This window comes from Corapipo altera, unplaced genomic scaffold, assembly GCF_003945725.1.
Source record: "Corapipo altera isolate COAL_440 unplaced genomic scaffold, ASM394572v1 1, whole genome shotgun sequence".
Classification (NCBI taxonomy): domain Eukaryota; kingdom Metazoa; phylum Chordata; class Aves; order Passeriformes; family Pipridae; genus Corapipo; species Corapipo altera.
In genome coordinates, this window is record NW_020884873.1 from 32,724,057 (window position 1) to 32,796,145 (window position 72,089).

General features: G+C 40.3%; 1 protein-coding gene and 1 long non-coding RNA gene across 6 annotated transcripts; one reads left to right on the forward strand and one right to left on the reverse strand.

Annotated features, from left to right (window-relative positions):
• Positions 1–8,919: 8,919 nt before the first annotated feature.
• Positions 8,920–37,008, reverse strand: LOC113957511. Of its 5 annotated transcripts, none has more exons than XR_003531190.1 (5): positions 36,577–37,008; positions 26,029–26,173; positions 23,613–25,494; positions 21,167–22,733; positions 8,920–9,359 (listed from the first exon to the last, which is right to left on the reverse strand). It is a non-coding gene; the product is annotated as an uncharacterized LOC113957511 (long non-coding RNA). The 5 variants fall into 5 exon arrangements; XR_003531188.1 differs by lacking the exon at positions 8,920–9,359 and having other exon boundaries at positions 21,570–22,733; positions 23,613–23,771; positions 25,210–25,494; XR_003531189.1 differs by lacking the exon at positions 8,920–9,359 and having other exon boundaries at positions 21,570–22,733; positions 25,210–25,494.
• Positions 16,272–21,204, forward strand: IFNG (interferon gamma). Its single transcript, XM_027665091.1, has 4 exons — positions 16,272–17,717; positions 19,504–19,572; positions 19,932–20,111; positions 20,783–21,204. Exons 1-4 carry the CDS (start codon positions 17,595–17,597, stop codon positions 20,906–20,908), a joined length of 498 nt encoding a protein of 165 aa, XP_027520892.1. The 5' UTR covers positions 16,272–17,594; the 3' UTR covers positions 20,909–21,204.
• Positions 37,009–72,089: the final 35,081 nt, after the last annotated feature.

Below are 72,089 nucleotides of genomic sequence, written 5' to 3' on the forward strand. Positions count from 1 at the left end.
CCATGTAGTGTTATTTGTTGTCACTTTTGCTTAATGTGGCTTGTCTTATCACAGTGTTTTGGTCTTTTTGAAGCAATGCTTCTTAGTACATGGGGAAAAAAGGTATTTTATGACTGTTACTGCAAAAGCAAGCATGAAAAACTTGTCTGTGTATTGAAATTGTCACTAGATCGCGATTTCTTGAAAAACACTGATCTAGTGGAAAGTAGCAGCTGCACATGTAATTTTGGTGTTATGTAAATAATACAGGAACAGTCAGCAAAGACAACAATTTCCATCATAGACAAACAGACAGTTTTCTGCTTTCTCTGAAGTGTTTTTTCTTTTTTTTCTCTGAAGTGCAAAATATTCAGACCAGAGATTATCACTTAATAAGTAATTTTTGCTGTAACCTTAACCACGTACAGCAAATACCTGATCTCAGCCAGAGTCCTGAGGTGATGTTATAATGTAGTCATAGATTCATGGAATTACAACATCATAGAATAATTTAGATTGGAAAAGACCTTTCAGATCACTGAGTCCAACCATTAACCCAACACTGCCAAGTCCATCACTAAACCATGTCCCCAAGTGCCACATCTACAAGTCTTTTAAATACCTCCAGGGTTGACAATTCAACCACTTCCCTGGGCAACCTGTTACAGTGCTTGATAACCCTATTTGGAGATGAAATTTTTTCTAATATCCAACCTAAACCTCTCCTGACAAACATTGGAATCTCTTCTCTCAGAAAGCATTAGAAGAATTAGAAGATTAGATTAGAAGACTTTTTCCTAAAACTTGGAAATAAGAATGAGATTTGGACAATGATATAACAATGATATGTTGGATGTGGCCATTTCATCCCTATTTCTTTGTGCAACATGGGCCGGTTTCTAAAGACTGCAGTAGCAGGCTCTTTACTGCAAAGATACATGGTCAAAAGGGAAACATGCAGTCTTTTGATCTAGTTATTATTAAGGTGCTTCTCAAATAGCCCCCTGTAGCCAGATACTGCTTGAGTCATCTTCCCCACCAGCAATTGTGGGGCTCTGAAGAGAAGGGGTGCCTGGGCAGTCAGTGCTGTTACAGGAATGGAAGTGTTACAGCAGGACTTACCATTGCAGTGGTCGCCTTAGAGTGTATCCCATCTCTAGCCAAGCTTCTTCATATTGCAAATAATGACTGCCACTGGGGTATCACCTCCTAAAAACTACTAGGAGCTGCTGAGCTGTAGAATACTCACTCTCCAAGAACAAGTGTAGAGAATGGTTTTATCTTAATTCAGTTTTCATTTAAATATAAATATTTAGATTGACATTAATATTCTGTTGGCTCCAGTGGAAGAGAGATTTGGAAATGTAAAGGCAGTTAGTAGGTCTATGAGGAGCATTGCCAGAAGGAAAAGGAAGGTAATGAAATTATAATACCATTGAGTGAAGGTGGAGACTATTGTGGAGTAAAGATGCTGGTGACATATCAGGAGTAGGTTTGAATTGCAAAACATTATGGATAACATTTTTTCAGCCCTTTGGATGGAGGGAAATGCACCTTTGAAAGGCAGCAATGATTAGAAAGCCACAGGTCCACAGCGTAAATGAGACTGACTAGGGCCTCTGGAGGCTTCTGGTCTGACCTCCTGCTCAAATCAGGGCACACCAGGAGATCAGACCAGGCTGCACAGGGCTTTATATCATTGGATCTTGAAAAATCTCTGATAGGAGCCGCAGAAGGCTGACTTTGAAGGACCATTGTATCATTCCTGGTCAGGGTAAAGTGTTACAGAGCTGAATGGAGCCACAGCTGAAGGGCAAAGGGCTTTGTGTCCATAGTAGAAAGGAGAACTAGGAGCAACTTCCGGCCACAAAATGTTTGTGTGAGGTGAATGACAAGCTGCAGGTAAATGTCAAATCCTGTGAGAGGAAAGGGTTGAATGAATTTTAAAATAGAATTAAGACAGATGAAAAGTCACAGATGCTTCACTTTTGGTAAATTATTTCTGAAGGTTGTAGGTCCCTTGCAAGTGATACTGAGGCTTTTGGTCCAAGGTCCTGGGGGTGGAAACCAGCCCAATCCTGATCTTGCTCCTGCTCATCTCCTTGCAGGATGGGCATTGCCAGAGAGGTTTTTTGTGTATGGCCCATAAAAGGGTCACACAGATCTCCCTTATCCTTGGCCATTGACTCTGAATGGCCCCAAAGTGCCTTCTGTTCTTACCCTAAGTTATGATGCCCTTTTCAGAGATGTGTTGGCTTCTGGTGGGGGAAAACCAGTTTTCTGTGTCAGCAAACTGGCATAGCAGCAGAAGAACATATCATGTTAAGATGTTTAAGTAATATCAGCTATCTGATTGTGGTTTCCTGATTTTTGAATAGTCAGAGGTAGAAACCTGAGAAAATCTAAATTTAATATGGTTTAGTGAAAGAGGATGTATAGAGGTAGAGGGAACCAGAGGAAGAAGAGTGTAGAAGAGGAGTGATGATGGGTCAGTAGGAAAGCCCGGGGTGTTTGGCTCTTATCTGTAACTTCAGCATGTTGCTGTATTTTGCACATTAAAAAAATCTACTTAAAGACGACACAAAGTAAAGTTTCTAGCAGCTGGAATTGCAGAGATTATGAATGAGGTTGTATATAGATACTAGAGATGTATGTAGGTGCTATAGATACTAATATATTGAAGTGTGGACAGGTTTTGCTTTTCAAACTGCCCTTTAATCAATTATCATATTTTTCTTCTATTTAAGACCTCAAAAAGACCTTCACACTTGACATAACAGAGTTTGGGGTCATTAGCGTGCATCACTTTTTCATGTTAACTGATAGATACTTTTCCTTCCACTTTCTCCCACTGCTGCTTATTCAGCCATACTTTCAACTGAGCTGATGAGAAGGAAACAACTTCCTTGAAGTAGCCATGGTGCAGAGAGGGGTTTTGTTTGCTCGTTTCTCCTAAAAGTTTAATGAGCAGTAGTTAACAGCAGAATATACCATGATGGTTTTATTGTCTTAGGTGAAGCTTGTAGCCCACGTCCATCGTTAATAAAGCATCATCAATTATTTCCTGTTTTCTCCCTCACAGCTTGAAAGATGAAGTGGTTTGTGCCAGCCCAGCACATTGTCCCTAACCACATGCGAAGAACCCACTGACATCTCCTAGAAAAATTTTGTCATGTCAGTATAAATGTTTTCTCTGTTCCTGTATAGCGATTAAGGAATAACTAGCAGCACTTTCCAACTGATGAAGAAAGCTCACAGAGATAAACCACAGGTACCTTAAATTAGTCATTTGATAAAACTATTTACAAGCGAGCCTCCTAGATGTGAGGAAAAAAATTCTTTGTGAATGAGAAACCGCAGGCTGTCAGTGGAAAAGACAATTTGTTTTTCTACCCACTGTAGGGGAAAGAGTGCTTCATATACAACGATACCCATGAGGGCTTGCAGATTTGAATCCCAAGCCAGAGGACAACTGAGGTGGGGAAGGAGAAGGGCAGCCCATGTCAACCATCAATTTGGAGTCTCTTGGGCAGGTACCATGTGTTGCCCTTGCTCCACGAGGCTCCCCTGTTCTCTCCTTCCTTTCCTGCATGCAAGAGGGCCACGACATGAACAAAAGCAGGATGACCATGCTTCTTAGTTTCAGGCTGTTCCTGAAGTCTTGGGGCAAGCTTGAGGTCTGTGTGGGAATGGAGGATGTTTTCTCACTCTATGAAACATTGGGGGTTTTTTTACAAAAATTTCCCACTCCACTTAAGCATAACCAAGAGCACTCAAAGTTTGGAGAAATTGCAGGGTTGCAAAAGGACACGAAAAGGGGTGTAGCATCAGGTGCAGAGCTGCAATCTGAGTCAGTGAATTCGCCTCACTGAGACCAGCAACATGGGCTTGCATGCCCTGTACTCCTGAAAAGGTCTGCTGATACCAAAGGGTAATTGAGGCAAACATCTTTCTGACATGAACCATACTCAACTGATAGATAAGTTCAGCACAATCTTATTTCAGACCATGGGAAGCAAGATTCTGGTGCTTATTCTTCTGCATAGAGAAAAAACAAGTAACTCTTTGGGGAAGGTTTTATAGAAGGAAGGGAGGAGGCCACACTAACGTACTGGATAACTGCAATCTATTAAAGAGTTTCCCAGACCTCGACTCCAGAATAAGTGTTTCACTGAGTGTAAAAAAACTGAAGAATTGTTATAAATTGCATGTGTTGTAGTATGGCAAATAAAGCAAACATAGGTGCTCAACTCACCCATGAGTGACGACTACTGAGAGGAAACAGAGTGCAGTAATTTCTGCATGTGGTTTCACTACTGATATTCTGCTCCAGCTTTTCATTTCTTTGAAACGTTGGAATATTGCAAAGGATTTAAGGAAGAGTCATAAGAAAATGTGCCCTCTGGTACAAGACACTAAACAGATCAGTTCAATCCCACTCATGAGAGGGAAGATAAAAAAAAATCAACCAGATTGTAGTTCATCTACAGAACTGACTTCATAAGATACGCTATGTTTCTTTGGTAAGACAGAAGAAAGCACAGCAATGTTATACTCTTCAGTATTAAAATCAGGAAATTCAATTAACCTGAAACTAGCTAACTAGCTGAAATAAGACAGCCATTCACCAGACCAACTGGTACAAATGATCACTTTTACGACTGTAAATGAAATGTCTAAGTTTCTTTATAAGTTACATCCTGCAGATACCGAGCACAGGGTTGGAACGAGATGATTTGAAGTTTTGTACCTATGAATCCTTCTTTGTTTATTTGGAAAGGTTGTTGCAAAGCTTCACACTCATTGCCAGAAGTCTTTAATTTCTGGTCTAAATTTTCTCACAGACAGTTTATAGACATTTTCTCTAATATCAGTTTATTCTGTTATCTTACATCACTTACTGAATTTGCTGTTTACCCACTCTAATGTAGTTCAGATAACAATTAGATTTTTTTCTCAACCTTTATTTATCTGAAGTTGAACAAGGCAAACTCTTCTAGACTTCTTTTATAAAACAGGAGCTTTCTACTTGTTTTCTGGACCATTTCTTGCTTGAACTAATCTGTAGCACTGGGTTAACACACAACTGTACATTGGCATTGCTCCCTTCCTCAATCTTCTGGGAACACCTTGCCCAGTTAACATTCATAGCATCCATTTCTATTGCAGCATTGCCTGGGTGGTGCCTGGGATGAGTGATGGCACCATGGAGTTGTTATCCTTCTCCAAAGGGTGTCCTCCCAACTTCTTCTGACTATAAGCCACACACCCTGACTGACACACAATCATGTATCTCCCTATTTTATTAATTCCATCCTTGAGTAAACCAAATTCTTCTCACTTCAGTTTGCCTTTGATTGAACCCACGCTTTCCCCTCCTTGTCTTTAATAGTTCATAATTTGTTCTAATAATTTCATAATTTGTTCTAAAATTTGTTCTAAAATAATTTCATAATTTCATAATTTGTTCTAAAACTTTGCACATCACTCTTGTCAGACAACATATCTGTTTCTGCCTTGCTTGTAATTTCTCCCTTTCTTAATGACAGCTATTACACTTTGTGTTCTCCAATCTGAAAGTGCTACCAATCTTTAATGGATGGATTAAAATTTCTCTCTAATGCAACTGCAATTTTATGTGCCCATTTTTTCCGTTTGTTTCCTTGATGGGAGAACCTTTAACTCTACCTTCCTGCTCATGCTTTTGCCTTAGAGGAGATTGTTTCCATTCCTGTTGCCCTCGGTCATCTTGACTTTACTTCTGTGTTTTATTTCAGTAAATCTCAAAATAATCTTTCTCACCTATTACATTTACCAATGCTTCTTAATGTCCCTGTTCTTATTAAAAATTGACATGAATTCTCTATTTAATTTGGGGTTTGAATGCATACAAACATCCAGCCCACTCTTAATCTGCATCAGCCTCACTTCTTTCCTTATGCTCCTCTTGTTTTCATTATGATGATTTCTGTTTTTAAATGGGCTGATTTGTTGTGAATTTGGGAAGTTAGTTCATGCCCCTTTTTGACACCTGAGAGGCATTTGTCACTGCTGATCAGGCCTCTTCTCTGTCCTTCAGGACCCTTCTATCCTGTTGTGGTTCTTGAAGAAGTGGTTGGGTTGGCTGCTCTCATCAGAATAGTATCACAGAAAAGCCTAGGAGCCCTGGAGATACCTGGTCCAACCTTCTGCTTTGAGTGGATTAAGTTATCTAAGGACCCTATCAAACCCAGTGTTGAATACTTGAAACCGAGTTTTGCCACTTCTTTGGGAAACCCACTCTGACATCTACTTTTTCGTATGCTGAAGATCCTCCTGAGGCAACTTGAGCCTGTTGCACCCTGTCCATTCATCACGCATCTGTGTGAAAAGAATACCTCCATCTTCTTTGTAACTACCCTTTGGGTAGTGGAAAACTGTAATTAGATACCCCTGAACCTTCTTGTCTTGTGGCCAGACAAACACGATTCCTTCAGTCTTTCTTCATTAGCAGAGATCTTCAACCCTCTAATCACATTAGAGGCCATTGGTAGAATCTTCTTCCACTTTTCAGTGTCTCTCTTGAGCTGGGGAGACTATACTGGGTGAGTCTCTACTGGGGAGACTAAGCTGGGTGCACTAGACCATTCATGTTGGGTTCTTAAATATTTCAGGAGCAGATTATATATAGGAGCAGATTAGTAAGTTAAAAAAATTGGCATTGAGGACCCAACTTCCAGATTGTGTTTGAGATTATTTTGAACTAGCTCTACTCTGGTCCTGTGGCCTGAGCTCATGTTAACAATTGGAGAACACCAAGAGAGTTTCTGAAAACATTTACCAGATTTATTTTATCTGAAAGGAACTAATTTTTGGAGACTCCAAGAGTGCTCCCAAATGCAACTCAAATTTCAGTGAGTGGTGATCAGGAGACTTGTTTTAAGTTGCCATGTATAGAACAATTGGCATACTAACGTAGAGTATCTCACTGATATGTCATTTTAACTTATGTGGGCAGGAAAAAAATTATAAACCAGTCTGAAATGTCTTTGGTAATTTTTTTTTAGCAACTATTGTACCAGAATTGCTGGTTTTCCAAAAGGAAATTCTCTTATGGAAAGGCGAGAGCAGTTCAAGTGCACTGATGGAAACCAGAGCTGGTGTGCCTGAATTCTGAGCCCTTTGAAGTTGAAACTCAACTTGTATATTTACTTATGCAAAGCTGTGAAAGGGCTTTGTCTGTGCACATGGAGACAGAGATAGACCACCACAGCTAAAACCTGGTGTGTCACGGTTCCTCTGCTACAGATATCCACACTAGCTAGATTAGAATAAACCAACAATAGCTGTCGTGAAACATATACAGTTTCTCCTTCAATTTTACTGCACAGAAATACACAGAATAGGCTGATGTGGCAAACCAGAGATATAGAAGAAGGATGAAGTAAGAGTCTAGAGCCCTTTACACATTAATATGAAACAGTAAGACTAGTTTAAGTGGGAGGGGAAAGTTCCTTTCACAACTCTTTTTCATAAGTTTTGGAAGTTTTTCGTAATTGCCATATAGACTTTCCTAGATATTAATAACTCTCAAATAATCAATAAAATTAATACTCTTTCACAACAACCAAAAAATGGTGCTAGGAAAACTATTCCCCCCCTTTATGGTAACTGACTCATATAGAATTTAAAATACGAACACATGGCCCATTGCTGTGAATGAATCCCTGCTGAGACAGACTTTGTCCAGGCAGAACTAATTCGTAACTTTATTACCCCATATATATACAGAATACGAGTCTGAGCTATCAAACAAGGCCAGGTGTTTGTTATCCCCACACATACTACACGTGCCCACGTGACTGCTTTCAGTCACAAAGAACATGCTTCAAGTGGCTTTCCAGTTTGATCTTGTCATTCTTTTCACATGCACTGTTCTTAGCTCTGGCTCGCTCAGGACCACAACATTTTTACTTTAGTATTTTATTTTTCTTCTTTTATCATCCAAGTGGCCAGTGCTGTCTGTCCAGATACTCGTACAGTCCCTCATCAGTAGAGCAATCTTGCTGTTGCTTAGCTGTCAAATTTAATGAAGGTGGTAGGAGTTTAATTAGCTCTGAGACTTTTGAGCCTCTCAAATTCAAAAGAAATACCTGACTTTGCTCAGAAGTTTCTGACAAGGAAGGAATTAACATCTAATGAAACTGCCTATGTGGGGGGAGATGGCAGGCCCATGGAACCCCTGGGCCCCCTGGAAGCAGAAGAGCTGGAGGCATTGAGGGGAGTAAGACCGTTCCCCTGAGAAAGGTGGAGGCGGCTGCCTATTCCCATGGAAGCGGCCCTGAGAGTTGGACAGCACAATGTGGGGGGAAGTTACAGCCCCACAACTGAAGTCTGAGGACTTTGGAGTATTGTGGAGTGTTAGGCCGTTTTTCATGGGAGCAGTGAAGCCAACCAGATAATCCCCATGGACACAGCCTTGAGCTGTATGCAGGTGCACATTCCTTGGTATTTGTGTAGAAAGATGTTTGTGCTATGTGTGAGAAAGTAGAGGTAGAAAAACCTAATAAAAGGCTGCCTGCTGCTCTGAGCAGGCAGACATCCCTTTGTCTCACCATCCTCGTGTGTGTTGTGTGTCTTCTTCCCCCCTTGGACCGGGACCCGATCGACAGATACCCAGCGACATGCCTAAGTTTCATTTCCTTAGGAAAAAAGATTAGCAACCCAACCTGCCACAGTACCTACATTTTGATTACTTTAAAGTATGCTACTTGAGATTGTATTTTGTTATTTTTGAAAATAATGCTTTTGTAGTTTTGGAAACAAAATATTTGTTTGCTTCACTATCTTTTTAAAAACTTACTTTATCTTAGTTTGGGGTCAGATACTCATTAGACTCTTCAAAAAAGCAACGGAAATGTAGTTCTCTCCTTTCTTGTTTTTGTGTTTTTGGTTTGGTTCGGTTCGGTTTTTTGTTTGTTTTTTTCATTTAAAAATAGTTATTACTAGCTAGTTCAGCCTTTACATTGCCTTAAGAGGATTAGAGGGTGTTCATTCAGAGCCCTTCACAGTTGTTAGTCCAGGCCTTTGAAAAAGGAAGATACACAACTTTAAAATAAAGTGCATCTACACTTGACTCACAGTAGCTTTTCTATAGGCAGACTTATTTCCTGTGGAGATGAAGAGGAAATGTTCTTAGGGTGTGAAGTACCTTCTTCATTTTTTAACTATTAAAAAGCAAAGGTCTTGCGTATTTCTTCTTTCACTTTAAATTTGGAATCTAACTGGAAAGTCTTCGCAAGCAGACTCCTCTCATGAAGTTCTGTTCTAAGTAAAATGTTATCCATCGATGAATTTCTTGTATGCCTGACTTTCTGGTGTTCTCGTACGTGTTCTGCAGGCTGGACGAAAACAGGTAGGACCAAACCTGTGATCTGATTTGCTTTTTTTCTGTGAGTAAAAATGACTAGCTTGCTTAGTCACACAATTATGAATGGCACTAAAGAGAATGGTGGGTAAGGGGAATCCCCACCCAACTGTCTCTTGGACTGTTTTAGAAGAGAAGATTGCACCACGCAGTAGATTTCTTCTAGGAAATGTCCTATGCATGTTTCCAAGTGGTTGTGACAGAAAATGCCCACTCTGTAGGCTGGTTTCAAACACTTAATGGATATTTTCTTACTGATGTTTAAAACACATCATTGACTTACCCACCAACATGTACCCACACCCACACACTTGTGTTTGCACATACATATGTTATAATTATTATAAATTTTGTAGGGAATAACATGAAAATTATCAGATTCCCCCCCATGATCACATTTCAACTTGAAATATTCAATAAGAAATTAAAGCATCACTGCATTGCTTTCACATCTGTTTTCTTCCAAATTTAAATACAAATATTAATTTCTAACAATAAATGTCTGTATGATAAAGTACTTAAACTGTGAAAACAAATGCAACTGTAAAATGGACACTCAAATGGCACTTCAATTCCTTGCTAAAAACTAGACCAAAAAGCTCCAATGCAAATAAAAGCCAGCAGCACAGAAAATCAGTGTAAGGAGAAGGAATGAATCACAAAACCCAAGTGGAGAAAATTCTACAAACATAATGAGAGTAATATGAGCAGGGCTGGCTCACTGACAGGTTGATGGTCTGAAAAGTACCATTTTGATTTAGTATAGACAATGTATACAAAGCATTAGGTTGATTGAGGGCTATGATTTCCAATGTTATCAATCTGCAATGAATTTTCAGCAGAGTTTGTGCTATTTCATGAGGTTGCATGCTGGCCTCTGATGAGGTCAATGGACTGATCTAGCACATATGGAAATCAACAGCTGATCCAAGATTAGCATCCTTTGGTCTTGTCTCTTTAAAAATCTTTTGAAAAAGAGCCATGGGGTATTATCACACATACTTGGATAGGGAAGTTCAGATGGCTTCTTACTTCTTTCAAAGGTGGATCTGATCCTTTGAAAATGAAACTGAATAGTAGACGTCTGTGTGAAAATACCAGAGGTCTTGGTATGGAAAGTTACTAAAGTATAGAGGAAAATATACACTCATTTACCAGGAATTGGGGAAAGACACTGTGAGCAATACATGTGATATTTTTTCTATCTATTAATATACAGCAAACATAGACATATGCATATATATTCACAGGAAACATCAGAAAGTCAGAACCACAGAAAACATACCAAGTTACAGTGGAATTGTTTTCTTAATGAATTAACTCTCTCAAAGTGCATTAAAATATTACCTTAAAACTCATGGAAATATTTGTGGAAAAGGTTATGGAAATACTAGCACACTTGTCTTACGAAGAGCAGGGCTATTATGGAATCATAGAATATGCAGAGTTTGAAAAATTAGAAAAAGTATTTCAAAGATCTTATGAAAGAACGCTGAAACAATTATGTTTAAATCATATCTTTTTCTATTTCCTTATTCTGCTTTTAGAAATTCTTGTTTTCCATGTTTTCCCTGCAACTATGATGATTAAAAAGTGATTAGAAAAAAATCCCAACACCAAAACTCTAAAATAAACCCTGCGATTCATGAAATCACTTAAGAAAAGAAGCTGAGGTTTTAAAGTGGAAACAAATACTGTAAGATTCATAATATAATGCTCAGAATCAGCAGTACCTTCAAAGGATATTATGGTGTTGAAAGGAGAAAACTATTAAGAGTATTTTATTCCTCATGGAAAAATGAAGAAGATCTTGTGAAAATGGAAGATTTTATGCAGAAAAACCTGTAGACACTCTGTGGTTATAGCACAGCTGGTATGTTTTATAATACCAGCCTTACTTCAGGTTGCTGCTGTGCCAACAGTTGTGCTGCTTTTCCATTGACATGGACTCAAACTAAATATGAATAAGATTTGGAATTTTATCTATTTTATGGGCAATAGATTTTAATCAGGAGTTGGATACATGGACAGATTCTAAACAGTAGAATCCTAGAGTAAAAACACATACCATATTTGTCCATCACTGTCTTCTACAATGTCATCATTATTTTCCATACTTTACTACAAGAAAAATAGAATTTCAGAATTGCACCTGCCTGTCTCATGGTTAGCTCCCACTATTAGCTTATAGTTCCTATAACATTCATACATGCAGACTGTGTATTTTTTTAGATCTGGAAAACCAGTTTGTACCAATCTGAAATATGGCACAAGAAATAAGAAGGAATATTTGGTCTCCATTACATGTTGCATTCCATACACAATCAGCAATGAGAAAATGTATGTTACAGGTCCCTCTTTCCAGATTCATAATATGTCAGTTGAACAGTCTTTCAAGGGAAGGAATAGAAGACAGCATTATGCTGATTTTATAAACAGGGACAATAACAACTATTAATAAGGACAGATGTTCTGAGAAAAACATTTGTTATCATCTCTATACTCTCCAGAAAATTATTTTAACATGTGTCCTGAATATTCATAATATGCTATTTCTGGAGTCTCTTGACAATAGAGAGTTGACAGTCGTACAGTTAAGAATTACCAAAAAGTCCACAATAGTGTTGGAGAAAGGCCGGCCCAGAACAGCTATTCATGGCTATCCTCTTGTTCTTGAGCAAAGGAAAAGCTTAAAATCCTACTTACAGGATGGATGAGTACCCAGACCATGAGGGGGTTAGTTAGTTCCTCTTGATAATTCAGAAACGAATAATTAGTGTTTGATGGGGAAAGGTTTCCCCAATCTATATACTTCTTTCCATCCTGCATGAGTTTACCAAATTAAAAAACTTAAGGGAACTACAAAACAGATGGCTTGTGTCAGTCAAGGTACCATGATTTTAATAATTTTGAACTTTCACTCCAATCACTTTGCACCCATCAGCTCATTACCTATCTGGACATCTGTCTAACATCACTGAGTGTTAGTTTCCTCTTCCCTTTCGTTGTAAGACTCAACAGCTAATGTGTGTGAGCAATTTTGTTATTGGAAAGAGGGATCAATAATACGCATTTTCACATTGCCAACTGCATGCAGACGGGAGTATGTAATGGAGACCAAAGGGTCTTCCTTGTGTCACATTTCAGGTGGTACAAACTGGTTTTTCAATTCTCTAAAACAATAGAATCTCCAAAAAGTTCTTGGAATGGGCAAAATAAAATTTTTGTTTAGAAAATTGTCAAAACAGGTAATTTTGAGTATTTCAGAACTTCCCTTTGCCCTGGAAGCTTATTCTTACAAGACAGAGTGGATGTTTTCTGCCAACATTATCCCTACTGATTATTGGAAACATCCTTTAAATCACAGAGATCCAGTGGTCACAAGGAATAGATAACTACATTCTTCATGATGTGTAGCACTGATGAAGCATATAATTATTTGTAGGAGAGTGGTGGGTTGCTTTTTTTTTATTTTTAGTTTTAGTTTGGTTGTTGGTAGTGGTGATGGTGGGGTATGTTTTTGTTGTTTTGGGGTTTTTTTGTGTTTTTGTGAGGGGAGTTTTTTGTTAATTTGTTTTTTTCTTTTTGCTGTAGGAAAAATGGGAAAATGACAATATTACAATGTGTTTGCAAGGGTCAGTTGCAAAGTCATAGAATAATAAAACGATTTGAGTTAAACCTTCCCTCTGTCACTTTGAAGGCATTTCCCCTTGTCCTATGACTACATGCTCTTGCAAAAAGTCCCTTGCTGGCTTTCTTGTAAGTCCCCTTAGTCCCCCCTAGTCATGAAGCCTGATTATCAAGGTTTTGCAGAAAGTAGTAACATGAATAACAATGCTTAGTTATTACATAGCACTGGTACAAGGTGTAGGCAAGGTTTTCATCGCTTAACACCCTCAAGTGTGCCAACACCTGCCCTTCACCCCTCCTCCCCAGCACTGTGAAGGAGGAACCAAAGGAGTTTGTTGCTTTATGAGAAAGGGAGACTAAGAGGTGAAGTGTGATATAAAGTCAGAACAACTCAGAGAGGGTTTTCCAACCATGAGCTGCTTCCTTTGGGCAGTGGTAATAGAGGAAGTCACTAAATTTTAGAGAAATAAAAGTCTGGTGGGGTTCTGCTGAACTAGCATGGGCAGTTGCTTACTAACAACTCTGCCAGCACCCTGAGGAGTATGCATAAAACAAAAAACAAAAGGGAAAAAGCTGTAATCAGTGGTCGTGGTGAAATCTGACATGACTTTGTAAGGCCATCATTGGGTATTTGGTTTAAGGTGTTGTATGAACAGAAGGGTGTGAAACCTCTGCTTTGCATGAAGAGTCGGATGACTTCCAGGCAGAAAAATGAAAAAAATGCCTTAGTTTCATTTCATGCTGTGTTTGGAAGAGATGATGGTCCAGCTGTGAGCATGGAGTCATACATGAGGACCACGTCAATTCTATGCAACACAGGACTTTTCAATACTATTCAGACATCTCTTTCAGCTAGATTAGGAGTAGTGCTCAGACAAAGAGCTTGTGTTAGTGCTGGGTATTCAATCCTCTCCAGCATACACTCAGTAGATATCTGCTAAGGAGCACAAATAAAATACTGGAAACTCTTACACCCTTGGCTTTGTGTCATAAAGGGTAGATATTTTCAGGATCCTCCCCTGTGTTGTTTTTAACCCCATTTATTCTCAGGAAAGGCAGAGCAGAGGAGCCATCTAAACCTGGGCCTTCTCTTCAATCTGACACTTCACAGTTCTTGGGCAACAAAACATACACAGGGCAATGGTGACCTGGTTTATCACTTCTGGGTGGAATAGGTAACAAAACAGGGTTGGAAGATGCATAGGACCCGTAGGACTCAAGGACTCTCATGTTCTGACCGTCTGCTCTAGGCTGTTGCCTAATTTCAAAATGATTTGCAGAGATGTGCTATTGTGTGTCAACAGGAGAGAACCTTATGGGACAAATATGTCAACATTAACATGATACCATTTATTCAGATGTAAGGGATTTGGAAAAGGGATCCTAAATTTCTCTATTAAAATACATTTCTGTCCAGCTGATGATTTATCACAGAACATTCAATACTTTATGTGATAATTTGAATGTGGAGATAAGTAAAAGGCCTGAATGTAGCCTCTACAGGCAGGAGAGTGTACCTAGAAGTCTGACCTGCACTCAGAAGATAGTGTGACAGAGCTTGATGTCATGGCTTTCTTTGTTCTTTGCTTAATTTCTTGCCTCAGTTTATGATATAATACTTGTAGCACTGCAGAGTGGGCAAAGGACCAGAATGGGACTGGGACACCCTATTTTGTTCCTAGATTTGCCTTTCTTAGATGTTGAATGATCATGAATGATACCATTGCTCTGTCCTTCTATTTTCTTACCTGCAAAATTGGATCCATGGCAGTGGCCTCCTGAAATGTGAGGAGATTTAGTGATTGAATTAGCCATATAAGCCCCCAAAACTCAGCATCTACAAAAGCTGAGTTGGAAAAATAATTTCTTTCTGATACTTCACCCCCCTGTTATTCTTAGAAGTTTAGTAGCAGTGTCAGATGAAAGAGGGGTCACTTGGGAGATACAACCTGCTCTGGATGAGATGCATGTCTGACAGATTTAGCCGGGCAGTCTAATCCAGCACAGTCACTCTAGGCGAATAGTTCTCTGTAGAGGGCTGTATTACTGACTTAATATATCAGTTCCTGGAATCTTCTGCCTGGTTGGGTAATTACAGCAATTCATTGTGTTCAGTTGTGTTGTGTTTTGTCCTCAACATGTTAAGAAGATCGAGGTGTTTGAGTAATGAATCTCTTCCCAAACTCCCTGCTTGCAGCTCTCCTTTACACAGTCTCCAGTAATTCAGCATAAAAGCACTGCTCAAATTGAGCCCTTTCTGCCAAATTAGGCAAAAATTGGGCTTGATGACCCAGTCTCCCTTCTAGCCGTGTGTTTCTGACAGCATAAAGAGTGCCATATGTAACTAGAATCAGTTTCCCTCTGCCTCTTAACACGTCTCCCAACACTTTGCCAAAGAATTACTCTATAGACTCGTGGCCAGTCACTGAACCTCAGTATGTGCCCCATCTTGTAAAATAAGCTTTATTTTTCTGTATATATGAAACTACACGTAGCTGTGCCATAATATGTCATTTGACTCTGCTTGCCTTGCATACTAATCCAGATGTTTCAACATTACCTGTAGGTCTGTTCAGTGTGCTGATGTTTGTGAGTTCAATTTGAACTGTAAGTCCACTTCGAATCTTGGTGGGACCACCATTTTATAGCCATCCTTGGAGGTATTTAAAAGACATGTAGATGTGGTGCTTGGGAACTTGGTTTAGTGATGGACTTAGTAGTGCTAGATTAGCAATTGCACTCAATGATTTAAGGGTCTTTTCCAAACTAAATGATTCTATGATTCTGATTTCTAGCATAGAATGATAAAATCAAAATGGTTTGAGTTGGAAGGAACTTTTGAAGATCATCTAGTTCAACCCCTCTGCCATGGGTGGGCATGTTAACTTTGCATTTATTTACAGATCTTTGAAGCATCCTTGAATTATTACCTTACCTTCATGTCAACACTTCCAGCAATCAAGTTATTGCTTAATCAGTTTTAACTTCTTAAACTAAAACCAAGATATGTGTTGCATAGTGCTACTATCCCAAGCAGATTACAGTCCTAATTGTTGTGCAGTACCACTGTACCTGTTGTGAGATATGTCCCATCTGTCTATGCTGCTGTTCCCAGAGAGACGTAGCATTCAGCTTTTGGGCCTGCGATTGTTGGTGAAATTTGATTCTTGTCCCTGTAAAATGGCAATTCCCTGTTGGCAATGGTTCTAGTAGCCTAGATCTCTTCCACAGATGGAAGTCCTCTTTCAAACTGCAGATGAAAAATATTTAATGGCATTAGTGGTCATTTGCTGAAATAGGAGGAGTTGCTGGGGAACAGCAGAGTTTCTTGCAAGGAATACCTAAGAGCCATGTAGAACTGTGCTGAAGAGTTCAAACATATCTGTTGGGGGCCAGTTTAATTCTCATCTGTTTCTTACGAACTACAGACATCTTTCACTTCACCTGTATGAACTGAGCCTGCAAGTGCCCTCTTCCTGGTCTACTTTTTTTTCTTTTCCCCTGTAGGTTCCTTCTTTCTTTCTCTTTTATGCTCCTGCCTACCCTGCATTAATATACTACAGCCTAAAATTATCTGATTTGTTCATAAGACTCTTCAGAGTAAGCTCTTATCTGATTATATCCATCAAAGCAGCATTTAAACATATAAAAACATTTTCCTCAGCTATCATTAATACAGTTGTTTCAGGGTTCTGTATGCACGAGGAGATTATCCTGTCTGTCTTCTTCACCTGGGCTTATTTCTTCCATGTCTTTTATATCCTACACACATTAGTGTAAATGAATGGGAAGGTGGGGAACTTTATTATTACCAAGCAGAAATTAATGTCTTAAGTACTAAATATTCTCCCAGAGTAGACAACCATAGAGGAATTTAATATGACACATAATTTCATCCATGCTAGAACTTCATTTCCCCTGAGTTTATTTTGAATCTGGAGATGAAGAATGAGAAAGCAGCAGAAATACATTTTAGACCATGGAAAGAATGCAAACAGTGTTTCCAAAAGGACAACAGTAGGAAGAGTGTTTAAATCTCTAAGTGACTCTGAAGAATGCCATGGCAATCTCAGTGGTTACTTTAAAAGAATACCAGAAATGAGTTGACTGTTATACTGACCCTTTAACCACAACATACGATTTTTTTTTTCAGATAGCATGTATGAATATGCTTGAGCCACAATGCATACTACTCTATCAGTACCATAATTTCCCCCCTTTCCCCAACCACGTGTAAAAGAAACTTCAGAATCTGCCACGTAAATGTTACCCATTGACGAACCACTGAAATTTTTTCCAGGACCATGCTTTAACAAAGATGCTTTCGAGGGATTCCCTTGTTCAGCCAAAAATGAAGGGTTCTTATCTAACACTATCTTGTCTAAATATACACAGCCTGTGATGACGAAATAAAAAAATTTCTAGACCAGGTATAAATACCACTGACAGGCAGATGAAGTTCATTCGTCTACTTTCTTCTAATAGAAGGCTTAACTATTAGAAGTTGAAGTACACTGCTCTTAGAACTGACATCTCCCAGAACTTATCTGAGCCATTTAACTGAACCATCACCAAGAAAATGACTTTCCAAACCTACAGCTTGTTTGTTCTGTCTATCATCATGATTTATTCTGGACTTGTTGAAAATAGATTAAATCTGCTTCAACTTCAAGATGATATAGACAAACTGAAAGCTGATTTTGTAAGTATAGTTTTCCACTGCTTTCTCTTCTCGTTCTGCTTGTGCTTTACATATCATCTAAACTGGAGCACTGCTTGACATACTCGGTATGTCCCAATAGAGGGTAATCATTGATTATATGGAATATTTTATAGCAAGAAATCTTAATGCAATGTTTGGAGAATGTATGAATATTTCTTTAATTCAGACTAGATGTAATTTATTGACTTTAAATTTTATGTTAGCAATGTTATTGGGGGGTTTAGTATTAGTTAGCAATATAAAAAAAATGGAGATGAACTTTTGCTTTAACAAATGCACTTTTGTTACTTATTATTAGTAGCAGTAGTGTATTGCCCAAAGGTGCTTCCTACTTCTTATTCTTTTGCATCTTCCAGTCATTCCAGTTCCACATCTGTGACTATGATCTGGCATAGGAATGTAATCTGGCATGATATTCTTTCTTTTCAGGTAGAGTTTTGGTAACTTGATAACTGTAATGTTAATTCACCAGCCTTCATCTAGGAGGCATTAAAGTACATCTAGGAGGCATTAAAGTAGTTCACAGTTGAATTCAGCTGGGATTAGTCATAGAGATAGCAGATCTATAACGGAGTTACTTCTAATTAACAGCTTTTATTCTCCATATATTTTGTTGGGTTTTTTCCTTAAATGCATGAAAGCAACTGCAACACTCTGCTGCTATTTTCAGCTATGATTTTGTCATAATTTTGTGCAAATGACAGTTGAAATTCAGTAGTCAAAGAACCACTCTGAAGTGGTGAAGACTAGCGTGATACTTCAGTGTTTGCAGATTGTTTGGAAAGTGGATGTAAAATTTATAATATCTTAAATTTGTTATTAGCAAAGACCAGAGAGAGTCTCACTAGGATATATATATATATCTGTTGAAGACATCCTGAGCTGTGGTGAGGTTTTTGCACTGACATTAAAACTCTAGTTCACAGCAAGTGCTTACCACTTTTCCGAAGAACAAAACAAAGTTTGGCAGTGTGGTCAGCATGGGGAGCCAATCAGGCTAGAGGGTTTCTGTCAGCCTGCAAGTTTTCCCTTTGCACTCACTGTATTTAATTACTAAGCAGACAAAAGATGGAAATAGTCACTGTTGTATACAAAAAGAAAAAATAAAGAAAAGACACAGAAGAGGAAGTGATTCAATTTGCCTTTCCTTTGTAGGAGAATTGTATTGCTCTTTGTTTCCTAGAATCTGACACAGTGTGTGGCTGACATCAGATGGTTAAACGCTGTCCCTATGAGGTTCTCAGTAGCCCACTAATCTTGCATATACTCATGCCTGATTGTGGGCTACTGGCCTATTCGCCAGTTCTATAAACTATAGTTTTTTAGCAAAATTAGTTTGTTCTTTTTTCATATGAGATTTTACTAAGACTGGATGAATTTAAGGCCACAGATGACTACATACTGCTGGACTTTGACTTACCAGAAGACATGCCAAGTTCAGGCCTAATGATTTTCTAGCCAGTTGCTGTGTTTATGAGCTTTTATTTTCATCTGTCGATAGCAAAAGCATTTGGGAAAACAGATGTGTTCAACATCTCTGTTTAGGTAAGCTATAGCAGAAGAAGCATTGAAAAGCAGACTAATGCCATTTCTGATACTAGACAGCCATGCAATGGGATTTGGTGCTTAGAGAATGAAAGCATTGTGATAGCTATAGGCCAGTGGTACAAAAATCTGGATTTTACTGCTTATTTGATTAGAGAACAGAAATTTGTCTAGTGATAAGTATTGTTTGTATAACAGATATGTTTGTTCTTTGTTGCAGAACTCAAGCCGTTCAGATGTAGGTGATGGTGGATCTATCTTTACGGAGAAATTGTCAAACTGGACGGAAGTGAGTCAGAAACAGATATGAAAAAGCATCTTAGGCACTTTGCAGGGTTCTTTTGGTACAAAGCAGCTCCTAGAACCAGTGTAATTAGCTGCGGTAGAATGAGCATGAGCAGAGTTCCCTTTGGTAATATGGAAATGAGAAAAATATCCCCATAAAAATGCTTCCCATAAGGGTCAAGGTGCTTTGTACTGCACCATGAAATGATCTGCGATACAGACAAACCCGGGGGTGATTTACATCTTCTTTATCATCTTGTTTCAAGTGGCAGTGAGAACCCCTGCATGCTGTGTTTTATCTTCATTCATTTTCCTACTGATGAGCACTCACAGACCTTCCCTTCTGATTGTATTTTTCAACAGAGAAATGAAAAAAGGATCATCCTGAGTCAGATTGTTTCCATGTACTTGAAAATCCTTGAAAACACTGACAAGTCAAAGGCACATGTCAGGAACATATCTGAGGAGCTTTACACTTTGAAAGAAAGCCTTTCTGATGACTCAAAGAAGATGGAATATCTCAAGAACCTGACAGAGCTTCAGGTAAGGCTCTCCCTTTGTCTCCAAGGCTCATCACGTTATATTTTCCAGTTGTGATTTGAGTGTGATTCAAGCCAATAGTGCTTCAGCAACCCATATGGTAACACTTGTCTAGCTCACTTCACACTGGGAAACCTAATGTTTCCAGCTGCAAGGGCTGCTGCATGTCTACGGTGTGGGGTAGACCCCTGAGTCTTGCTGGAGTTTGGCAGAAAGGTGCTGACAGCACCTCCACTCAGTCTGCACACCAGAGCTGACACTGACAGAACCTTTGTGGTTTAGAAACTGGGTGGGAAAGTTGTGCCCAGCTGGGGCATGCTCTATGGCTTTGGAAGCACTTGGCTTATTGAGTGAGTGCCAATGGCACAAACCACTGACCTCTGCAGAGGTCTGCAGACAATACCCCAGTGGAGTTAGCTGCTTGTAACTACAGAGTAGCTCCGTTTCACAGAATATGGTTGGTCTGTGGCATGTTGCAAGGTAGCACAGAAAGTGAAAAGCAAAAATCTGTGACAAAGTGGGTCTTTGCTGTAGGAATTAGGTAGATGAGTAATTGAAAACTGCAGATGTCCATCAGTTTTACTCTGGTGGCAGGGTAGCCTGTGGGATGTGATCAGTAAATGATTATAGCTCTTGATATAACTTTCGTTCCATTTGTTTTTTACTTTTAACAGGTGAATGACTCAAAAATTCAGCGTAAAGCTGTGAATGAGCTGTTCAGTGTCTTACAAAAACTGGGGGATACTACAAGTTCTTATGGAAGAAAAAGAAGCCTGGTTCAGAGGCAGTGCAAATGCTAATGCCATCTTATGTTCTTTTGTACTGAGTTACTGTGCAAATCTTTTTGTGACACATCTTTTTTTTTATTTTAAGGTTTCTATTGAATTTTTATACATTTATTTATTAATATTTAAGTATTTTAAATAATTATTTATAAAGAAATACTGATCAAAGTATTTATATGCCCTACTACTATGTTAGAAATAACTTTGTCTTAAAATTCTGTCTATTTTTTATATGTTTGTTGACCTGAAAATACAGAATGAGACAATACTTACCCAGGTTCCATATGGAAATCTTGAAATTACATGATACAGTACCCAGCTTTCCATCTGGTGCTGTTTTTAGAGAGGGTTGTTAAAAGATTAGTCTTATCATTCGTCTATTTGGCATGCAGATACAAGCACCAATAGGGGGAAGTTACTGTACTCAGAAAAACATATTCATGTCTGTTTACTACTAAACATGTCTAAATCTAAATCAAGCAAACAAACATGTTTAAAGATAAGCAAATGCTGACGCACGTTTCTGAAGGAGAGTATTGATGATTAATTGCTGGTATTTACTATTGTTATGCACTGAAGTTACCAGGATGCCAGTCTACTTAACACCGCAAGGGATTGTGACTAACTGTACTGCACTGACTTAACTTAAAATGCTGGTTTTAAAAAAAAATGCTGGTTTTTTTTTACACTGAATAATTTAAATGTGTCTGATGTAATTTTATTTATTTGGAGGTAGTAGTATGGAAGTTTTTATCCTAAGGACTATATTTTTGTACTGGAGTATTATTAAAAATTTTGGATTTCTCAATAGAAACTTCTTGAAATTTGGATTTTAAATAATGAAAGAATAAATACATATATATATAAATAAATAATTAGAGTGTGCTTGCATGTTTGTTCACCATAATCTCCGTGAAAAGTAAAATGCTAATCTTGCTCTACATTGTCACAAAAGATGGTCCTGCCCAGATATATAAAGCACATTTTGTTTCCTCCTGCCTGTCCAAGATTTGGTAATAGATAATGTTTTTAAAGAAACCTGGCAGAAGGGTCTCATATTCCCAAGTTTTACTTGTATCTGGATAAAGAAACATCATTTTGCTTATAAGAAGGCATTGATCATTTCAAATTTGTTGCTACTCTGATGTAAAATAAAAGACACTTCCAAATTTCTCTGCAAGTCAAAGGTGTGGAGCCTAGACTGAGATTAGCCCATATGCCGGGCTCTTTGAGAGTGGTACAAGCTGGGGTTCCTTGGGCTTTGTCCACTCTCACAGGCTTGGGTTTGGGTTTCCAAATTCTCAGGTCATCAGAGATTTACCAGGCAAATTATCTGGGGCAGACTGGCTGGGCTGACTGGGAATGGGGCAGATTTTCCTTGACATTGTTGCCAACATGAGACTTCCAACTACCTCCCAAACTTGAATCAGCAAATTCCAGAAATAGCACCCTATCAAGCCCAAGTTTAGTAAGAGTAAGTCCAACAAGTTTAGTTGTAATTGTTGCAGCCCTTCTTACTCCCATGGGCCCAGCTGTCTCCTTTGTTGTAAGATACCTTCATCCATATTCTCATTTGACAGTTGTAACAAAGTGACTCAGTAACCCTAGAGACTTGAACTGGTTTTGAAGGAAACAGCTGTTCTTGTTCATGTTCATCACAGACATGCATGTGAGATGCAAGTGAGATAACTCTGTGGGATTTCTCCTCTTCCAGGACTAACCATGAGAAGCCTCAGTAAGCATTTAACATAAGCAAGGTGTCCTTCTGTGCTCATGCTCTTTCATGAGGTATTAAGAGACTAACTGTCCTCTGGGGACACACAGCCAGCTGTAGCAAATTCTGTTAAAAAAAAATATATATAAAAAGAAAAGAAAGAAAATTAAGAAGTGAAAGAAAAAAACAAGAAAGAGAAAGGGAAAGGGAAGGTTTAGGAAGGGAAGGTTTAGGAAGGTTTGGGAAGGGCAGGGGAGGGCAGGGCAGGGCCCTGGTTCAAAACAACAGCTGTTTTGGGGGGGAGTTTATTGCTCAGTCACACAATTTCCCAGCTTCCTCCCATGCTAGTTCTTGGAAGCAGAGAAGTAGGGAAGGAATGAGCAGTGCAGAGGTGGACTGGCAGCTGCCAATGCTGACAAAATGTGTTTGTACACTCTCAGTAGTTTTTTGGTTTGGGGTTTTTTTGTTTGTTTAGTTGATTGGTTGGATATTTTCTTCTTTTCCTCCAAAGAATCCTTATTCCCAACTGGAATTTTTTTTAAACATCTTTAAACCTTTTGTGTTAAACCTGACACCAGACAGTGCAGATTCACCAGTGCTGCCCCAGTCAACCAATCATTCAAAGAAACCTAAATAATTAGTTTCTTATATTGACCTGACTTTTCTCTACCCAGTGTAAGTCTGTGCAACCTATTTCTACAGGGTGCTTAAGATTAACTGCTGAACATTTCTCACTTTGCTCCACTACTGTGATAACAGTGCTAGAGAAGAATATCATAAAAATCAACCTCCACAAGACCACATTTTTCCATCTCCTCCCCTCTCCTTGTTTCCCCTCCCCTTCCCTCCTCTTCCACCCTCTCCTTGCCTCCCCATCCTATCCTGTCCCTTTCCCATCCCATCCCCATCCCCATCCCCTCCGCTCTCCCCATCCCATCCCACCCCACCCCACCCCATCCTATCCCTTCCCCATCCTTTGCCCTCCCCTTCCCTCCCATACCATACCTTTTCTGTATGATATCCAGTTGTGCACCATACAAATTAGGCAAATCACTTGTAACATGAAAACTTGTCATCTCTTCTCTCACTTTCACCAGGGTCCTGGATCTCATTTTGTGTGCCATTCCTCACTATATCCAAGTGAGGAAGGCACTTGCAGCTAAGCTAAATTTAAGTGTGAAAAGAATTTTAATGGTTACCATAAATATTTACAAGAAAAAGCATAGCAGAGACTTTGGACATTTTTTATTGAAGGTCAGCACAATATTTTCCAGCTACACAATCTGAGTGGGTTAATAAATGCACATGCTAGGGAGTAAAAAGATATTATCTCCCACTTAGTAGTTAAAACTAGAAAGGGGAAAATTCAAAAGGAAAGACAGAATTGTCTGAGCATGTCACTGTGTTTTACGCATCACTTGTGCAGCAAATTGATTCTGTCCTTACTCTCTATTCTTCCATATTATCAGTACTGATTTTAATCTGCCATTTTATCACCTTGTCACTCTATATTTCGAAGTCCTTAAATAGTTCTTTGCAGGTGGATCTCTTCTCTGTATCCTGCATAACTTAGTACGTCAGTAAACTTAGTTATGAATATTAATAGCTCATATATAATATCAACAAACTTTATTGTGAATATGAATAATATTAATTTAGTACTTCAGCAACCTTAATTATTTCACAGCTTTCCCTTTTTCTCAAATTGCTGATGTCTACATTTTAAATCATAGAAAAGACATGTTAACCCATCACCACTGTGTTCACCCCTAAACCATATTCCCAAGTGCCACATCCACATGCCTTTGGAAAGGTTCCAAGGATGGTGATCCCACCATCCTGTGTAGCCTATTCCAATGCCTGACCATTGGCACAGGCCACAGGCAAGCCCTTTCATGACTGAACCCACTTAACTGCAAAAACTATTAACTGTTCTTTTTTTCTTATATTTTAACCAGTTGCATATTTATGTGAGGAATTCCTGATAATGTAATAGCTTAACTTCTTTTGTAGCTTTACAGTGAGACTCATCAGAGACTCTTTTGAAGCTTCAAAGACATGGTAGTGTTTTGGCTCCCCCTTGTCTGTATTCATCAACTCTTCAGTAAACTCTTGTGTAACAAAAAAGTGTGGTATATCCTGTCACAAATGCCATATTTATTATTTTCTTTTGCACCACATTTATCCATGGGCCCAATCTGTCTGGGAATTGTGTGGTAGGGATGTCAGCATTACTGGTTTGCAGTTTTCTGGGGTTCTCCTGGGGCCTTTCAGAAAATTAAGAGCCAATAATCCCCCTTTGTGCATCCCTCATGTAGGGGCAAACTCAAGAGCAGGTGGTATCATGCACCCCTGGAAGTCTCTATTTTGTCTGTTTTGCCCTTGAGTCCTGTAGGACTCCAGGGTGAAGGTTGTCATCTTAAATCTGTCCTTGCCATTATCTTCCTCCACTAGTCCAGGAGTGACCATGGGATTATTTTTTGTCAATGGGAATATGGAATAATAAAAAAGTCTACAAAGGTCTGGAGGTGGAAAAATCTAAACCTGGCAGACAAGTGCAGGATTTTCAGCCCAAAATAGCAAATAATACAAAACCTCTCACCTCTTTGCTGTCTTGTGTGGGGCATAGAAGTGACAACAGCAACTTCTGCAATGCATGGGATTCAGGAGGCTGCTGAAGTAGGTGAGGAGCAGCATGATGGCCTAGTAACAGCAACAAATATGACTTCTGGGTGTGTTATGTAGCAGTTGGCACTGATGCAAGATAGCAAAAGAAGGCCAACTGTCTTCCGGCTTCCTCTTTCACTCTTTTCTTACCAGAGTGTCCACCCACAGTAAGCAAAGTCTTCCTAACAAGCAATAAGGAAGATGTATGCCAAAAAGTTACCTGCAGAAATAAAGAGAGTAATCCCTTGATCCATGGCAAAATCGGTTGAGTCTGTATGGTGGTCACATCATCCAGAGGAAAACTAAAATCAAAGAGGGCTCCATTTCCTGTCACACAAAGAGGAAAGGAACCTCCTGCATCACTCCATACTCACTGCTACCTCTCAAGCAAATGTGTAATTAGCGAGATTTCCCCCTAAATCACTGGTCAGAGATGACCTTGACCTTACAAAACAGAAAGGCACCAGTCAGATAAACCTGGTCTCTAAGTCAACTCAGGGTTGTGAGTTTAACAGGAATAAGTGACACTCAGTACTTCTTCACAGGTTGGATTTATGCTATCAAACAAGATTCAATAAAATATATCTATATGCATAACCGCTTCTATTCTTGAGAAGTGTATCGTCATATACAGTAAACCCAAAGCCAATGACACAGAAGGAAAGTCATTCCACAATTCACAATTTTATTTTATCCTCAGACCGTTAATGTCACTAGAGGTAAGGAAATTCCGCTTCCCCCCCCTTCCTCCCACCTTTCTTATAGGCTCCTGAAGGTCAAACAACAGATGTTGCTCACTGGCAGCTCTCCCTCTGGGGCATGCACAATTGTCCTCAGTCCACTTCGTGTTTCCCTACGTTATCATCCTGTGTCCTCCACCACAGATTTCTAGTTGCATCCTTAAAAACTGTAGATGTCAATGATTTATGTTCTTACAAGAACAAATTTAGACTTTCCATTTTAGCTTCACCTTTAGAAGGACCATTGAACAGAGACATTATGCAAATAATGCTGTTCAATCAACTAAAATTTATTTCCTTCCCACCTGAACTGTATTTACATGACTACACTATTTCAATGAACGACTATGCTAAATTGAGTTTGAAATACCTACACTGAAAATTTGGCTACCAGGCTAAACAAATGCTACAGAACTCAGTCTTACCCAATTTGTTGCAATAATCATGTGCAGTTCTTTATTGCAGTATATAATTCCTTGTGCAGCTGGTGCTGCTTGAGGTTTTTGTTAAAGGTTGATTGATTAAAAAATTTGCAAAAGTCAATGGAAAGATTGCTTTTGATTTAAAAGTGAATTGAATTGGGAAACTTGATTCTGGATATCAATATAAAGTGCATTAAAAAAAAAATCATATCTTGAGTGGTGTGCCCAGACAAATGACTCTAACAAATGAAAAAGCATAGAAAAGGTTGAGAATTTAGAATAGAGCCTGCACTTTCATGAATTTGTATAAAAAACAACTACCAGTGTTCACATTATTTGCTGAGAATATTCTTATCTTCCCTAAATGGTCTCAAAATTCCTTCACATTTGAACCTGATATGCAACCTCGGGAAGTATGAAGAATGTGAGTTATTTCACATCATCAGAAACCCTCCACACACCATAGGCTCTACTTAGTTTGGATAGTCCACCCTTACAGGCTTTTGGTTCCTGAACCATGCTTCTCTTTTGGTCACTCCAGATACTCAGGGAACATCTTTCATTCAATGATAGAAAGATTTGATTACTTACTGTAAGGCTAAACTGTTTTGGTTTTGATTACAAATAAATGTGCTAAAGTCCTTTCCCACATTTAGCCCAGCAGAATATGTGGAATAAAATGGCTGTGAATTTATAGAAAGGTCATAATTTATTGATAAATGACAAAATTCTCAAATTACATCAAATACCAGTAAACTATTAATTTAAAATACATACAGTACTTTTCAGAGATTTGTAGAAAATACATAAAATGCTGTCAACTACCCTATGTCATTCATGTGCTTGTTCTCTTTGTAGATTAACAGAGCAGTTTAATAAAAATCATGAATGAATAAAAAATTGTTCAGATTTTTTTATCTGAAGCAAACACACAGTGGTGAAAGTCCTGATGAAAGTCCAGCTGGTGAGCTTCATGTTGCCTGTCTAACAACTGGGGATTTTTTTGCCATAGACTTTGTAAAAATCATTTGCTTATTGAGTGCTGCAAAAAATGATGTGGTTTTCAGATGGTGTTTATCACAGGTGGCTAGTTGCAAGGATATAAATGGAAAAAATTATTCATTTTAAAACTTTGAACTGATCTTAGTAAGCTAGCTCTTCATTTTCAGACAGTTCTTATGAATTCTAAAATTATGTGTAGACCAACTGCACAAATGCTAATGAACACACTGTAGGGAAAGAATAGCAATTAAAAGAAGAAATTCTCATGCATTCGTGCCTCTATCTCCAAAATAAGCTACACACAGATGGACAAAATAGGTACCTTTTAACCTGCATAGAGAAAAACAAAGTCTTAGATGAAGAGTAAAAATCACTTCAGCTAAGTAGTTTCTGTCCAGTGATAGAAGTTGCTCCCCAATAAGCATGTCACATGTCATTAAAACAAACAAACCAACCAACCAACCTTAAAAAAAAGAAGTTACAACCACAAATATAATTCCATTTGCACTTTTTACAAAAATGGTGTTTGACTACTCATGGAAGCCACTCACTAAAAGCTCTGTTTCAAACCAGAGGCACTTTTGGAGGACATGAGAAGAGATATCTGGTCTCTAGACTCTGACTAAACTTAAGGAATAACTCTAATCTGAAGGTCTGTCCTTCTTCCACAATTTTTAATAGCTCTAGGCACACTTTTAAATTCATATAGCACTCATTTCACATTTTTTAAATTTTCTTAGACCATGTACAGCATCAATTCACAGATTCTCAATTTTGCTTGGCCATTTTCTGTTTTAAAGGGGCTTTACTGATAAACTTTCTGAACTTGTGAGAAGATGACTGACAATAGAGAAGTAGAATTTTCAAGAGGATGCTTTTAATGTTGGATAGACTTCTTTTTTACTTATTTGTGAGTGTGATCTATCATTTCCACGACAGAGTGCTTGTATGTATTTCTCTGAGGGGCATTTCTGAAAGCGCAACACGGTGATGTGGCAGGGATCTTGGGAATACTGAGTCAGAATCTTGATCTGAGTCAGCACTTTCCTCTGGGTGAGACAAAATATGAAACACATCTGCCCTGACCCTCTTCCCATATAGATAGTTCTCCTCCTGGTACCTGGGTTTCCTTGTATCTTCTTTGGTTTTATATTCAGAGTAAATAAGCTACAGGTGAACATTCCCTTAGTGGTTCAGACAGGAAAATGAGCAAGGCTTTGGAATGGTTTTATCCTTTCTCCTCAGCCTTGTTTCTGTTTCAAATTTCCTTTGCTTTCCTGCGTTTTCTTTGTAACCAGACACTTTTCTTTCTGGTCACCTGTCTCTCTCTTTCTCCCACTCCCAGGAAAGTTCTCTGATTTTCTTACCCTGTTTGGCCCTTCCCAGAGCCCAGCCCTCATCAGTCAATGAATAGGATCAAAACTCATACTTTCTTATGGATCTCTTTCAGGGCCTACTGCTTCCCATGAGATGTGATCCAAATAATGATGGCTGAGTACAAAGGAAATCTCTATGTCTTTTTGTACTAATACATACATGTCTATTATCAGAAAAGTCCAAACCACCCTTTCTCCACCTTCAGCCCCTCCATATCTTAGGAGGACATGCTTTAGCTGTTTCTAAAAACAATTATTTGACTTTATTATGACCCTCCTAATTTTTTCTCTGTTCTTTATTCTATTTTATCACACTCACTTGCATCCTGGTTTTATGAAACTTATTAGCACCCTGTGAGCTCCTATCAAATATTGGTTGCTTACTCAGTTGAGCTGACACTGTAATGCTCTGTCTCTTTCATCTTTTGTCGTATCCATCAATTGGAGAGATTATTACTCACTCACATAAGAAATAATGAGTCTAACATACCAGTGTGGGAGTTCTAGTTCTTGTCTGGCTCTTTCTTACCTGTAGCTAATCTGTTTAATCTTCAGAGGAAAGTGTGTGGGTTTTGTTCCTTTTTACTGTTATTGTTTTCTTCCTTGTAGTTATTCTCAGTTTGTCTCTGTTTGAGCTAGAAGAGACCTTCTGTACCTCTTCAGCCACAAGAATATGCAAACACATGTATAACAAATTCAGCATCAAAGTAGCTTTTGCTATTCTGACATACCAGCATGAGCACTGTTACTGTTTTTCACCTCCAGGAAGGAGTGAGAGGGGATAGATGGTCTGGAGTTTAAAAATGTCTGACTGAGAGTTAGCCGAAGAAGAAAGATAATTTTCTGCAGTAAGATTTATTAATTTATACTTAGTACCTGGAGTACACACTCAAGTTAAATCATTAAATAGAATTGTTGAACAGGAAATACTAGCTTTCTTGTGCTTGAGAAGGCTGGGGTGAAAGTCTGCAACAAAATTCAGGAGAAAAGGTCCCAGGCAGTTTGACCATCTGATAGCCTGGTTTTGTATCACCACACCTATCTCAGAGTGCCAGAGGCAAGCCAAATTTTCTTTTCACCAGACACACAATTTTAAGAATTACTGAGCTGTATGGACAGAAATTCACTCTGGGCTGAGTGGCAAAGCACCTGCCCGGAGCATTGCAGGCATTTCACCTCCAACCCCCACCCACCTTCAGCTTGTAGGGTGGCTAAACCAACAGAAAACCAAATCATAGACCTCATGAAATGGAGGGTAACTGCTACATAGCTCACAGCTAGTATTGCTCAAAGGAACCATGGATTCCCTGAATGTGTCTAATATATATCATTACATACCTGCTCTTGCTGGAACCCTTGCAAGCAGAGATGGTCTAGCTGACTGTAACAATTTTGAGGTGAACAAACTTCTAATAAGAAGAGGAATGAATCCCACTGTGATCTTACTCAGTTGTGGTCAAAGCTAAGCAGTGAGCACAGTTTGTAGCAAAGGAGTAAAGACTTCAAATGCAACACATTAAAGTATCACTGAAACAATCTTATTTAGGTGCTCTTTGGTGCAGCTGTTTGTAGAAACAAAGGCACTAAATTAGTCATAAGGCTATTGAACAAGTTGTCTGGCTGACTCATAAAAGCAAAGAGACAACAAAGTAATTAAAAATACAGGCAACAATAACCACTTTATGGTTACTTTTCCAAGATAGTAAAGAAAACTGTAGAGAGGAGTGGCTAATGTCAAGTCAAGGGTGATTATTATTACAAGGACATGGAGGTTGTGTCGCCTAATAACGGATAATGTTTTACAGGAAAAAATTCATGTTCATATTCTTTAAAAATCTGATTATAAAATAATATATTAAAAGGGTAATTAAAAATTGCTTAGACACATCTGTATTGCAAACGCAGAAAGGCATGGCAATCAAACATCATGGAAACAGGTTCTCTTAGCTGAAGAATGAGAAGGCAAATGTGGCTGGAGTTAAATGGGTTTTGATTTAAAGTGTTTGTGAGTGTTCACCTCACAGCTGTGATCACCTTTAATGCTCAGGTGAATAATCATTTCCAGAGCCAAGGGGTAAATCAACACAGATTCAGAGGCTACCACTAAGGATGGGAGGTTGTATGTGTGTGTGTGTGTGTGTGTGTGTGTAGTGATATAGCATCCACATTGCTACCTCAGGACAGGCTGAATTAATTGAATGTTTCCACCTAGCTCCTCAAGCCTTCATCTCCTGCCCCCACCCATTTTCCAGGGGACATAACATTTTTCCGTAAGTGGAGACCTATATGTGTTGATTTATCCATGTTTGATATATTACACTAACAAAGGGATTTAGTATGTAATTTCATTAATTCTCTATTTTGTAGGCTGTTTTGCTTTACTCATTTGCTATTAAGCTGGAGCAGTAATTACATGAATGACTTCAGGTGGAAATGACCCATGTTCATATTCTTCAACAATTGTCCCCGCAGTGTTAATGATGCCATCCTATATTAAACCTATTTGCTGAGCAAACAGGATTCCCAAGAGATGGCAAACTGAACTGCAGAGGCTATGGGAATAATTTCACTACTTCTGCAGAATTTTTGAATTTATTAATTTACATTTTATAAAGGCTAAATTTTGTGCCAGACCTTACCTAGAAAGGTAAAACATTTACTTTTGTTTAAGATGGAATTTGGAGATTCCCAGCTGTAACCCTGTGTTACAATGTTTCATTGGGATCATTTTTTGGAAGGACAAGAATAAAAAGGGAGCTCTTTTCTTACTTTTTGTTTCAAGATGCTTGTGCATTCAGGTTAGATATTTGATGTTTCACTCATATTCCTCTCAAGACAAGGGAGATAAGATAGTTATCCTAAAGTCAAGAGAACAAGGCTGCAAGATCGTTTACAAGAGAAATTCATAGGTACAGTGAGAACCTGGGGAGATTTGCATTTCATTTCTCCACTTCCCTGCTAATACAAAAGTTGTAGTAAATACCCCAGATTTACTAAATCGGTTATTTCTGTTGGCTAGAAAATGTCCATTTGGTTTTGGAGTCCAGAGGCAAATGGGTTGACCTTGTGTTCTCCACTTTTAGACACAGGACGTTTCAGCTAGAAGCTGTTAAATCTTCTGGTATTTTGCCTCTGCCTTATGCTGTTGGGAAACATGATTAGGGTGTGCCATATGAGGCTAACCAATTTCCCCACAGCAGAGGCTACAGTTCTGTGGGAGGTTTTCTGCTACAAAAAGTGCCTAGTGAAACCACAGGCTGCTCCTGAGTCTTGTGTATACAGTAAGCTGTGGCCTCAAAGCAGGCCAGTACTGACTTCGTATTATCAGCACAACTGCCTCAAGTAAGTGAACTCTTTATCCAGGGAGTTGTTATCAAAAAGGTCAAGACAATATATAAAAATTGGTAGGTCCAGTAGGTCTCACCAGTTTGTGTACACACGTTTGTTTCATTAGCTTTTGACTGAAACATGGTAGCACCAAGTTTAGGATACCAATTTGAAGCAGACATGTGGACCTATAAGACTTTTATCACAAAAGTAAAACCACTATTTGCTGATAATTTGTACCAAGCCAGCAGATGTGTAGGTGGGTGAGGAAACTCCTCTCCATCATACTGCTGGAAACTGGATACTGTTGGGTTCTAAAACAACCTGGATATTTTCTTAAAAATATTTTCTTAAAAATTATGTATAACCATGATACAGTTCAATAAGTGAAGCAGCAATAAAATGGCCTCAGGATAGTAGACATCTCTACAGCACACAGAAGATGAGAAGATGAAAGGGAAGGTAAAAGGCCACGTCAATACATACAGGTAGATTTTGGCACAAAGGAGAAAGGGAAATCTGCTGAGGGATGCGAAGAGAATGGTAACCTGGTTAATGTGGCACGTGGAGAATGCTTAGACTGAAACATCTTGAAGCAACATAAACAATAAGATGCATTGCTGAAGGCCAGAAAAAGGGTGCTGGAACAGAATAAGAATGAAAATGAAGAGACAGCTAAAATCTGGCTCTTAATTTATAGCTGATGGATGTATTGGATTTACATGGCAAGGTTTTGGTAGCCAGGGGCAACAGAAGTGGCTTCTGTGAGAAGCTGCTGGAAGTTTCCAGGATGGACCCACCACTGTCCAAGGCTGAGCCAACCAGGAATGATGGTAACGCCTCTGTGATAATGTATTTAAAAACGGGTGAAAAAAAGTTGTTGGGCAGTTGAAATTGCAGCCAGAAAAGTTGAAATTGCAGCCAGAGAAGAGTGAGAATGTGTGAACTACTCTGCAGACACCAAGGTCAGTGGAGAAGGAGGAGGAGGTGCTCCAGGTGCTGGAGCTGAGGTTCCCCTGAATCCTGTTGTCCCTCTGCAGCTCATGGAGGAGATCCACACTAGAGCAGGTGGATGCCCAAAGGAGGCTGTCATCCCATGGGATTCCCATGCTGGAGCAGGGTCCAGGCAGGGACCTGCTGACCTGTGGAGGGAAAGCCCACCCTACACTGGACCAGGTTTTCTGGTAGGACTTGTGTTCCTGTGAGGGACTCATGCTGGAGCAGCCTGTGCCTAAAGGACTACACCCTGTGGAAAAGTGACACATGTTGCAGCAGTTTGTGAAGAACTTTGTGTTGCCTGTGGGATGGACTCACTCTGGGGAAGTTCACGGAGGACTGTCTCCTGTGGGAGGCATCTCATGCTGGAGCAGAGGGGAAGGACCCCTCTCCCTGAACAGTGGCAGGAACAACCTCTAGTGAACTGACTGTAACCCCCATTCCCATCTCTCTGCACCACTAGGGTAGGAGGTAGAACTTGGAAAGGAGGGAGGGGTGACAGGAACATGTTTTTAAGGTTTATTTTACTTCTCATTCTCCTGCTCTGATTCTGTTAAATTTATTTAATATCTCTACTTCTAGTCTGTTTTGCTTATGATGGTGATTGGTGAGTGATCTCTCCAGGTCCTTCCTTATGTCAACCCATGAACTCTTTGTTATATTTTCTCTCCTCTGTTCAGTTGCAGAGGGGAGTGATAGAGTAGCTTTAGCAAGTACCTGACATCCAGCCAGGGTCAACTCACTACAATGGAAATAGTGTTGTGTTTAGTGGCAGTGTATTTGTGCATTCTGTAGAACTTGCAAGACTCAGTGACAACTGGGATATGAGGACTCATAGAGAGTTGACCTGAAAGAGATACCTGACTTGTAAGCCTGAGGAAAGGTTGCTAGCCTGGATCTAGAAGGAAGTATGACTCCATTTGGCCATAGTGAACTGAAGTTGGTGTTAGTCATTCAGAGAGAGCACAACAACAAGTTGTGAAGTGCAGTGGAAGATCCTCAGCCTAAACAAACAGATGATGCTTCGGTTAGGGCAAGGGAAGTATCACAAAAGTCAAGATACTGAGACAAAAAATGGCAGTTAACTGTTGCATGTATCAGTATACTGATTATGAGTCTGGCCAGGGTGAAGTTAGGAAAGACTGAGAACACTAATGTAGTGGAATACAAGAAGAAAAAGATATATCTATAATTTGGAAAGGTGGATATTTTAAAAGCAAACCAGTGGTTGTATATGTGGATAGGATTATCTCTTTCCATGTCTTTTCATGATGAACTGAGGCCAAGTTTATTAACCCCTGAATCTAACTGATATAGCATGAAACAACATGAAAAGTTGTTTGACTTTGACTAAAGAAATATCAGATCAAGAGAATCTAAGAATTGATTATAAGCATCAGCTGAGGTGAGTGAAAATGAAAGCTAAATCGGGAAGGATAAAGTAATTGAAATTCAGAACAGGTGAAGTTAGATTTCATATGTGTTAATTCCCCATAAAGGTCAGTCTGAAATTGCACATTTAACCTGTAGTACAAGGACTTGACCTTGGACTAAGTTCTTCTAAATTGTAGTTGTACATGCAAACTACAGAGCTGTACTTTCCAATTAAATGCCAAGTACTAAATTGTATTTAGTGGGAGGTTTTGATGTGGTATGAAACCATTTGTGCATTTCTTTGAGACTTGAGAAAGTGGAATGCAAATCACATATGCACTCCAGACTTCACTAAGTCCTTTTTACATTTGTGTACCAAATGCTGGAAAAGGGACCACTGAACTCTTCCCTATATGGTGTTCTATGGTCTCCACTGACTTTGGGGGCCAATGGACAGCTATCAGCTCTCACCCCTGCTTACAGACCACTCTGCCACTCTGCTTTTAGAGCGATGCATCTTCTACTTCACCTGCTGAGGCCAGGTCCCCCTGGCCTCATGTATGTACATAACATACTGTCATGTACAGTATGACCTTCTGAAAGTACTCTAACCTAGTTTATCTTGCACACTGAGTTTGTCCGAAGTGCCTCCTCCCTCCTCCCCAATAAAAATAATAGTCTTCAAGTTAATTCTACACTGAGAAGTCACACACTGTGATAAGGAAAGCAAAGAGTCTGCAGCTGAGGCAGACCTTGGAGGCAGATCTATCCTCACCCAAGCCAGGTTACAACTTTGGCTTCACTCCATTACTATTACTGGAACACAGCACAGTCAGGAATTTTGAAATCGCATCCAAAAATCTCCCACTTGCAGAGTCTGGGATGAGTCTGGGCTACCCATATATGCCCATAAGTGCATGGATATTTGCATGATGACTTTATCTTTGGGATTTTAGCCCTACAGTTATGCTATATAAGGCTTCTTCCATAAAAATCTCTTTGTTGCATATGGTTTCTGTGACACTGCAGTGAAGAAACCCACTTTCTTGGGAAGCTTTTTCCCCTGTGCACAAGGAGGGCAGTTGCTGTGAGAACTGCACTGCCAGATCCATGTGACTAAATTAAAAGCACTATGGCACCAATTAACACCAAGCCTTTGGGTACACCCCTTTATGAATGTGTTCCCCGCAACATGCAAATATAACATTAGGAATCAAGATAGAGAGCTCTTCTGTGGTTTCCCATACAGTTAGGATGCAGAAAATGGCTATGAAAAGGTGTGCACTCCGGGTCATATGGAAGGGAAAAGCTTGCAGTGCCATGCACCAGGAAGAAGAGCTGCTGGGATGTCTCAGAGCCACCTCATCCTGGCAAAGCTGCACACGCTTTATGGCAAAGAGCCCTTTGCTGACTGATCTAACCCAGGGCATGGGACACTGAGATTTCATATCTAGCAGCTGGGAACTCCTGGGAGATGATGAAGTCATTTGTCACTGAACGAATTCAAAACATAGGCCCATACTAGTAATTGTGAAAAAAATTAACTCTACCTTAGCCAAAACCAGCACACATGGTCACAGCCTCTACACTAGCTCCAACGAGGGTGCATAAAGCCCCACCACATCCCAGGACTGGGTCAGCCCCTGGCACACATCTGGGAAGAGTATGAGCATGGTTGGCATGGTGCAAGTGTGATGGTTATATGCCACTGAGCTCTGCATATCTACTCCCACCCCTCACTGTCTCACATTGCTGATCTCGCTGTGTGTGGGATGTGTAAATAGATTGTTTTCAAAAGGTCAAGTTGGAAAGATATCTAAAACATGAGCAAATACATGCAAGTAGTTTTTGAAAGCCTATTTTTGAAAGCCTGTTCGAAAGGTCACCAGTGCCTTCACCACACAACTTTCTGCTATCATAGCCCAGAACACACCACCCTTTCAAGAAAAGGTGCAGCGTTCCCTAATACTTTTTCACTGCAGAAGCAACTTCCTCCAAGCGAAAGCAAACTGTTCAGCAGAGATGTGGAACTATATAACACCATGCAGCTTGTTTCTACACCTACCTATGCAATTCCAAGGTAAAGCTCCCATACGTGATTATTGAACGAGCACACACCACACGGTTTGTCCAAGCACGGCACAAATGGTGGATCCTCAAATCCCTTTACATCAGCCAGCCTGAGCACAAACTGAGTCAAGGCAGTGGTATCTGGATTCAGCCTTCCACGCAGGCAAAGTGCTCAGCTAGCCCAGTGGCTGCAAGGTTCAGTAGTCTCTGCCTCCCTCCTGGATCAGCACAGTGCCCGATCGTGAAAGATCAACTTGAGGAAAGCGTGACATCTGAGAAAAAAAGATTTTGCACATTTCCTGGTGTATGTAGTCAATGGAGAGCAAAGAGTTGAACAAACTGAATCCTCCTCTCTTCTGGACGGTGAACATGGGAACATAGGAAAGAATTTCACAAATATGGATGCTGCTAGTTCTGAGCACCTCCTTTTTTCCCTTGGAAAGGAGAAAACCCATAATTTTCATTACCAGCATTATTCATTGTATGTGCCTCACTAGGAATCTCTAGTCACAGTTGAATCCTTACAGAATAAGTTTCAGCTACATATACTACTTAATACTTATAGATACCTTACACAACATATACTTAATGGCACCCATCACTTCATTTAAGTCATGTTGGCCCTGGGGACCATGCCTCTAGGAGCTGCACACATTAATGTGAGATAACAAGTAAGAAAACATGATGTTCTTGTTCTTATGCACAGCTTAGAATGTTACATAGAGTAAAACAGATCTTTTGCTAGCTCCTAGACTGTTCGCTAGAAACATCGCCACCCATAAGTCCCCGCAGAGTATCAAGGTTTATTGTGACAGAGAACAATGTCTTAAAATTGTTATTTGCAATAGGCTTTTTCTGTGCCTGTCACAAGTTGTAGTATGACAGCAGTCAGTCCAGATACTGTTATGAAAAAACAAACAAAATAAATCAAATAAAATAATATTTCTCATTTGTTAGAACATGCTTGCTTAGTTTCATTTTATATTTCTAGCCCACAGAAGGCTTACAGGAAATTTCAACTGGTAAAATGTAAATTTACCGTAATTGTCTAGTAGTACCAGATGCAGCTGACCACAAGTTATGTGCTTCAGAAAAAAAAAAAAGGTGTTCATACTAGCAGGGTAATAAATGACAGGAAACAAAATTGCCTGATGCTAGCACAGGTTTTTGAGCCTGTGACTCTCAGAAAAAAATGTGTACCATACCTCCAAAGAACGCTATTCGTTCTACTGAAATTCCCACAACGAAAAAGACATAGTGGAAAAAGTTAAACTGCAGAAAAAAATTAAGCTTTTGGTTTGTTTCCTTATAGCATGCTGCTCTGAGGGCTAGTGGGACTACTAGCACACAAAGCTGAACCAGGGGCTGAACCAAAAAGCTGAACCAGGGGCATCCCTTCTCCTCTGGCAGGACAAAGAGGTCCTCTTCCATGTGAGCCTCATCCGAAAGCCGTAAGCAGAGCTCTTAGAGCTAGAAAAACTCTATTTTCCAACTTTATGATATGATGCCAACACTGGATGCAGATATTAAACAGAGGTCCTCTTGATTCTTCAGGACAGGCATAAGCTTTGAGCATTCCAGGTGGTCACTGAAGCTGAAGATCCCATTGCTCTGCCAGTGGAAACACTCCTCTGCCAGTGCTGTGGCTGGCTGCTGTCCACCTCAGCCGCGAGTGGAAGAGGACAAGGAGTACTGCTGAGTCATCATGACTCTCTTTTTTCACAGGTTCCCTCTTCCAACCTTAACTACACTGCCCTTGACCACTCCAATGGTCTTTGTGCTACTTCTTCCCCCTCACACCATCACACCATCTTCTGTGTCTTCATAATGTGCCAAGTGCTTGGTGTCCTCTCATATGCTCCTCAGATTAATTTCTTTCATTATTGTTTTTTGGTCTCTGGCCTCTCTCCAGTCACACACAGTTGCAAACCCCTGGGGTAAAGTGTATATTTTATTACGGGCTGCTCAGTAGTTGCTTCATGACTACTGTCCACCTCCTTCTGCCTGACCATTTCTCCCTTTTCTGGCTCACCCATTCATTATTTCCTTCTCACCCCTCCCTCACTGTGCTCAGGCGGTGTCCCCACAGGTGCAGGAAGCCCACAGGAAATAAAGTCTATTAGTACATTGACCAGGTTACTCCTGAGGCCTTCTACTTGCTACAATGAAACAACCCTGTGAGACTACTTTGCCGGGAAATGAGCTCACCTAGCTCCAAGGGCCCCTTTGGGAGACACAAACACTACAACATCCCACTTACATACACGTATACAAAGATACACAGTTGTCAGTGTTCCAGGTCATGTTGTCCATATGTACCCACTTTCCTATTTGGCTGTGTCCATCCCCATGTGTTTTTCCCGAGTAACACTAAGGGAAAGTCTTTGGAGTAGAGAGCTTCTCTTACTGTTTTGGCATGATGACCTTGGTGATTTGAATAATACAAACTGCTGTTATAAACAGAGCCAGAAAGGGGAGGTATGCAGACCACATGTGTACAGCTTTCAAATCTCACAATCTATGCAGGGTCCTTGAAGACCTGATCCTGAGTTAGAAAAGTCACATGTGCTTGTGAAGCTGAGCTACAGAGTTGTAACCAGCCGCTTTCAGAGGAGTGAAAAGTACAAGCTGAACACCCTGAGCACGTAAGTCTCCTAATGGAAAATTCTGGGAGGGAATGAGGTACAAAACCAAATCGCCTATTACTTGTCCTTAAAAATTGCTAGTTTGCTTACTTCTGCAGTGTTGGCCTTCAGGAGCTCAGTAAACAATATTTTGGGATTTTGTGATGCGAATATTTATGAAGGCAAACATTATTAATTCAGTTTGAAAAGTAAAAAACAAACAAACTACCCAAACCAGACAAATACCCACTTAAGAAAAAAACTTAGCTTAAGTTACTCCCAAATGAAATTGATACTAGATGTTGCAAAACTGACCCAAGCAGCTGCATTTGAGAACCAGCCTGTCCCTGCCCCTTTCCACATCCATTTTTGAAGAGGCAGGAATTAGTGTGCCTAAGTGCATCAGGAGAAGACCAGGGAATTCAGGCACTGTCGAGCAGGATATAAATCCCCTCAAATGACTTTCCAACTAATGGTAGAGGGAAGGAGCGTGAAAGGTTTCATCTCAGATTCTTGGTCAGCCAGAACACCTGATCCAACTGGATGCCACCAGCAAACATGGAGATGAGGGATTTTCAGAAGAATGACCATCAAGTCTTCAGCCAAAGGCAACCACAAGGTGCCAGCAGCTGCCTCATGCAGCCCCATTGCAGACTACAAGAATCTAGACTCTCAAATAAAAATTAGTCTGCTTTGTTTACCCATAAGGTACCAATAATTCATCCCACCTTCTGGAAAACAGGATTTCTTGACAATCATATCTCCATATCTGTCTGGGTGGCATCCAGTTCACCTGCTTACTAAGTTTTTGAAGCATTTTTCCACTGGCTTTATGGAAAAGAAGGCCTTAATGAGCTGAGGAGCAACAGCAGGCTTGACCTTGGCAAAAACTACAGCTGCCACCTGATCACAAGAACAGGCTTTGCCAGCCAAAGGGGACGAGAAATGCTAAGGGTGACATTTTCTAAAATGACCATGTCTTTGGGCATCTTCCTCGATCATTTATGATTTTCTTCTACTTTGCAAGTGACTTTAGCATTGCTGTCTACTAAATGCCTGAATATATCTAAATGTAAATATATAAAAGCCCATAAATGTAAAAAAATAAAGCCATTTGAGACAGCTCATATACACAGAAAGAATTAGAATGCAATTACTTTGCCTTTTCAAATGGTCAAATAGTGGTATCAGCAACTGAGTTTTTTTCTCACCGTTTACTAGTATGAGGTAGTGCATTGTACTATACATATAATATTTATGCTTCATTGGAGCAAAGCAGTTCAGTTGCAAGTGAGGGATAATTTCTCAACCACAGGAGGAAACTTCCTGTGTTCTTTGGCTGCTATGGGCAAGTTAACTGTAGCAGGAAAACCTCATCCAGTATCTTCAGGTAGAGTTTCAAGATACAATACAGGAACTCATTTGTGAAAGAGAGTAAAAACCCCAAGACTTTGCCTCCAGCAAACTTTGTGGCAGCAAGAGTGTGTGCTAATTAACCACAAAAAGGCTTATATGGCAGCTACTTTGGTTTGCTAAACATTATAAAAAAGTTTTATATCTCTGTTAAATGTACTAAGGACCGATCCAATATTTCCTTATTTCAGTGGATAGCAATCTTTTAGTGAAGTTTGAATCATGGCCAGAATGGAGATGCAACAGCGACTTTAAGATAGTAAAATGGAAAAGAAATTGACTTCTTATTTTTAAATTTAAAAGATGTTTTACTTGTGTCACAGACATAGCGTATAATAAACTTCATACCCAGATTTATAAATTGCTTCTCTCCAGTCAAGTAAAGCAATATGGTTTTGGGCAACGTGTTGTTTTCTTGTTAGGATTTCACTTTCATGAGAGAAATATACTCTGTAGTGAATCAAATGTAAATAAAATCTTAACAGCACAAACCATAGGTTTACAGAGAGCAAACCCTGCCAGACAAATCAAGACTTCAAGTATATTTCTCAGATAATTGCCAGTGTTTCATAATACTTTTTCAATAATTCTCCATAACGCCTTAATTCCAGACATATATGTAAAGTATACAAATTCCACTTGTGACAGGGCACTCAACTCCCATAACCTCCTTTCAAACCTTTTTTAAAACTCCCCAGCTGATTTTGCAGCATGCAAAACCACAACAGACTAATAGGAAATTGTCTAAAAGTCATCGTGAATGACTATAGGCTCGATCAACACTTGCATAAATCAGGTGATTTCAACAGGAAAGGTAAGCATTCGAAGCCTATCTTTTTTTCAGAAGAAGGTGTGAAGATTCTCACAGAGAGTCTAGTAGGTTCATAGTTCATCCCTGAAAGAGGAAGTGTACGACTGCCTTATTCAAGAAACCTAAAAGTGTGCGTGAGCAGTGACATTACTGCAGAAATACAGCATCTGACCCTCAATGTCATTGTGGGAATAGTGGCATGGCATCTAGGAAAACTTCCCTTGTTTCTATTTACTATTTTTAAGATATAAAATACGTACAAAATAGCTACAGTAAACCACATATGCCACATTTAAGTCAAACCCAGAGACGAAGTAAACATCTATTAATTAGGTTTTTTCTGTTAGCACTTTGCCACTCACATTTTTTTCTGGCAACCTAAAATTTGATCAAAGGAATCACTGGATGCAAGTGGTTCCTGTTAAAAATATATTAGAAAATTAATTGAATTAATGGTTTGCAGCTAATTATGAGATTAGTTGAAAAAAACCCTAAACCTCAAAATAAAAAAACAACCAATGAAACAAACAAACAAACAAAACCCTAAAAAACTCCATCCAGTTTTCTAGCTCCCTCTTTAGGAGAGGAAGGGAAAGCTGGAAAAGTATCCCACCTGCTGCATTACTTTCATTTTAAGCTCTCTGGCTCCTCCAGAAGGAAAACAAGTGAAGAGATCTCTTCCTGCTACCAGGTGTAACTTATTTGCTTCTGCAAAATTTCACCAGGCTTTGGGGAAGATTTTTCTCATATGATTTTATAGAGGGTATTTTAGGGAAGAAGAACAGATTAAAAGCTGCTTTTAAACTAAACTGCTAAAGACAAGTGCAGAGGGAAATTCATCTAGAAATAAGTGAAAAAGCTTTGAAGGAACTGCTTCAATGCCATTATTCAGTGTTCTGCAGGTGCAGAGCTTGGGTGTGCAGAGAGCCAAGCACAGGCAAGCTTAAAATGGACAATGACCATATTTTCCTTTAAAAAAACCAATAATGGTGCAAAAATGTGGGGGTTAAAAATAATTTTCTTCTGCAACTTTCCCATGTTGCTAGTCTGTGTATTGTCAAATGCTTTTGCTTCTGTTAAAACAATAGCAGAGGAATAAGCAAGAAGCTGAACCAAGCTGAAGACACAAAGGTAGGGGCTGTGCCTTCCATGACCATTCTGCTGGGTTGGGATTTCTTATTTCTTCTTTACTGTAAAAGAAAACCTACTGAAAAGTCTGAAAACCCCCTGGTTTCCCTTGTGCATCCCTTTTTTGTAGAGCTGCTCAGGAGCAGAAGGAATAAACTCTTAACATGAAATGGGGTGCTCACTTCCTGTGGTTATGCATTTCTCTTTGTTGAGAAGCCCAGCAAAGTCATTTATACCTCTGCGGCTGCACTGGGTCATGTTTGACTGAGGTGTTTCCTTGAAAACTGCCTTGTTTCAGCTTACTCATCATCTGTTTCACTGAAAACTAGTTCCTGCCTCATCATCATAATAAAATTACTCACCATAAATTCAAAGGCTTTGGACCAAAGCTGCCCACAGGTTAGCAGATGCAGAAGTCATCTTTGCAGAAAGACAGTAGTTTACTGCAAACCAAAAATATCCTGATAGTTCCTGTTCTTACCACCACCTTTATTGTTGTTATTTTTAAATGACTCTGCCTGAATTCTCCCGTTTCACTTTTAATAGGGGCATGATGTGCCCTGTGGACAGCACTGTTTTCTAACTTCTTGTGCAACCTTTTATCTGTAGGGACATGGAGGCATCTTGCGTGCAGGAGGCCCATTCATTGCCTGAATATTCTCTTCTGACTCTCATGGCATTAGTACACCAAGAATCAAAAACTGTGCAAAAATTAATAGGCTGAAACTCATGGCTACTTTTCCTACTGAATTCAGTGGGCCTTCAAAGTGGATATGTGAGATGTGTAAGAACTGAATCTTCTCAGGCAAGGTAGCAACACCAAAAGGGCTCTCAGTACATTCATGATTACATGGGGAAACACTTTTGGACTGATTCAGTTACACAGACCGCTGTTTCAGTGTGGCCCTGCAGCCTTGTATATACAGTATTGCCACTCCTAGAAACAGGCCACAGACTTTACACTGAGTTTACAAAACCTCAGGCCTTGCTTTACCTGAACTTGTCTTAGCATGCCTGAAGCTTCATATTCACTTGCTTTATCTGAAACAGCATTTTTTTCTGATCACAGGGGTCACATATGCTACAATTTTTTTTTGCCTCAGTTTTCAATGGCAATTGTTCTTCAACATGTCTCGAGACCCTAAATCTCAAGGCATGAATGGGGACAATAAAGACCCACCCACTATAAAGGAAGATCAGATTTGAGACCATCTGAGTAACCGGAAAAGATGCAACCCAGGATCCTGAGTAGATGTAGTAGCTAAGCTGCTTTTCATCGCATTTGAAAAGTCATGGCAGTCAGGTGAAGTCCCCGGTCACTGAAAAAAGGGAAACATACACCCATTTTGTTTGAAAAGGTAAAAATGGTAACCCTGGGAAATATCAGTCAGCCTCACCTCTGTGCTAAGTAAGAGCATGGAACAGATAGACCTGGACAAGATATCAAGGTATATGGGTGACAGAGAGGCGATTAAACACAGCCAACACGGCTTCACCAGGGGCAAATCATGCCTGGCTAATCTGGAGGTCTTCTATGGTGGAGTGACTGTGTCAGTAAACAAGGAAAGCTACTAATGTCACATACATGGACTTCCGTATAGCCCTTGACATGGTCCCACACAATATTCTTGCTGCTAAACTGGAGACATTTGGTTAGACGGATGAACAATTTGGTGCATAAGGAGTTGTCTGGATGGTTGTATCCAAAGATTTGCAGTCAATGGCTCAATGTCCAAATGGAGACCAATGACAAGTGGTATTCCTCAGGAGTGTATATTGGGACGGTTACTATTCAATATCTTTATCAATGATGTGGACAGTGGCTTTGAGCACACTCTCAGCAAGTCTGCAGATGACACCAAGAGGAGTGGCAGAGTTGACAGGCTAGAGGGAAGGGATGCCATCCAAAGGCACATTGAGAGGCTTGAGGAGGGGGCTCATGTGAACCTGAAGAACTTTAACATGGCCCAAGTGCAAGGTCTTTCACCTGATGAGGTATCAGTACAGAATAGAAGAAGAATTAAATGAGAGTAGCCATGCAAAGAAGGGCTTGGAGATACCGGTGGATAAAAAATTGGGCATGAGCTGGGAATTTGGTCTCAAAGCTGAGAAAGCCAATCATACCCTAGGCTGCATAAGAAGTATGGCTAGTGAGACAAGGGAGGTGATTCTTCCCTCCTACTCTGCTGTCATGAAACCCCACCTGAACCACTGTGTCCAGCTCTGGATCCCCCAGCATAAAAAAGCATAGACTTATTAGACCAAGTCCAGAGAAGGGCCACGAAAACGATTTGAGGGGTTGGAGTACCTCTCCTATGAGGAAAGGCTGAGGGAGCTGGCATTTTTCAGACTGGAAAAGGCAGGGCTCTGAGGTGGCCTTGTTGTGGCCTTTCAATTTATAAAGCTTATAAGAAAGACAGAGAAAGATTTTTTATTAGGGTCTGTAGTGATAGCACAAGGGGTAAATAAAAGAGGGTAAACTTAGGTTGAACATATGGAAGACATTTTTTGCATTGAGACTGGTGAGGCACTGGAACAGGTTGCCTGGTGGTGGTGTGCATACCTCATCCCTGATGGCGTTCACAGTCAGGGGAAGTGGGCACACAGGATGAGGTGCTAAGGAGTACAAGACTGGGCAATAACACCTGGCACTGGAGACCCCACAGCCATAAGCAACTCACCAATGGTCAGATAAAGAAACACAGACCTGGAGTTGAGCAAAATTGAATTTAGGGATAACTAAGACAAGAAGAAGAACAAAAACACACCATGTGTAACAAAATCAGATTTAGTGTGGACTTGCAGACCCATGAAGAAAGAGCAACATGTAGAACACGAAAACAATTCAAAGCAGATCCTAGAGTGAGGAAGAAGAAGCCATTGACATCAGCACCATATTTCTCTCTGCTCCAGACTTGGACTGTGGAAACTTGCCATATCCCTCCCCTCTTCCTAGAGTGAAGCCATCAACATGTGTGTGGAGGGCTGAGCACAACACCAAAGAAAGGGGTAATAGCCAGGGTGTGTGTGTATAGGAATTTTAAGTGTATAGGCTTTATTGAAACTTTTCCTCTGTAAAAGAATTCTTCATTTACTTTTTCTCTCTTTTCCCATAATAATTAGATCTGTGGTAATACAGATGCCTTAATTAGCTATTAAGATTTCAATTACATCAACAATAAATTCTCATCTTTACACATAAAATAATTTCCTGTTTGCCCATAGCCAGTTTTTAAGGGTGACAAGATCACTGCTGCAGACCATCTGGTTTGCTGCAGGAGGCCTAATGCTGCACTAATTCCTCTGGCTCAGGGGAACCTCTGGTTAAGACATAACCTAAAACTAACATGATGTGAAACCACTGCCCATTACAAATAATCCTCTACTGAGGCATACACTCAGTGTAGGTAGCTGGTGTGCAGCTGCAGTGCCAGCTGCAGACTGAGCTCTGGTTGGGAGCCCGAGGCAAGAGGCTGTGAACTGCCAGCTCTTTGCGTAACAAAGGGCATGGGGACCTGTGGCCCAGGCAGGGGACTGGACACTCAGAACCACGGTAGGAGTCGAGGACCCCCAGACTTTGCTGTGCTTAGATTGTAAGGGTATGACAGCCCAGGGGTTCTTTTGTTCGAGGAGGCACCAGCTCGAGTTGTTGTTATTTAGTTATTGCACCATGATTAAATAATTTCAAGAATCTGAACGTCTGAGCCTCTGCTATGGGAAACCTGGGGTTGAGCCGGTAAGGAAACCTGGTCTGACTGTGCGATTGCGATGTGTGTAGCTGTGAAGGGGCTTTGGTCCCAGCTCAGGTGGTATGAGAGTGACTGCTGGAGTGGCCCCTTGGTGGTCAGACAGGAAAGTTTCCTTAACGTGCAGAATGAGAAATATTTCCTAAATACTTCTCTTAAATCCTTCAGAAATGGTGGACTGCTTTGTGGCTAAGGTATAACCTTGCCATGGAAAATAGGTCTAGGAAGAAGATAAACCTTCATGGTGTTTTTTGGTAAAACTAGTTTATGGACAGATGTTAGAAATTATGTCTGTCAGTAAGTAGTGCTTAGGTAGTGAAGATACCAAAACCTTTGCAAATTCGACTATGATCTGTTAAAAGCAAGTGGCAGATGTGCTTTCCCACACGACTCAAACTCATTATTACCCATATGACTCAAATCATTATTACCTGATTCTGAATCAGAGGAAAAGGAGATTGGTTGATATTTTTCCTTTTTTCATCAAAACCCCCGGCTGAGTTTTGGGTAGGTCTGTGAAGCTCTCCCCTCCCGTTGCTTCCCTGGGGCAGAGTTAGGTGCTATGGCACCCATGGGCCCATGCCACATGATAAGCAAACACAAGGTCCTAGGAAAGAGAGAACCAGGGAACTGATAGAAACCTCTCTGGTGAGCCCCAGGCAGTGAGACACTGTGCTGGGTGGGCAGCTATCCCCTCACCCCCCAATCTCAGCATGTCTGGGTCTGGCACACCTTCTCCTGGCCCAGTGCAAAGCTCATGCCAGGAGCAGCCATCAGCATCCACTTCCCTCCCCCTGGCACAATACATCCTACCATGTCAGACCCCAGCATTGCTTCCAGTCTTTTTATTTGCTGCTGCATCACTTGGGGCATCTGACACATACAAAATAACAAACTAAAAAATCCTCACAACTGCTCTGTAATGTCGATAAAAATTAATTTTCAATCAGAACCGAGAGCCAAGAACATGACAGTACTGACCACATAGAAGTTCTGCAAGAACACATTTCAGGGCTCCCTGTGCTGCTGTTCCCAAAACAAATCTAACCCTGGTTGGCTGCAGCAGAACTGGTGACAGGGATCTTGTCACATTAGAATCTACTTGATTTTGTCAATAGTGAGAAATAACAAGATTACAAAGAGAGAAATGAACTTTAGTCATCATTTACCATGAGATTTGGAATCTCCAGTACCATGTGAATCTGAGGGGTAGTTCATTAGAGACAGCCTCAACCCAGAGCACTTGGAAGTGGAGATGTTTGCATTCTCTAAGACTGGAGAGCAGAGCAACCTACAGGGATCCTCACTCTGTGGCTGCGAATGAGGGCACAGCATGGGAGTGGTGGGTGCAGGGAAGTCAGCAGATTTCTAGTGAGCATGTCAACTCATTCCTGTTGGAATCTCCTCTGTGTTCCCCTGCAATGTGCTGAAGCTGAATAGTTTCTTCAAATCATTTTAACTTGAAAATTTGAAACATTTCTGACAAAACTGCTTGTTTCTCTAGTCTATTTCCAATGAACTCAGACAACCAGCTGGGGAAACTTCTATTCTTGAGCTTTACCCTTGCTTGGAGGAGATGGAAAGAACTGTTACAAGAAAAATCCTGGTACTGTCTTTTGAACTGTAACCAGAAGAAACATAGTTGCTCTGTGAGAATGGTGCATCTCCAGTCCCACCACCTGCAAGAGTGGTGCATGTATGGCCTGCTTAGAGCTGGAAGGACCAAGAGGTTGCAGATTGCTTGGTGGAGAGAAAGACCACCAAGATATAGAAGTTTCCTAAACTGAAAGAAACAGCACTTTCTTGACCATTATCATAACACTTTTTGGTTTGTAGTTTTTCAGATCTTGCTTTCTAATTCAGATGTGTTGAGACACCAGACCTGGACTGAATTGCTTTTCTTCTGTTATTTTGCCTTAGGAATGGAGATTTCAGCAAAATATGTTTTGGACATGTTGTTTTGTCCCTGTTAGAAAATCTTTAACAATCTCAATGAAAACCACCAGGCCTTGAAAAATTCCACAGATGGGGCATCCACAACTTCTCTGGGAAACCTATTCCAGTGCCTCACCACTCTCAGTGTAAAAAAATTTTTTCCTTATATTCAATCTAACTCTACTCCCTTAAAGTTTAAAATTAGTTTGCCTTGTTTCATCAAAATTGTCCTTGGTACAAAGACTTTCTATGTTTTCCTTATAAGCCCCTCTTATATATAGAAAGTAGTCCCCGGAACCTTCTCTTCTCCAGGCTGAACAACACCAACTCTTTCAGTCTGTCTTCACTGGAGAGGTGCTCCAGTCCTCTGACGATTTTTGTGATCCTCCTCTGGACCTGTTATAACAGGTTCTTTCTGTGGTAGTGCCCCAGGAGTGGATGCAGCAGTCCAGGTGTGGTCTCATGAGAGTGGAGTAGAAGGGGAGAACTACCTCTCTTGACCTGCTGACCACACTTGTTATGCAGCCCAGGGTAAGACAGGCTTTCTCAGCTGCAAGCTCATATCCAATTTTTATCCATCAATATGTCTAAGTACTTCTCCACAGGTCTGTTTTCAATTTATTCTTTTCCCAGTCTGTATTGATGCCTTGACCCAGATGCAGGACCTTGCACTTGGCCATTCTTCAGTTTCACATGGGCCCATTCCTTCATCCTCTTAACGTGCCTTCCCTTTAGCCGATCGAGTCTGCCACTCCACTTGGTGTTGTCTGCAGACTTGCTCAGGGTGCTCAATGCCACTGTCCATGACATTAATGAGATATTCAACAGTGGTGGTCCTAATACACATGCATGAGGAAAACCATTTGTTATCTGTCTCCATTTGGACATTGAGCCATTGACTGCAACTCCTTGGTTGCAGCCATCCAGATGGTTCTTTATCCATTCCTCAATCCCCTGTTTCTCCAATTTAGCAGCAAGAATGTTGTATGTGACTATGTCAAAGCTTTTACAAATGTCCATGCATGTGACATCAGTAGCTCCTTCCTTGTTCACTTACACAGTCACTCCACCATAGAAGATCTGCAGATTAGTCAGGCATGATTTGCCCCTGGTGAAGCTATGTTGGTTGTGACTAATCACCTCTTTGTCACCCATAAGCCTTGACTTATCTTCCAGGAGTACCTGTTCCATAAGCTATAAAATTTGCAATCTGAAAAATAATTCAAGAACATAGAACTTCACTGATTCATGCTTTCCTTATTCATATTACACTTCACTTAACACAGGAAATGAAATCAATCTCACTTGGTACATCTAACACAAATTTCAATGTAATCATTTAATATCTGTGGTTACAGCTATAATTTGTAATTTACCTCGTACTATCCTTTTATTAGTAACTTGTGGCTTTCTTGATATTTCTGTGTTGCTTGGAACCTACAAATCTTTATCATCATCTATGAAATCACTGTGTTCCACTACATTGTTGCTTATGAATGCTCTTTATGGACAGTAAAAGAAAAAGCTCTGCTAATAGAACAACTGAGAGTTCACAGCTACCTGTAGAAGTCTCCATTGCTTTCCTGCCATCCAAATGGACCTGTCGAGTACGGGCAGTTCTTGAGGGCAGTGGGCTATGGCCTAAATCAGGCTCTTTCTCTTTCAGAAATCCTTCTTACTACATGTACTGCACAAATTCTCCAACTTTTATCACAAGGGATGGAGAGGTCTAATGAACAGGGGAGTCCACTATGCAACTCAGGGTCTTCCTCTGCATATTGCACTTCTTCTGCCTCACTGGACCTGGAGTCCTGTAGGTAGGAAGATTAAAATGGGACATAATTTAATGAGATATTATCATGATTTCCTTAAATCCAGTGTTCAGTTTTGAGGCCATTACTACAAGAAAGGCATTGAGGTGGTGGTGGTGTGCAAAGCTGGTGAAGGGGCTGGAGCACAAATCTTGTGAGGAGCAGTTGAGGGAGCCGAGGTTGTTCAGGCTAGAGAAAATAAAGCTCAGGGGAGACTTTATTGCTCTCTACTACTGCCTGAAAGGAGGTTGTAGCCAGGTGGGTTTGGTCTCTTCTGTCACCTATGAGACTCTTACATCTCTTACGCAAGAGTTGTAACGTAAGTGCTGTGATTGGACTTAATGATCTTAGGGGACTTTTCCAACCTAAATTATTCTATGTTTTTATTCTATGACATATAGACAGAAGGGAGACAAAAGACAGCTGTGTGGGTATCCTGAGTTGTAGCACTTCCTATGCTTGGCAACTTGGCTATAATAAAAAAAATAACCTTCTTTTAGTTTGGTAATTACAATTTCCTAGGCTTTTAAGGAAGTGAATTTATTTAATGAAATCACAAACTCAAGAGTGGCTCATCTACAGGCCAAAAACTCTTTAGAGTGGGGCTGAGCAGAGTTACAGCCTTTGGATGCTGGCACACACTTCTGTCACATGAATCAATCCACATGAAAGCTGACCGTAAAGCAAGAATTCCACTTCACAAAAACCTGATGATGGGACTGATCAGGGGAAATACAATTTTCCTTGGCTTCAGAGTGGAAACCAGACTTTTTGATATACTTCCACAAAATTTCTAGCAATGATCTAACTGCCTTGTCTTCCCCATGAGACCAACAAGAGCATATTGAAATACTACCAGGGGAAAGAAAGTAAGTATAGAAGAGGCAGAGGGGGAATTCAGGTTTAAACTACTCCACTGAGTAATTTATATTTTTTACATGCTTCAAACCTGTTGCAACATGGATGAGAAACTACTTGGATGAATAAATAACAACTGATAAATAAAAATATTACAGTATAAAATATAATACCTTAACATAGACCATAAATACCATGTTGACTGGGCAATCACTAACCATATAAAGTTCAACAAGGGGAAGTGCCATATTCTGCACTTGGGATGGGGCAACCCTGGATGTATGTACGAGACAGGGAATGAGATGTTGGAAAGCAGTGCCACAGAAAGGGACCCGAGGGTCCTGGTCAATGGCAAGTTGAAGATGAGTCAGCAGTGCTCTGACAGCCAGGAGGGCCAACCATGTCCTGGGGCCATCAGGCAAAACATCGCCAGCTGGTCAAGGGAGGGGACTGTCCTGCTTTGCTCTGCACTGGTGTGGCCTCACCTGGAATATTATGTGCAGTTTTGGGCATCACAATATAAGAAAGATTTTAAGCCATTAGAGAGTGTCCAGAGGAGGGCAACGAAGATGGTGAAGGGCCTTGAGAGGAAGCCGTATGAGGAGCAGCTCGAAGTTGTCTCAGGGGAGGTTTAGGTTGGATATTAGGAACAGGTTCTTCACCCAGAGGGTGGCTAGGCATTGAAACAGGCTCCTCAGGGAAGTGGTCACAGTATCAAGCCTGATAGAATTCAAGAAGGATTTGGAAGATAATCTTGGGCACATGGTGTGACTCTTGGGGATGGTTCTGTACAGGATTAAGAGTTGGACTCAATGATCCTTGTTGGTCCCTTCCAACTCAGCATATTCTGTGATTCTGTGATAGCCTTTATCTGGTAAGGCAACAGGGAAAAGACTACTGTAGTTCCCCAGGTAGGAGGAAAACAATCTGGAATTTGTTGATTGATATCAGAAAGACCTGTAGATCAGTGCAGAGCAAATGATGGTCCCTTTATAGCAAGAACTATAGGTTCATATAACTGCAAATAGTGGTTGAACTGAAAGACTTCTTCAGGTCAAACCCCTCAACCCTAATAAAACTGGAGATGAGTTGCTTTCCTAGAAATCTGTGATATCTTACTTTAATGTAAAACTGTTCAAAAATGTTAAGGACTGTTTTCTCTATCCCAACAAGGTGTAAATACAGCTTTGTTTCTAATATGGGCTTCAATCATCTCCCTGACCACTATGAAATAGCTAGAGAGTATGTGCAGAAACTGGCTAAAAAAATTGAGTCCTGACTCCTTCCTCTGCCCAGAATTTCAACTTGTTTTAGTCAGAATATAAATACTTAAAATTATTTTGTCAAAAATTAAAGTTTGATGTTTTATGAATTGCTTCAACACTATTTTTGCATATTCTTCAGTATTTCACTCTGCTACAGGGTGTATTTGGCAACAAGAACAGCACTGCTGAAATGTTTGATGAGGTAACATATGCAGCCAGTTTTCTAAAGCAATGTGGTTTTCATGCATAATACTTTCAAAATAGAAATGCTTTACATAAATCAAAATACTGCCAATCCTGGAGCACTTTTGTCTGATTAAAAACTACCCCTGGCTGAAACATTGTTTAGAGCCGATATTCCTGCTGAATGAAATGCAGAAATTACAGCAAAGTATGGAAGCAAATCTTGGCTTTGATGTTGAGCAAATTTTGTGCAGCATTTTTATCTTGAAGATCTTAGTAACGTTCTACTTTCTATGATACAAAACATCTTTCAGAGGTGACCTCTTGCTTCAGCAAATGCTTCCCAGTTGAAATCAAGTTTCAGCTAACTAAAACCTTAATATGGATTTTCCATCCAGCCATCGAGAAAAATGTATGGGGGAGTTTTCAGACAGTAGTTCACACAGATTCTTGGTATTCATTATAATGCATTATAATTATAGAGATTAAAAGATTTACTTTGCTAAAGACAATGGAAAAGACTAAGTTATTTAATATTCAAAGCCGTCTTGTCATTTCTATCTTGAAAAGGTGGACTGCGGACTAGGGAACTTCAGCCACATTCTCTGATGGGAGAGAAATTTCTTAACCAGACCTTGTGTGGCATGATAGTCTCCAAACCAGTAGTCCTTATAACTCCTCTACTCTGCAGTGAGCTGCCTGAGAGGCAGTGTGCCACTGCAGTGTGCCACTGTGGTCCATTGCATTTATCCTGTCTCTCTGAAGGACCTTCCCATCCCACCCAGCGTGTGCCGGCACTCCATGACACAGGAATTAACAGTCCTGTGTAATCATCCCTGAAGTAGTCAGGCAGTTGGACTAGATGATTGTTGTAGGTCCCTTACAATTGAAATTATTCTATCCTATTCTATCATTTCGATGCAGAACAGCAGTGCATGTGTGCAATGGGATGTGCAAGCGTGGAGCTGGCTGTGGGAGCTGGCTGTGGGAGCTGGCTGTGGGAGCTGGCTGGTCAGAAATGGATCTGTGCCCGCTCCAACAGAGGAGGTGGAAGGCTTACTGTTTGTCTGACACTGTGGCACCCCCAGAGGAAGGGTCTCTGAGCTAAACGGATATGAAATTTTGAAGAACTAGTTATTAATTACCTGATATTTTGGCCTACAGAAGTTAATCATCTCCCTGGAACCTGTTTGGACTCACTGAGGCAGTGGAAAAGATTTCACAAAATGTATTTGAAGGGAGAAGGGACAAAGAAAGGTTAAAATTACTTGATGATCTTAAAGGTGTCTTCCAACCTTGATGATTCTGTGATTCTACAAATCCTGAAGCTCTGTGCATCAAAGTCACAACTGCAGAATTACCATCTTTGCACCTTTGCAAAGCATTGCTCTCTTGCAATAAATAACATTTCTATTTTGGGCTCCTAAACCATACGAAAGTTTCAAAATGCCGCTGTAGTTAAATGCACCTAGTAGAGACTAAAAAGAAAAACAGAACATGCACAGATATAGGAACTAATGTAAGTGCAGATGTCCTCATGATTTAGGTTTGTTAATAGACCTTAAAAAATGGAGAGGACATGAAAACAAAGTGGTGTTTGTGTGTCACTGTGAGGTTAATTTATTACAAATTGGAGCTTGTTTAATATGACCAAATACAACTATTCTTGTCAGATTATTCTGGCATGTATACAGTTCTACACCTTCTGAAACCTGCTGATTACAAATACACCTCACTCTGTGTTGTTTCAGTCGAGAGACACAGTGGAAAGTGTCTTATGCATCTGTGATTAGAAATAAGCTTTCAAAAATGAGTAAGCAGTTACTTTTGATCTAATACGGGCATGTATTTTGTGGCAGTCTTATCTCACTAAGATTCTTATCTTGAAACTGCATTTGGACTTTATCTTAAATGAGCTTTTCTCTTAAGCTTTATTAGTCTACTGCAGACTTACAGAAAAGCTTCTCATTCTACCCACATGTAAAGTGGGGTTTCAAATTGCATTTGCAATGGTAGATAAGAGATATGGCATTCTTTCTTATAATGACGTGGTCTCTGTTTAGTAACTATGGAAAGGGAAAATACAACTGGTGCTATGAAGACTTACTGGTTCGATGGAGGGTAGAGTTAGTCCATAGGTATAAAAGAGTGACTTTAGGGAAGCAACTGGCCAAGTCTTCAAAATTTAAAGATTCAGAATTCAGTGACACATGATGGCAAAGTGATGAATGTGAGGCAGCAGTGAACTGCTTTAAATTTTCAGAGAAAGTTTCTGATGTGTTTTAAAAGGCCTTGCCATTTCTTCCTGCTCTTTTCATGTGCGGGCCTGACCATGAGCAACAAGAAATAGACCCTTTTATTTTTTTAGAAACTCTCCCTGATCCTTCAAAGATTTCAGGAAGGAGTCTGAAAGGGAGATGACCTGAAGAAGGTCTTGTTCTCTGGTAGACCAAATCCCATCACCATAAAATAAACCCTTGAGATTCATCATCTCATTGAATGTCCTTCAATGAGCTAATACTCAAACTTTGGTAAAATTGGACCAGAACCCCATGATGGAGCTTAAGTTGTAGGGCAAGTTTAATTCATAAGAATTTCCTGATAAAGTTACATCAGACTAACATGAGAATGATGAGTTAGGCTTGGATATTTTAGCCATACCCACATAAGGATAAATATTATATAACTCTAAGAGTGCATTATTTTTTTATAAGATATATTTAGTATTTCCTGGTAAACACTGTTTTTGTTTTCTCAAAAACTCTTAAAATTGCTATCATTTCAGGTTTACCAAGCCCAAACAAATTCAATTATTTCAAAATGTCTGCGAAGTAGGAATTTTCCTTCTTCTTGTGTGGTGATCTGTCCCATCAATAGCTCACTTCTTCCAGCATGATCCAGCCATTTTTCCCGTGCCAGTGTTTAGAACTGACATAAGGTTCTGGGCATAAAATTGAATTTTGGTGGTTTCTAAAGTTTTGGAAAAAATACATGCATTTAGCAACTCTGATTCCAAAAATCCGTGCCAAGGCACGTACTATAAGGAAGTACTATAAGTCCACAGCGAACATGTCATTTAGCATCCAGCCAATCCATTCAGTTGATCAGAACAGGTGTGCTTTGGGAGTATTATTAAATATGAGATTGCTCCGAAAGAAATATTAAAAAAATTGGGACTTTACAGATAAGCAGAATTTGCTGCCATCCCAACAGTAGTAAGTTGTTGAGCCAGAGATCGTGGGTAAATGGATTCAGGGAGCTGTGAGTTTTTGAAAAAATGCACTGGTCAAATATTCACAAAAGTTTCCAGTGTGTGCCATAGCTGTACTAACACATATGACTTTCACTCTTTCTACTACTCAAGAATGGAAATCCCTGGAGGAAAAACACATCTGAGTGGTAATAACAACCCTGTCAGGCTGTGGACCCAGTTGTTCTTCATATGCTTACCCAGTTATCCCACTTCATTTTTTGTAAATGGGTGCTTTACCGTGTTGCCTACTAAGTCTGTGATTATCTGTGTTTGAAACAAGGGTCCTATGACTTAGAGAAAGAAATAGTGCACGTGTTATGAAATCACTAATTACCAGGCCTTTCTCTGGTAATCAGTGCAGAGACAAAAAGAACAGATCAGCAGTTGGAATCAACTGTCATGACCATAACAGATTCAAAAACATCCCAAGGCCCATTCCATACTCTCCCAGTCCTCAGAGTCAAGGCTGACATGTAATGTCACCACTTAGAGGGAAAAGGGTCATGAACAGACTCATTATTTCTGTCCTTAATAAAGACCACCAAAGTCTCCTGTTGCTGCTTACAACTTTTGATCATTGTCAGCATGGCAGCAGGTATAGAGTGGTTGTTAGTTAACATCTGACTCACACTGGTAATGATCAGAACACGCTGCGTTTTCATTCTAGGGTTGTATCTTGTGACCAGTAACAGGTAGATCTCATGGCGGAAGTTACTTGCACGTATTAGGATGTGTTTCTAAAGCATTTCATTAACTAACGCTGTCAGCTAAAGCTGTACACAACCATGATTTTCAAGCTGAGTTTTGCAAAATAAAGATCTAAATCACCACTTTCTCTTACCCTCTACAGTAGTCATGAAAGGAGAATTTACCCATGAAGAATGAAACCGTGCTCAAATGTCACCTGCTTCAGAGATACATTCGCTCTCTTGGTATAAGTGATACATAAATAACACCTTCTGGTTAAACTGCAGTATTAAAACACCTGTGTTTTCAGCATTGCTACCTTTAAGGAAATACAGTACACGTTTGAGTGGCATGATCTATTCCGTTACTTTGATAACAGATAAAAAATGGTTGTTTTGTAGTGGTGTTTTTAAAGCAGTATAATTTCTTAGTAAATGATTTTCTAATGTTGAACTTCAACCCACATTTAATTAAATTAGGTCAATTATTATTTTTTTGAGACAACAAATAACCACACTTTAAAAAACCATGTCCTGTGTAAGAACACTATCTTTCTCTTCCAGCTGTTTCAGGGTTTTATCATCCACCCGATCATAATGGTATCTGAATATCTTCATATTCTGAAAATACAAAGCACTAGCAAACACTCAGTGCGTAGAATCTCTGCAAATTTTTTAGGAAAAAGCTCAGTTTAGGAAGCATGTGCTCATCTTATTTAGAGAAGAAATCACAATTCCTCTCCACATAGTAAAGTAATCTAACAAGTATTAGCATTTTCTTTGAGCTCTGTAAGGAGAAGCAGCAATTAGATAAGTTCAATATTACAAATGCAGAAGTCTCTAATGTAGAGCAGAGACGGGGAAAGCCTGTCTCCTTTTCTGTCCTCTTGGAAAGAACCTCTATAATAATTAGCAACTGAAAAGTCTGATCAGTAATGCAAAGACTTTTCTTTCTACAAATAAACAAATTGCTAGGAGGGAATACTCAGCATGCATACACAGGAAACACAGGTTTTTCTAAAACAAACTCCTCTTTTATACTGCACTGCATCACAAAGCAATGTGGGGTCTAAAGACCTTCACCAGTGTCAACATTAGAATTGTTGTCACCCAGAGCATATGCAATCTCTCAAATCCAGATAGCATAGTCATATTATTTAATCATCAAAGCAATTATCCCTCAGTCACACTAATGTTGGGAAAGGAATAGAACCAAATTAATAGATACTCGTTGGTTCCCCAGGCAGGGAGAGATTTGACTCAACTGATTTTTTGGTGGCTAGTCTATACAGTGGTGTTTTGTCTACCCAAGGTTATGACTTCTATGGCATGATTTCCTAGGATGCATATCAGACTTGGCTGCCTAAAGGCTGAGACATCTATAATTACCAGTCACTTTCAGAGATGTTCCTATGATTTCTAGAAAATTTTTTTCCCCCCATATTTTGTCCCTTCCGCTTTACTCTCAGATGTACTGAACAAAGGATCAAGTCAGTGGGGTAAAAATGCTACTGTACTTTACAGATATCATCTGACTGCCCTGCCCATGAGGGTTGGTCAGTCATTTTTGTTGTGCCTTCTTAGAAGAGTTCTTCAAATCCCATGGCATCCTTTGGAGCCAGCCCTGCTCTATGCAGTGGCTGTCCTCAAGTGTTGTTGACAGTGCATGAGACCATGACTCACCAGGCCTTCCACAGTGTAGATGAATTTATGCTGAATACACAATGAATCTGCAATGAAACTACAGTGTTGTACATTATAGAGCAATCTACAGTGGTGATTCATCCTGTCCTATAACAAATCTCCAAGAGGGGAAATTAATACTCTGTTATGGAAACTTAGGTACTAATTGTACAGGAATCTGAAGATCTAAGAGTAGACATTACAGAATCACAAAATCACAGATTAAGCTGAGTTGGAAGGGACCCACAAGGATCATCGAGTTCTGCACAGGACCATTCCCAAGAGTCACACCATGTGCCCAAGAGTATCCTCCAAACACTTCTTGAACTCTGTCAAGCTTGGTGCTGTGACCCCTTCCCTGGGGAGCCTGTTCCAGTGTCCAGCTACCCTCCGGGTGAAGAACCTTTTCCTAATATCCAACCTAAATCTCCCCTGATTCAGGCCATTCCCTTGGGTTCTGTTGCTGGTCACCACAAAGAAGAGATCAGTGTCTACATGTAACTTGGCAAAAAATAGCTGCAATTAAAAGGATCAGATTCTGCCACAGAAGTTTGAAAGTTATATATTCAGAGGCTCTAACGCCAGATAAACCTTTGGACTGTTTCTCTTGACCACCTTCTATGTAAACAAGGCCTTAATTACCCTTTTTTCCCTCTGACAAGTTTCTTATTAATCTTTATAGAGTCACTTCTCAATTTCACTCTGATGATCTAAGTAGATTTTTTTACTCTCATTCTCTCACTCAAAGATCTTCTATCAACATTCTGAGTATCTGTCATGGTTCTTTTCAACTTATCAATATCAAAATTGCAGTCACTATGTTAATTGTTATTGACACCTCATCAGGAAATAAAGTCACTTCCTTTCATTTTCTTGCTAATTTTATTTTTAGAAAATCTGAGGACTGTAATATGATTTTCTCTCCATATTATCACAGTGGAAATTTCACTCTGTGGACTTAGTTGGTTTTAGTTATCACTTTCCAACATTCAGTCATTTCTCTGTAGGTCTGAATTCCCTAGTTTAGATGTAGAGTTTTACACTGGCTGTATTAAAATGCATCTGACTTAAATAGGCCTCAATTATTAAAATCCGCTTTATATATGTCTGCCTGAATTTAGTCTGAATAGTTGTCTGTGCATAGGGCTGCTTTAGCATCTCCTTTAGAAGAAAATTCCTTATGGACAATCACATTTTAAGCCAGTTGTCTTTCCAGTCAGTGCAATTTATTAGTATATTATTAAGCTTTTTTTTTATTTTAAATAGCAAGTGTTACTAAGTCAAAAACCTATGATTTGCTTAGTAGGGTCTACCCTCCATAAACTGACAGGAATTAATCGCATTCTCATTTTTAAGGTTATATTTGTTGACTCCCTTATGAGCTTTTCAATTATTTTGTTCAGAAAGAGTGCTAAGAAGTTCAGGAAGGTTCAGCCAATAACCTCATATATCATTCTCTGTTTCTTTTTCAGTATTAGCACAATATTGACACTTCACAAGTGTCCTGTTGTAATTTACTAGAGGATTACAGTATTTCTCAAAAATTTTTGTCAGTGGCACAGATGTTTGTTCAGACAACTCCTTTTTGCTTCCTTAGGTATTTATGGACTGAAAAATGCTTCGTCATCCTCATGTAGTCAAGTGTACCATCTCTTCCCTGTTGAAATATGTAAGAAATATTTGCTGAGATTTTCCTTTTCTGTATAATTTCTAAACACTTTACTCTCTGTATCAAATACATTGCTTGATTTCGTATTAATAATTATCCCTTTTTTGTGCTATAGACTTCTCTTTAGCTTCCCTTATTCTCTAAATTTTAATAGCTGTAGTTTGTATTGACTGCTACATGGTTTCCTTTCTCTGTTTGACAAATATATGCTTTATTTTTTAATGGTCCTTAGAGGAGCATTACTGCACTGCTGAGCCTGTAAATATCTGAAATATTTTGAGATATGATTTAGACATGAATTACATTATCAGGAATGTCACTTTTAAAATAGAGTCCAGTAAAAATTGGTTTAGGCCAGTGGAAGCCACGAGGTTATTTTAGCTGTCTGCACTGCAGCATGCCACTGATGCCAGATGTTCATTCCCCAACAGAGGGCAATGCTACTCATCAGCCAGAAGCTGGCAGCACTGCATGGTCCCATGGCATACAGCTACCTTTTGAGTCTTGATGCTAAACTACACTGTATTAGATTAAGAGAACAGCCTTTGAATGGATGAATATATATGTTTTGGCCTCTCAGATTTCACTTACACAACCATCTTTAATGGACACCCTGTCTTTCTAAAGAAAGCCTTTAAATCTGCTCTTGGGTTTTTATTTCTGTTTTCCTGATGATAAAGAGATGAGAAATGGTGTATTTTGTGCAAATCTGTGGATTTGCCATGCTGGACTAAGCATACCACTTTGTACTGCACCCAGCCTGTTTCACAAACAAATACAGAAAAGCTCCAAAATACACCATCAGAGGGGTTTAAGTGGGCCAGTTAATTGAGTCCTGCACAGCTGCAGGCTCTCAGGTCCCAGATGTGGCTGGCAGTGGCACTGGATGTATGCCTTGTGATGGTGCCTTCTACGTCAGCATGAAAAATAGGTGAAACTTTTCACCCTTCTCAAGTACTGAGTTCTCTATAGAAGTTTGTTGTTTCTAGGCAAGTAGAGGTAACTGTCTGTAAAGAGTCAGTGTTAGAGTTATCTGACCTTTAAACAGATGCTGGCAAAGTTACTCCATGTTTTTCTGTAGTTCCTTGAAACCTGCTCTTCTCTCCCCAGAAAGACTATATGGATTTCCTCACACATGAAGAGATGTGACTTCTGAGCAGGCACCACTTGGATGGCTTACAAGTCGTCTGAAACACCAACAGACAGTGTAGCGCAGAGGAGGCTATGCAGCTCTATGAAAGTCTAACTCACGCTGCACATTTCAAATTTACATAGTTAAGACAGAGATCAGAGAGACAGAGATGCAGAACCTTTGATGTAACACAATTAATTGTATGACACCATCTCCATTTCTTTCTTTGTTGTCAGGATAAATATATCTGATGTGACGTTGATAATTCTGATAGTGTTATGACACATGAGCAAAATAAATGACAGTTCACCAGGTAGCATTGCTATCTGCCAGGGAAATGGGAAAATGGGGGTAACCAGTGCCTCCTATGCCACCCAGAGCTTTCACACTTCTCTTACAAAATCACAACACACCATACCAGGCACAGATTCCTTCAGTCCCAGTGAACAATAAACTTCACAAGGCACTGTTTGCTATTGCATGCTAAGACTTTCTACCTTTTTTTTCCTTTAGTTCTGTCAGCAGAGCTTTTGGACATTTTTAGAAGAAAGGGATTAGCCTCCTTTGAAACGTGGATTATTTCCTCTCTTGTTAATATGTACTGCCCTCTTGTGATAAAATATGTTTTCAGTGTTCTATCGATGTTCTGTTCTTGGTTTTACTTCTTGCAGTTGCCTGCATTTTTTTTTTTTTTTTTTGTTTGGGTTCCTCTTCCAGTCCCCAGACCTATCGTTAAAGCTTTTTTCCTAAGGCAGAAATAATTTATCTTAACAGTAGAAGCACGAAAGAAAAACAACACAGAACTTGTTCAAAATATTCTTATTCAGACATTTAACATCTTCCCTGATTGTTTTACCAAGCATACAAGAACCAAATGGATATGTAGGCAGCAACTACTACAGTGACAAATGTAGACTTGAAAGGATGAGGAAAATACATAGTAGTTCATTGCAAAGGCAGTCTTGGAACAAAGATGTTCAGTGTGCAACAGTGTTCTTAATTGCATAATCACCATCATAACAGCCTCAGGAACTGCAAGGGAAAGGTGCATACTGCTGCAAACCTGATCTCCAAAACTTAAGAGAAAAAAAGGTCGCTTCCCAAAGCCAACTGGGCAGGCAAAGCCACTCATGATTTGAACAAGATGGATGAAAAGCCATCACTGCCTGGGAAGGAGGGAGAAGGCAAAACCCTTCAGAAGCAGGAGAAAAGGCAGTATGACACACCACTCCCGTGGCCAAGAGGGTGGCACAGAGGAAAGTCTAAAAAGAGATCTTTTGGGTTAAGTGCTGGTTGGAAAAGAGTTGCCTCCTCCTGTGTTTTGGGCAAGGTGCATCAAAGATACGCAACTGTAATCCTCTTGTCCTCTGAATGGAAACAATGTACAGGGACTGCAAATGATTCCTCTCTGCTTATTGTGTTGTCTTACACACAAAGATATAAATGAGTTTGTGGAATTTATTTCCTGGAATTAACTACCAGATCAGCAGCAAATTTTCCTAAGCAACTCCACAGGGAGTGAAAAAAAATAGTATGCAGTATTGTAAGTAAGGATAATGCTATGTGTGATGTGCTGAAGGCAGAAGAAGGGAGAGAATTTCAAAGAATAAAACTAACAGAAAACCTAAAACCTGGCCTTTTCTAACATCTGATTGATGGACTTCACAACCTTTAAATTTTCTGGGATGTTTTTAATGCAATGACTGCTTTTATACAAGAACTCTCCCTAGGTTGAGATTCAAGTCACAACTTTCAGTCTGAACTGCAAATCAAAAGACAGCAGAATTTGTTGAAGAAGCACTGATTTTTTTATTTTGCAATGGCAAAGCAGGGAATATTTTTCCTGACCTTATTTTTAGTATGAACAAATCACATTGGCCAAAACATCCAAGAACACGGATCACAAGGCAAGCATCCCACCCAGGAAAATTATAGCTGTAACAGGGGAAGAAGTATCAGTTTATCACAAATGAAGATACAGCTCGCTGCCATCAAGAATGAGCAAGGAATCCAGACATAATCTGCATGTGTCCATGCTTGGAGACAGTCCATGTGAATGCTTTGTTTAACCCAGCTTCTCCAAAGCCAGATGAATGTTACTAACATGCTCATGCCCTTTGATGCTGCAAGGCTCAAAGTGGATTGGTCAATGCCAAGGACTATGGAAAGGAGCATCAAACTTAAGTACCTCAGTGCTGCCTATTCCTGATGTGCTCCAGCAATCAGCCTCCTGGGCTATGGGCTGGGAATGGGAGAATGGCTATGCACAACACTGCACTTCAACTTCATGAGCACCTGGAGTTAGCTGACCACACTCAGTCAGCATTTTTCTGAACAGGTTTCTTTTTCATTGAGGCATTTCTCCTACCTCCTTTCTGCATTTCTTGGACAAGAGCCTCTCAACAGGTATTTGCAAGAGTTAGTGTTTAGAAACTCCTTATTGCAAATGGTGAGAAAAACAGGGAAGAAACCTATACAGCAAGGACTTGAGCATACCAAACCCCACAGTCTGCATATTTTCATCCCTCCTACCAGCAATTACCTTAGGGGTTGTTGAGGACCAGAGCATCCTTACTGTGCTGAGGAATGTACTTAAGATGAGCCTGGGAGATCTGCTATGTGCTTGGTCCCTTGACTCTCTGACCTTTTGGGACTCGATGTCCTTGTAAATGTGACCACCAATCTAGGCTAATGACATAAGGTGGGAATAACTGAGGAACAAAAGAGAAAGAGGCAGCCAACACCCCTTGAGCTATAGAGACCTAGCAGTGAGTAAATGGCAAACGCTAAGGAGTTTCACTCCAATAAAATGTTCAAGAAATACTTGAACTGTGTGTGAACTTTGTACTTTTGGATCTGTAGAACTGCCACAGAATGGTCACGATAACAATCTCGCTCCAGAAATTTCTGCTACTTCCTGCTTTCGGCAGTGCTGTTAGACTTTCTGTGGTATTTTGGCAGATCAGCATTTTAGGGTGAAGTGAATGACTCCAGCTTTTGCTCCAAATCGGCAGCAAAACTGAACCGGAGTAAGATGAAAATAGCTATGTGTGTTTTCCTCCCTTCTTTTCAAGGCATGTTGCAAAACAAAACACTCAAACTTGTGAAAGCTCAAAGTCTCATTTCTGTGAGGTTCTTTAAGTGGGATTAAACCAAAACATAAAGAAGAATTTCTCATTTAGAAAGGTACATGTCTGGGCAGCTGGCCATCAGGAGCAACATCAGTGCAAGGAGAGGAAGAAGCAGCTGCCACTTTCACAGTTTGCTCAACTTTTGGACTGCCGCTGGGCTTGCCACCACCTCCCAAATTCATTGCTAGAGGGGCAGAGTTGGCTGGCAGCCAAATCTCTGCATGGGGACCTGAGCAGTGGGGCTGGCTTTCTCACAAACACTGGGCTGCTTCTGTGTCCCCTCCACCCTGCCCACACAGAGTAGTCTGCTTCCTCTCCCTAAATCCAGGGGATGCCATGCTGTCATGGGGAAGAGAGCCTGGGAGAGATTGCCCATGCCAGGTCAGAAACAGCCCCTGGGGTGTGCAGTGCAGCAGACGGTGCTTCTATTTTAGTTTTTCTGACAGTTTATAAAACAAAACTGCATATTTGGAGAGAAATCATTCCAAGAGGAAATTCTCATCTATCCCCATCAGAGGCTTCTATTGATGTAAATGCAGCCTGGGAATGTAGAATTAGGACCAGGCATTTCCCTTAACACTGCTGTTTTGCAAGACTCCTGGTAGTTTTTTGCAGTGTCAACATTAGCACTGCCTTGGTATCTTTACACTCAGCAGAGAGTCCTTGACTGATGAAATGGGAAAATACCATTTCTTTCTCTAATGTCAGCTAAGAAACACTAATTTCTTCCCCATCAATTCTTGATGGCATGGTAGGAAAGCATGTCTCTTAACAGCTAAGGCAACTTCATTATCTGGAGCAGACCCGCAGTGAGGCAGAGCTGCCGGTTGCAAAGCACAGACTTGCCTTAATCACCCTGGCAGATGTCACCTCACAAGAGGAGCTGGGCAGTGATTATGGCCCTGCAAAGAGTACATGTACACCAAAGGTACTGTACTGGCTACAGTTCTCCCTCTGCTTGTCCTCTTGTGGTCACAGTTTGAAATTCAAAGCACAGCTAAATAAATGGGCGGGCGGTTGAGTAAATTGGAATATCATGACAAAATCACCTTGTTATTTAGCAGCTCAAGAGTAAAATTAATGAAAAGTCCTCTTTCAAAAGCACAGAAACCAGAAGAGCAACATCCTGGCTTCAATCCAAGTTCAGGTTTTAGTTTCCAGAAACACTCTAGCTAACATATTTGGAGAGACTTCTGGAAGCTGGTGGAGCTGGTGACGCTGTGCTGCTCCTTAGTGTTTTTGCTGGCTGGGCATAAGCCCTGCGACCCTGTGCGCATTGGTGCCAGCCTTGGTGCTTAGGAAGGGGAGATCATCTCTATTCCAAAATCTGCAGTACCTGGTCCTTTCTTAAATGCCACTCTCACTCTCACTAAGCCATGACACAAACTTGGGGCTGGGCATGGCCACGACGGTGGAGTGGACTGATGGCCTCTGGGGGTCGTTTCCACCTGTGTCCCAGGATGTTGGGTCTGACTCCCTCATCAGTGCTCACAGAGCTCCTCTACTCAACATTTCTCTGCTGCCCTTGGGGTCTGTGCTTTCTGCTGCCTTGAGCACAGGGCAACACATCCACCATGCATGGGAGCAGCACATCTGTTTGACTGTCCTCTTTTTCCTCCACAAACACTGTTTTCCTTCCTTGCTTTCTCTACATCAAATATCTAGAGTATTGGTGCCCTTGAAGGATAACGGCGGTTGCCATTAGGCAGCTGGTGACATTGCAGCATCCTGTGTCTGAGCAGCTGCCATGTGCAGCACAGGTATTAGCCGAATCCCTGCAGGCTGCTTCAGGAGTGCAGGCAGGGGTTGATCCTGGAACTGGGGCAGGGCATGCAGATCAGATGCCAGTGGTGTGTACAGGGAGCAGTTGTGCCTACTGGGAATGCCCATGCCCTGCCAGACTACTATGCCATGCCATAGGGAAGTAGGTGGTAGTAAGTGGGTGGTAGGTGCCACGACAGGTGCTGTGGAGGCAGCAGTGTGATTCCCCTGCCTGGCACAGTAAACAGTGACTGTTGACTTTGCACACCATCTCAACCCACTGCTTTCTGCCAGGGTGCACACAGTGATCTGGTTTGATCAGCTCAGGCTCTCCATGTCACCCACTGGCACATGGGCAAAGTGCATGTCAGCAGGGTGAGTCGCTGAAGTTTCTAGCATGAAGTTTCTAGCAAAACTTTTTTGTGGTTAGGGGTATGATGAGAGTAACACAGCTCCTGGAGTTTTTCTGATGGAGTCCCCTCCCTGGATCTGTGGGCTGAGGGATGCACACTTGGTGCATTTCCCACCACAGCCCCTTCACCCGCCCCCTCCACCCTCCCTTGTCCCAGGCCCCATAGCATTTGTATCAGCCTTTCCACCTGCCCCAGGGCAGAGAGTGAAAAAAGTATTTCTTGAAACAGCCTTTACTTTGCACATTGCAGAGCCCTTTGGAGACATATGATCTTCTTTGAAACATCTTTCTTCTCCCGTGACGAGAAGAGGCAGTGTGACGTGGGGGATTGATCACGCCTCTTCCGTCACCTTTCCACTTTTTAATATTGTGTGTGTTTCCTCAGCTTATTGGCATTTTCCTATGAGTAAGCTGTTACCATGCACCAATAGGTTTTTTGCTTAATGCCTGGCCAAGAGTGGGAAAGGGGCATTGAAGCATTTGGAAAAACACGGATACAGTGGTAGGAAGGTGTGAGAGATGGTTTCTAAAAGCTGTGGTGAGTAAACTTGCAGGCACTTTGTACACCCAAAGCAAGAGGGTTAAAGTGAGAAACCTCTGCTGGCCCCAGTTCACTCTTACGAATACTGCACCACACTTGATGCTCTATTTGCAAAAAACCCTGTGTCAAATTATGAGCTGAGCTTGCCCCATCTCTACATATTATCTTCCACTCATTAACCACTTCAAATTCACATGGTTTTTACACAGTAAAAAGCCATGAGTAATCTTTCTTAAAAATAGCTGCCTACAGTCAATCTAGGAGCATGTGTTGAGGACACTGTACAGCTTTCAGTACCCAGTTTCACATGGGGGTAGTTTCTGCTGTGATGACCTCTTTGTTGCTTGTTCTGCTAGAAATCTATGGACTTCAATAGGGATGAACTAGCACCATCAATAAAAAATGAAACCAGCAGAGCTGTTTTATTGTCAGCTGTATTTATGCAATTTATTGAAACCCTCAGGATTAAAAATGCTCTCCTAATACATTAGGGGAACAAAAAATAATGATGTATCTTTCTAACACAAAATGGTGACAATCTTATGGGCATCCATCCTATTATTTCAAATAAGCAAAACAAATTTCAAGGAAAACCCAATGGCAACAACAAGCTGGTTAAATAAGCAGACAACAATTTTATCCACCAACAGGTGTTCTACCAGGCCGTGATGATGACCCAAGGGTAGCTCAGTTGCTTTCAATGGGACATCGTACTTCCAATCAGTAAGAATTTCTGAAAAAAGCCCAGTTCAAGACCAGATTTGACTATCCCTCTGCACTGTCAGAGGGAGACAGATTACCTGAGGAGTAAAAAACTGGCAAGTTCCAGAAGGCGCTGAGAAACATGACTTTTGGGGGCCTCTACAGATCAGGGCAGATTCTACCCCAAAGTGCTGAAGTGATGGACTTCCACATTCCATAAGTGTCAGAGTGTCTCGTGTTTCTTCACTTCTGAATAAAGACACCAATAACCATTAATAAGGATAGAAATAGGTCTCCATGAGCTTTTAAATTACACAATGTAATAATAAAAATTATTTTAGGGAAAATAGTACAGTCTGCTGCTGAGACTGCATACAAAAGTCATCAAAGACTGCATTGTTACACCTTCATTCACACACTGCTACAAGCTTGTTGCACCTCAAGACTGTGAAAGGGAAAAGTTAAAAATCAAAATGGAAAGTCTTTGAGGCACAATATAATAATTTATATTCTATTTAAACTTGAATTCTAGCCAGAAAGAAGCCATCAAAGTGAGGCTTCTCTAACGGTTTTGCAAACAATGACTATATCAACCACTTCTTAGATCATGAATAAATCATGGCCAATAAATCAGTACGAATCTCTAAGGTGTGTGATGAATCCTTGAGGAAACAGGATTATCTTCAGTGGATACATTTAGGTTAAGAGAGCACAAGCAAGATTTGTCTTTAGTTTGCTTAAACTCTGCTATGTTACTTCTATACATCTCAACAACTTTCTCTGTCCAGATACACTCAATGCAAGAATGTGTAATGGAAGAAAAGAAGGGTCCATCTGGAGTGTGTCTTGCCTGTGGAAATGGCCATCAACAAAGGTACAAAATAGAGTGCAAAAATAGGGAAAGGATACAAAAATCTCATTCAGCCTCCAGCAGTCATGGAGCTGCACTCTGGCAATCACATACAGAGTCAAAACCCCATGAATTTGTCTCACCCAGAGTGGCATCTTTGCACTCGTGGCTCCTACAGAACCCAGTGGCAGGGATAAAAACCCTGCCCCTTGTTTTGCACATCTCATGTCCACAGGCTTCTGTTGTGGCTGTTTTTCCAGACTCAGGATGCTCTGAGGCTTTAGCTCTCCATCAATGGAAGCCACTCCTTATCTTCATATCATCATAAGATCCTTCCAGTCATCCTTTTTTTTTTTTTTTTTTTTTTTTTTTTTTTTGAGATGACATAATCAGACCTGCACAAAGATTTTAAGGTACATATACAACAAGGACTTATTTATTGGCACAATGATGAGCCTTTTTTGTGTTCTACATTTACTAAGAAGACCTAACATTCAATTTGCCTTTTAAAAGCTTCTGAGTGTTCACAGAATTTTTCACAGTGATGACAAAGACACCTTCCTGAGCAGAACCAAGGAAGGCCCATCATTTCGTACATCATTTTTGTCCTAAATGTGTTGTTTGGTGTTTATCAGCCTTTTTTAGTGCTTATCAGGTTTTTTGTTTATTGCCCTGTCACTCAACACCATGAAATAGTTTTGCAGGTCTCCGAAGTCAGCTTCAAGTTTAAGTATCCTGAATAATTTGGTGTCATCTGCAACTTTTTCCACCCACTCCCTACTTCCCTTTCCACGTCAGTCTACATTTCAGAAACAATGGGAGTCCTAATAAACATCTGTAGGGTCCCACAGATAGGACATTTCCTAATGGTCTTTATCCATTAGGAAAAATAATCACTCTGCCTCCTACCCCCAGGTTCTGAAATTCTGGGAGACCATGAATATTTTACCATGGGATATGGGTTTTGAGGGCAGTGTCTGGGTTGCCTTAGTCTATGGCGTGACCTAGCTCACAGAGGTGAAATAGCTGACTTTGATTTTCCAGGCAGTTTGAAAAGCCAAATGGTTATGTTTGAATTGAGCATGATGAATATTATTGCAGAGACATACCTTTAAAAAGTCAGACTGCCTGCTCTCCCACAGTTGTGAGAAGCCCACTTATGCTCCACCATGGACATGTGTGCACACATGTGCACATGTTGGTATGTGCAGAGCACAGAGTCATTGCTCTGATTTTGAACAGAGATTTTGAGCATTGGAAAAATACCTTATCTGAAGCACTGGGCTTTGTGTTTAAGCAGCAGATTTTCCTGAGTCAGCACAGCAGAACTGAGCCTTTCATGCACAACTAAGCAGTTTCTTCTGGTTGCAAATCAATTCTGCTCACCTTCAGATGGAACTAGTGATTTCTATCATTTGTTCTCAGGGCCATGAAGAAGATGTTTTGCTTCAGTTTGATTAAATTCTTGTGTGTTTCTCAGGAAGATTGCTGTAAAAATGAAGACTTGCATTTTGAGTTAGTAACACTTCTATTTGCCTTTCATTTTGTAGAAAAACAGACTTCCTCTGCAAAACATGGGGGAAACCTGTATAAAAAACAGGAAGTGCTTTCAGACTGCTCACCAAAGCATCACCAGGCAGCCAGGCACCAAGGATCAGCCCTTTTCCTTCCACCCAAGGCTTTTCCTAAAACTGTATGCCCAAACCATTTTCTGAAATCAGTTACATTGTACAAAGTTGTTGTTACCTGCCTGATGACAACAGCCAGAGGAACCCTTAGGGCTGCCTCAGGTGCCCTTGTGCAGGTTGCTGTGCAAAGACAGAAGTGTTTGTGTCCTGCCCTTAGGGGTCTGCAGGAGAAAAAAGCCATGAGAGGGACAGGTACAAGGCGGCAGAAGGTTCCCACACTGCTTCAAGAGAGGCCTCAATCTTCAAATGGTTCTTCAAATGTGGCATTAAGCAAAGCTGCCCTCAGGGATTGCAGTATGCACAAAGCTGGAGGTCAGCTGTGGATTTAATGCCCTGTTAGAGCACTGAGGCAGGGCACACCCTGGTGGAATGTATTCTGCTGGTGGTGCACAGGTGACTGCAAGGTCTCTGTGCAGGTAGGGAGCTGAGGACACAAGCATGTGCTGCTTATTCAAGACTGTGAGAGCTCTGTGGAGATACTTGATCTGGGCTGGATAGGAAGCAGCCTTCCCATGGCATCTTGGAATAAACACAGGGTCCTCTTTTGCATGGGGCTGGACGATGGTTAGTGCTGGGTGGCACAGATGTTTTCTCTGTGATGATGCCCTTTGGGTCTCATTTGCTGAAGTTCTTTGTGCCTTCACCTCCCCTGACTTCAGTGTTTGGTTCCTCTGGAAAAACAAATCATGCATAATATTTTGGCTGTCTTACACATAATGTAAAATTCACTTTTACTTCCATCATGTAGAAAATTTAACTCCTGTTCTCCATCTTGCCTCACTGACCTGCCCTGACCATTGTACCCCAAGAGAAGAGCTTGCATACCCAAGGGAGTATACAGTCAGCTCTTGCTACATACAGCTCCACAGGGCATCTGGAACATCTCACAGAACGCAGGTCTGCTCCACTGCTGTTGCTTCTTTAAAGAGAAAAAAATACTGTTGTTGGAGACCCCTGTTCAGTTTTTGTTTCATGCTTACATTTTGATAAAAGAACTGGGAATCCTTTATGGAGCCACTGGCAGATAAGTTAGAGCATGAACTGAAACATAACTGAGATTAGGTTCTACCAATAGGCAACCGAAAATAGGCATCCTGACAGATGGTGCCAATCGATTTAACTGCAGCTATGATGCTTAACAGGGTAGAAAATGCAAGTAAAAATCTAATGGGAGCCTTGCCCTAGTTAAATCAGCCTCTTATTTAACTTACCAGTAGTAATCAGTGTTAATAAATTCCAGTGAAACCAATGATAGAAAGAATTATCTGTTTCACTAGGCTTTCCAATCAAAGCTAGTAAAGCTGTCGGCCTTAAAAAAATTTGAGCATATATGTAAAAAAGATATGTACACACATTTATATACACCTAGAATATATATACTGATATACAATATATATCAGTATGCTATTTACTTAACATAAATATGATATGTATCATGCATATCTTATTTGACATATACACGTTGCCCTTATTGTATTATCAATATGGAATGATATACAGAGATAAGTTTCATGTATATTGATTTAAATATATATAAAAGTCTATCAAACAAAGCAAGAAACAGCAACATTGCTATTTCAAATCACAGGGATGAAAAGAAGAGGAAGTGTGGTGGAGGAGTGGAGAAAAGTGGGAAAAGACAGGAGAGAGCAGAGGTGAAAGCCTGGCATAGATCTTTGCAGCTTCTCTTCAGCCTCTGCAAATGATGTCACAAGGCTGTTTTCCTCTGTGTTTCTATCCTGGTTTTGGTCAAGGATAGGGTTAACTTTTCATAGTAGCTTTGAGGGGGTGGAGCCTGGAGCCATGTGGGCTAAGCCAAGACCCTATGTTGCTTGATACCATGCTACATCATTGCCAAGGGTGAGGCAAAGGGACTTACTTCGGGGAAGAAAGGCCTTCCTTCCCAGTTGTAAGGAAAGCGTGGCAGACAGAGATCTGTCCACCATTGTTTTTCATTGCCCCGCGCTTGATGAGCACTGTGCATGTAAGTCACTCTCTCACTTTGTACACTTTTTTAATTAGTATTGTTGCTGTTACTGTTTGTCTCCTTATCTCATTGCCATTTCCAGTAAATTGTTCTTAATCCATAATGCTTGCCTTTTTTGCTTCATGGGGAAGTGAGTGTCAGCACAGTGAGAGCACTAAATTGGGAAATACCATTCCTAAACCACAACAGCTTCGTCACAGAAGTCCTCAGGCATGGGTTCAGATCTTTCTGATCAGATT

What these genes read in the sequence shown, in the direction of transcription:
- IFNG (XM_027665091.1), top strand. Translation starts at nt 17,595, where the DNA reads ATGACTTTCCAAACCTACAGCTTGTTTGTTCTGTCTATCATCATGATT. An exon ending in AATTGTCAAACTGGACGGAA is followed by an intron (nt 19,573 to 19,931) that starts GTGAGTCAGAAA and finishes ATTTTTCAACAG; the next exon opens with AGAAATGAAAAAAGGATCAT. An exon ending in AGAACCTGACAGAGCTTCAG is followed by an intron (nt 20,112 to 20,782) that starts GTAAGGCTCTCC and finishes TACTTTTAACAG; the next exon opens with GTGAATGACTCAAAAATTCA.